The sequence below is a fragment of the Pseudorasbora parva genome, chromosome 24, assembly GCF_024679245.1.
Source record: "Pseudorasbora parva isolate DD20220531a chromosome 24, ASM2467924v1, whole genome shotgun sequence".
NCBI classification, from domain to species: Eukaryota; Metazoa; Chordata; class Actinopteri; order Cypriniformes; family Gobionidae; genus Pseudorasbora; species Pseudorasbora parva.
Window position 1 is genome coordinate 7,983,802 of NC_090195.1, and position 72,089 is coordinate 8,055,890.

The 72,089-nt window shown below is 36.2% G+C and overlaps 4 protein-coding genes across 8 annotated transcripts in view; 3 read left to right on the forward strand and 1 right to left on the reverse strand.

Moving 5' to 3' along the window:
- The first annotated feature begins 2,148 nt into the window (after positions 1-2,148).
- On the forward strand, positions 2,149-14,194 carry abcd3a (ATP-binding cassette, sub-family D (ALD), member 3a). 4 transcript variants are annotated; one of them, XM_067434354.1, is made up of 23 exons: positions 2,149-2,324; positions 2,863-2,899; positions 3,434-3,532; positions 4,662-4,750; positions 4,890-4,959; positions 5,572-5,669; positions 7,419-7,542; positions 7,647-7,703; positions 7,786-7,928; positions 8,005-8,074; positions 8,952-9,021; positions 9,109-9,206; positions 9,357-9,448; positions 9,597-9,688; positions 9,780-9,846; positions 9,925-9,988; positions 10,821-10,898; positions 10,996-11,061; positions 11,145-11,234; positions 11,357-11,476; positions 11,977-12,081; positions 12,200-12,256; positions 13,420-14,194. In XM_067434354.1, the coding sequence occupies exons 1-23, from the start codon at positions 2,215-2,217 to the stop codon at positions 13,495-13,497; spliced, it is 1,974 nt and encodes a 657-aa protein (XP_067290455.1). In that variant the 5' UTR covers positions 2,149-2,214; the 3' UTR covers positions 13,498-14,194. The 4 variants fall into 4 exon arrangements, with proteins under 4 accessions (XP_067290455.1, XP_067290454.1, XP_067290457.1 ...); XM_067434353.1 differs by lacking the exon at positions 4,890-4,959 and adding an exon at positions 5,238-5,307; XM_067434356.1 differs by having other exon boundaries at positions 2,866-2,899.
- A 3,524-nt stretch (positions 14,195-17,718) lies between these two features.
- On the forward strand, positions 17,719-24,313 carry acp5b (acid phosphatase 5b, tartrate resistant). Its single transcript, XM_067434357.1, has 6 exons — positions 17,719-17,943; positions 18,139-18,329; positions 20,084-20,211; positions 20,304-20,495; positions 23,028-23,175; positions 23,580-24,313. Exons 1-6 carry the CDS (start codon positions 17,871-17,873, stop codon positions 23,823-23,825), a joined length of 978 nt encoding a protein of 325 aa, XP_067290458.1. The 5' UTR covers positions 17,719-17,870; the 3' UTR covers positions 23,826-24,313.
- A 950-nt stretch (positions 24,314-25,263) lies between these two features.
- Positions 25,264-30,584, reverse strand: f3a (coagulation factor IIIa). The gene is made up of 6 exons (XM_067434358.1): positions 30,432-30,584; positions 30,174-30,282; positions 29,224-29,417; positions 28,950-29,134; positions 27,362-27,530; positions 25,264-26,924 (listed from the first exon to the last, which is right to left on the reverse strand). The coding sequence occupies exons 1-6, from the start codon at positions 30,502-30,504 to the stop codon at positions 26,779-26,781; spliced, it is 876 nt and encodes a 291-aa protein (XP_067290459.1). The 5' UTR covers positions 30,505-30,584; the 3' UTR covers positions 25,264-26,778.
- A 35,188-nt stretch (positions 30,585-65,772) lies between these two features.
- alg14 (ALG14 UDP-N-acetylglucosaminyltransferase subunit) overlaps positions 65,773-72,089 on the forward strand; it is a 15,875-nt gene continuing 9,558 nt past the window's right edge. The window contains exons 1-3 of one of the 2 annotated variants that reach the window (XM_067434781.1): positions 65,773-66,101; positions 66,877-67,028; positions 67,444-67,566. In XM_067434781.1, coding sequence (XP_067290882.1) covers positions 65,945-66,101; positions 66,877-67,028; positions 67,444-67,566 — 432 coding nt within the window. In that variant the 5' untranslated portion in view covers positions 65,773-65,944. The remainder of the gene's footprint in view (positions 66,102-66,876; positions 67,029-67,443; positions 67,567-72,089) is intronic. The other variant, XM_067434782.1, reaches the window with a different exon arrangement.

Consider the following 72,089-nt stretch of genomic DNA (forward strand, 5'->3'; position numbering starts at 1 on the left):
CCCACTTACATCATCTTTTAAAAGTGACCGGTATGCGATATTTGCATTTACACTATACACTGGCAAAACAGCCCAAGACATTCTGACCCAGAATATGAATTAAAACGGCAGTGGTTGCAAGTGCAGACAAAATTATTATTCAATGTTTTGCTTTCCGCACTATCTTTCTTTAAAGGTCAGCAAAAAATTGCTTTTGTAAGGCGGAGAAAAGGAGGAGAGCCCTTGTTGCATATGATCGCAGTTCGAGTGAGTTGACGTCATTCATCTCTGTCCCTTTTTCAATGACATACGACTCACATTTACTGGGGAATATCCGATTTGACCGCTTACATGGCAAACGCAAATGCATGTATACGAATCATATCGGATTTATTACCACATATGAGTGAGGGCTGAATCCCATCTGAGGATATCGGAATCCATGTGCTTTTTTCCTACTTACACAGGTTCGCTGGTCATATCCGATCTGTGCCACATGGGAGGAAAAAACAGAATTTGGTGCCAGCTAGCATATCTCACTTTTACTCAGATATGCTAGCTGGCAACATAGGATTCCATTCATAATGCTAAGCTAAGCTAACGGCGACCTTGCCAAACTAAAACAATGCATGCACTGAGACTAAAATGCATTTGCCCACATATCTAAATGTAAAGAAGTTGAATAAGTCCTATTTCTAAAAACGGTGGAGTGTTCCTTTAAGTAGTTCAAGGATAGACATTAAACATCTCTTTTAATTAATTCAAATAAATAATATAAATCTACATGAATTATTCTTTTTAACTGACCAAGTATTACAAATGTGAGATGGATACATAAAATCATGCATTTTAAAATTTCAACTTTTATGTTAATTCCTATTGTATTATATGTGATATGTGATGGACCAACACCTGAATAAATAAGTTTTCCATTGATGTATGGTTTGTTAGGATAGGACAATATTTGGCCAAGATACAACTATTTGAAAATCTGGAATCTGACGGTGCAAAAAAATCAAAATATTGAGAAAATCACCTCTAATGTTGCCCAAATTAAGTCCTTAGCAATACATATTACTACCAATAATATTTTTTTTATATACTGTATATTTATGTTAGGAAATTTACAAATATCTTCATGAAACATTTTTACTTAATATCCTAATAATTTTGGCATTAAAGACAAATCGATAATTTTGACCCATAAAATGTAATTTTAATAAAATGTAAAAAAGAGTAATCTCTTATTTTAATTTTTCAAGGGAAATGTATTAAAGTACAGTAACTACACCCAACACTGGTTGTGGGTCAATTTTACTCCAGTTTTGCCTTGTTACGCATGTACCAAAAAAAAAAAAAAAAAAAAAAAAATTGAAAGGAAAGGAAAGGTTTGGCTGCATTAAAATGTATTTAGTATACAAATCAGTCCTTATACAGCAAATGTATGTGTTTTAATAATAATAATAATAATAATAATAATAATAATAATAATAATAATAATAATAATAAACAACGTATAGGCTAAGTAAAACGTATTTCACTTCATAAGAAACTTGTTTTATTTTGAAGGTATACCAATAACCATATTTTCTACAGTATAGGCTAACTAACATATTCCAAATCAAATCTATAATATTTTCAAGTTTCTTATGCAGTCAATAAAATGAGACAATGTCCAAATAAAGGGGTAACACTTTAATTTACAGTCTCCTTGTTATTATGTTGCACGTTCTCACCAGTAATAACAGTAAATGATGCATAATTACACACAACTAACCCTAAACCAACCCCTATTCCTACCCTAACCCTATACACGTAACGTTACTTAATATGACTCCGTGCTTACATATATTACAAGTAATATTGTTAAAGCATAAAACGTACCTCCATCATACGTAGCATAATTTCTTGAAACTCTGGGGAGGGAAACTATAGGAAAAGTTGTACAAGGGAAAATATGCTAATAAAAGTTATAATCTAATAAAGGGAGACTTTTGTGTAAGACATGTATTATTACTTTAACCTGGTATTTTTTATTTTATTTTATTTTATTTTATTGTCTCCTGCGTATGTATTATGCTGTTTCCTAAAGGGTTAATAAACACAGAGCAGGTTCATGATGATGGTGTGATGATGAGGTCATGAGTAAGCTACGGTAGCCGGTAGAGGAATCTTTTCTCTCACTCTTCCGGGCTTGTGTGTGCCGCTGTTCTTCGGACCGTCTCAGTAGGAAACATGGCGGCCGTCAGTAAGTACTTGACAGCGAAGAACTCCGCTGCGGCTGGCGGTGTCCTACTCATTTTATACTTCCTAAAGCAGAGACGAAGATCCGCTGGACTGAACAGGTATGTAGAAACACACATAAAGTGTCTAATGCATGATATTCAGATAAGGGCTGGAGTTCAGTGTCAGAGTGACCCCAGTTTAACTACAGCGAATTGAGCCCAGTTGAATGGCCATGTGTCAAAATCTAACTAGCTGTGATGCTCCAGATGTGCTGTCTAGGAAGGCACCTCACTAGGTTTTGAGACGCATCCTATAACGACCTTAAATTTTGAAATGCAGTAATTTAAGCAATAAAAAAGTTTATTGAACATGGTTATTGATGGTTGCAGTCTCACTGTCCAACAAAGGACTCTTTCATAAAGGACAGTGCTGGACAAATGTCGCCACAGTTTGCAAATAAAAAATCTACAGTAGTGTTTAGTGGTTAAATAATAAAAAATAAAAATGATTTATGCATGCACCTTGAACTCACTGCACACTTTTGACCAAAAAACTGCACTATATTTATAAAGTGCTTCATATTCAATATGATTAAACGTTATCAACTATTGTTTATTGGCGCTATTACCATTCTTTGATCCATTTCATCATTGTCAGCAGGAAGAAGGGTTCTCCAAATGATCTGAACTGCGAGGTAAGATTGAAAAAACTACACACACATATACATATAATATAATTGTATGAAATTATTATTAAAGTATATTAAAGTTGTATGAAACATTTGCATGCTGTGTATATATATATATATATATATATATATATATATATATATATATATATATAAACTTAAATGTGTGTGCGTGTGTGTGGGTGTTGTTCATATATACAATAATTAATCACTGTATAAACAAATCTATATTATTCAAACATGAACTTTTATTTTGGATGCAATTAATTGTGATTTGACAGCACTATATATTGCTGTAGTGTTCAAGGATACTGACAACAAATCTGTGATTCAGAGTTCTGATTGAGGTACCGAATGTCCTTGAACAGAACTGTCTCTAAAATCATTTGTATGTCTACACACTTGCACTATTTGATATTTATTATTACTTAATAAGTGGGATTCGTGATCTTTAGTTCAAGGTCTGGCTGTGTGAGACTATGCTATACTTCCATGAGTTTCCTTTGACTTTTAACACTTGATGTGTTTTAAAACCAATAGAAAGATGGCAAGAAGGAGAGAGCTGCTGTGGACAAGCTCTTTTTCATCCGGATCGCACGGATCATCAGGATTATGGTGCCGAGATTTTTGTGTAAAGAGGTGAGAGTTATAACCTACTTTTTAATGTCTACATGCAATGGCTTGACGAGAGTTGTTACTGAAACTAGTTGAGATGAGGCAAATATTAAAGGTTTCCCTTTTTTTCCCTAATCAGAGGCAAGTGATTTTAAGGATATATATATATATATATATATATATATATATATATATATATATATATATATATATATATATATATATATATATATATATATATATATATATAATACAAATATTTATTATTTTTTTTTTAAAGAAATTAATATTTGTAGTTGGCTGCAAGGATAGATTAAATTGATCAAAAGTGACAATAAAGACTTTTTACATTGTTCCAAATAATGCTATTTATAAATGTATACAGTCAAACCAAAATGATTCATTCACCAGATATCATTTTTTACTATCGGATCCAGGACATATAGTTCATTTATGTAAGTGGGGATGGCAAAATAAAGTGAACTGAAATATTATACCCAAAAAATCTTCATACAGATACTTCTACCAGTAACATTTATAAAAAAATTAGTCAGACACTTTGACCTGAAGTATTTTTTCTTTAAATTGCTAATGTGACAAAACAAAATGAAGCATTGCTTGTCATTCAAGTCATTGGTTGACCTAAATTAGTGTAATCTAATTGTGTACTTAAATTGAACAGCTGATTGGTTGATTGTAATCCATTACATTAGGGTTAGTTGCATGTAATTATGCATAATTTACTGTTATTACTATGGTAATTTTCTATCAAAGTTCTTGTCATATTTTATTACCATTTTCTAAACTAGAGCTAATCAACTGTGATAATGTGAGAAAATGTGAAGGTGTCTGAACACATTTTGGTTTGACTCTAAATTCTTTTGTTTTGAACTTGAAGGCAACATAAAGTAAAAATGCATCATGGTTTCCACTATTTACAACATTGATAAAATCGAAAATATCAAATCTTGTTACAATGATTTCTGAAGGATCATGTGACACTGAAGACTGAAGTAATGATGCTGAAAATTCAGCTTAACATCACAGGAATACATTGCATTTTTAAAATGTATTCAAATAAAAGTTATTTTTTATTTTATTTTAATAATATTTCAGTATTTCATAGTAGTACTGTTCTGTGTGTGTGTCACAGACATGGTATCTGTTCCTGATCGCAGTGATGCTTGTGACTCGGACCTATTGCGACGTCTGGATGATTCAGAACGGCACTATGATTGAAAGGTACTGCATGGATCTACACATCACATTTGTTAGTGCGGTGAAATATACAACTATTACACTTTGTGAAGACGCCTGGCACCCAGTTAAATATTGATGTAATGTGATTTGATTTTATATATCTTTTTTTAATCTTTGGCAGTGGAATCATTAGCAGAGATATCAATTTATTCAAGAGGCACTTTTATTCCTACCTGACTGTCATTCCTGGGGTAATTTACTGTATCTTCATATGCTGTAAAAACTAATGTATTGTTACAGATGTGGTGGTGTCATATAATTTACATCACTGAACCTGTCCATTGTTTCCTCACATGCTCGCCTTTCAGATCTCCTCTGGTCTGCAATTTAATATAGTCGTGAAAGTGTGCTTCCTCAAAGATAATTTGCATGAACACATGAAGGACAGAATGGCAGGATGTGTGTATATTCCCTTCTGTATTAACTAAACCGTGTTTGCGTGTGTTTGTGTGCACGTTGTGGTTTGCAGTGCGATCATTGGTCGATCCACTAAAGGTTTCAAGAAGTACTTATTCAACTTTATCACAGCTATGCCAATTGTAAGTGTTCTGCTTTTCTTATCGTTGGTAGTAATTGTTCATAGACAGAGGAGTTCTGAGAATATTAACAGTCTAATCTATGATGTTAACACTAAAACTGCTTCCCAGTAACAGTACTTCCTTTTCACATTAGCATTTTTATGACATCTTTGAGGCTAGATTGCATTTGTTTAATATCAGAAAGAGAGCTGAATGCAAGAATGGTTGGAATGTGTTGGAATAGAAACATTGCATCCTGTAATTTGTTGCATCTCAATCATTCAGATTGCCTTGGTGAACAACTTCTTGAAGTTGGGCTTGAATGAACTAAAGCTGTGCTTTCGTGTGAGACTTACCAAACATCTCTACGACGAGTACCTGAAGTAAGGCCCGTCGCTGCCGTGACATGACACTCTCACACAGCAATCCTGTAAATGAACATGACATTTCCAGAATGACTTTTTCAGTAAATACACAAGCGTGCTGTTCACACACGCAATGGCATTCTGTCTTTTTACCGGTAAATTGCCATTCACACATCAGTACCAAAACAGCAGTAAACTCTGTGACGTCAATGACCCTGAGCCGTTCGGACCTCGTACATGCTCATACCAGCAAACATTGTTCTTTGTTCACACACAGCATCACACCGGTAATGTTACAGCTTCTCTTAAAGACAAACGTCTTGTCTCTTAAAGGGGCAGTTCACCCAAAAATGAAAATGCATCATTTACTCACTCTCAAGTTGATGACATGCTTTCATCTGTTGAACACAAAAGAAGATAATGTTGAATAATCTGGGAAATCAAACAGTTAATGGACCCCATTGACAGTCAATGGGGCCCATCAAATTACGTTATTCAAAATATATTATTTTGTGTTTTGAATTTATATAGGTTTGAAACAACTTGATGTAAATGATGACAGAATTTTCATCTTTGGATTCCCTTTTACAGTTAGTTTGCCATTACATTTACATTAACATTTAATCATTTAACAGACGCTTTTATCCAAAGCGACTTACAAAAAAGGGGAGAGCAATAGAAGCAACGAAACAAACAAGGCCAACAACCTGTAAGAGCTGTAAGAAGTCTCAATTAATTAGCACAGTACACTTTTTGGGGTGGGGGGTGGGGGGGTGGGGGGACAAACAATCAAATGAGAAGTTACAAACACTTACAGAGTAGTTGTCTATCAGTCAATCAATGCTTCACCTCTAGCCATTATTATATTTGCTCATAATTGATTGGGCATTTGTTATAATATACTAAATTATGATTTATTATAAGGGATGCATTGACATTACATTTTTGACCAGTAACCGATTTATGACTGATATTAAAATTCTAAAGTATTTTGTGTAAAAAAAAAAATTGGGAGAAAAACCTATAATTTTACATTTATATATCCCTACTTTCCATTTTGAGATATGCTCAAGATTCATTTTTATCAATGATAAGTCTTAACAATATTAACTAGGGTTGCATCGATCTGATACTCAGTATTGATATCTTTCCAATACTGCCTTTTTTTTTTTTTTTTTTTTTTTTTTTGCCGGATCGGGTATCAGCCAGACGAGACTAATCCAAATCTGATATTGTGCGTATACTATTCAGTATTATTGTTATACCACACAAAAGGCACAAAACATTAAAAAGCACCATAAAGTTTTTGTGCACTATATTCCAAATTTTCTAAAGCCATTCCATAGTTTAATGTGAGGTACAGATGAATTCAGAGTTCACATGAATGCTTCCCTCCGCTGTGGCCATTGTCATTTAAAGTCATTCTCCATTCAGCATTCAAACTGCGTGTCACGCTCCGTTATGACAGTCTCCAAGATATTTCAATGTTCCTATTATTAAACTTGATAGTCAAGCCTGAGCCTTTCTCAAAAGAATGATCCCAGTCTCTTCCACACAGCGAGGCATACAATTTATTACTAAATTCTTCTCTTTTAAAAATTGAGTTAGTGTCGGATCGGTACCCTTTATCAGGCAATACAAAGGCAGATTGGACCACCCCAAGTAAATATATAGGAAAAATGCTTGGTGCCAAATATATGAACACCATATGATTCTCTGAAGAAAATGTAAATCTGATTACTAATGTCACCATCTTTGGGTTCACAGGGGTTATACGTACTACAAAATGGGAAACCTGGATAACCGGATTGCTAATGCTGATCAGCTGCTGACGCAGGATGTGGAAAGGTTCTGTAATAGTGTTGTGGATCTTTACTCCAACCTCAGCAAGGTACAACACACTTTTGTCTAAAAGACAGTTTTACTTTCCCAATAAGAGCTGATGTTTCTTTTCTTTGGATGAACCGTTTATGCGTTTACTTTCCCCCTCTCCAGCCACTGTTGGATATCGGCTTGTACATATTCAAATTGACAACAGCAATCGGAGCTCAGGTGAGTTTGGGAAAGACTGTGAAATTCTTCCATGAATAAATCCCACTGGATATTTTGATGATCTGATGGTCTCTTTGCACAGGGTCCCGCGTCTATGATGGCGTACCTACTTATCTCCGGCCTCTTCCTGACCCGTCTGCGCAGGCCCATCGGTAAGATGACGGTGACCGAACAGAAGTATGAAGGAGAATATCGATACGTCAACTCTCGTCTCATCACAAACAGGTGACCTTTACTATAAATGTTTTTTTTTCCTTCTCAAATTTTAAAGCACACTTAAATGCTTTTATTTCCCTCTCAGTGAGGAAATTGCCTTCTACAATGGAAACGTCAGGGAGAAACAAACTATTCATTCAACCTTCAAGAAACTGGTGACTCTATCTGTCTGTCTGTCTGTCTGTCTGTCTGTCTGTCTGTCTGTCTGTCTGTCTGTCTGTCGTGTCTGTCTGTCTGTCTGTCTGTCTGTCTGTCTGTCGTGTCTGTCTGTCTGTCTGTCTGTCTGTCTGTCTGTCTAAATAAATAAATGTATTAATTTATTTTTTAATAATTCATTTTATTATAAATTTTTGTTAAATTACTAATTCATTAAAAGATTAAGGCTATTACGGCTTTGTTTTCAATGAAACTCTTCAGGATTATTTCATGAAACAAAATCAGTTGAGAATAAAAAATATTAAAGGTTTTGACAGAATTACTATGAATGTCCATATTTTTATGATTTAGTTTTTCTTTTGTTAGTTATTCTTGAGTTCAACAGTATATTTATGTTAGATGTGATTTATTGATTTGACATCACTAATATATATATATATATATATATATATATATATATATGCACGTGTGTATTAGTGCTGTCAAATCAATAAATCACATCTAACATATATAATATAACTATATATATATATATATATAACTATATATATATATATATATATATATATATATATATATATATATATATATATATATATATATATATATATATATATATATAATACACATATATATATAATACACATTACAATTCTTTTTGTTCATATTTAACACGCATTTTTTAAATATTAACTTTGTGACCATGCAAAGGTAATCTGAATGTAAACATAGATGAAATAAGCATCCACAATTACATATCTAATACTCTAATGTCGGCTGATAACCTGTATGGTACTGATGTAAACCTATATAATCAATGTTTGCATGATTCATTTTGATATCTGAATTTGTTAGCTGAACTGAGTATGTTTGCAGGTTGATCATCTGCACAATTTCATCTTCTTCCGTTTCTCCATGGGTATGGTGGACAGCATCATCGCCAAGTGTAAGAGGAAGTTTCATTATCTTCTCAAGATAACATATACATGAACATGGACTGTAAAAGATTAATAAAAGCCTTCTCTTGTTCCAGATTTTGCAACCGTTGTTGGGTATTTAGTGGTCAGTCGTCCATTCCTTAATTTGTCTCACCCTCGACACCTGAATAGCTCCCATGCTGAACTGCTGGAGGTAAAACGTCAGTCCTTACACTGAGATTATTTCTAGTTAGTGGCCCTTGATTGCATTCACAATGCATGTCATTTCCGAGTAAAACGTAATATTTATTTGGAATAATGAGGGATGGGGCCCGATTATCTATCTTGACGTGTTCACTTGCAGGACTACTACCAGAGCGGCCGTATGCTGCTGCGCATGTCGCAGGCGTTGGGCAGAATCGTCCTTGCCGGCAGAGAAATGACACGTCTGTCAGGGTAAAAGTTCACACATCCTCATCACATTGCATCAGCATGTTTAATTAAGTTATTTGATTGCTTACCATTTAATTAAAAACATAACATTGTGTACATTGGTACAAGTACAACACTTGATACTATAAAACGAGTTTGTCTTTCCCTTCAGCTTCACTGCTCGCATCACTGAGCTCATGAGGGTCCTGAAAGAGCTGAATTCTGGGAAATACGAACGCACCATGGTGTCTCTGTCAGAGAAAGGTGAGCTGCTGAGACTCTCAAGCTCCAAAACAAACTTTAGAAAGATACATTGTTTATTTTTGAACAATTTTTTCATGATTTTCATAAACAGACACTTCAGAAAAGCTCACACTGGTCCCTGGAAGTGGAAGAATCATCAACGTAGACCATATCATCAAGTAAGAGCCTCTCAATTTCAGAGCTTCACTGTCAAGGGGAACCAACTATGATCAATTTAATATGCTATTTCTCATCAGGTTTGATCACACGCCCCTGGCTACTCCTAATGGAGACGTTCTGATCCGAGATCTATCCTTTGAGGTGCGTTCCACATGATTTCTATAAATCGTTTGTCAGTACAGAGGCTATCAGTGTAGTAGATTTAATATCATATAAAAAACTTCATACATTGTATTTGCATCTAAAGTTCTATTGACCTGATTACATGGTTTGGTTTTATAGTTTAGTCAATATTTGTCAACTCATGACTTTCCTCTTTACAATTGCACGTTAATTGCGACTTTGTTTTTCACAAGATGAATGATCTTTCATTTGCAGCTTTTATCATAATTGCAGCTTTAATAATCAGTCTCACAGTTGTGATTTTTCTTGTAATTTTCAACCGTTTTTTCATTGTTGGAACTTTTGCCGTATGATTTCATATTTCGCATTTGCAACTTTCTTATTGCAACTTTTTCATTATTGCAAGTTTGTTTCTTTTCTTGCAATTGCAAATTGAATTGTCAGTCTTGCGGTTGTTATTTTTGACTGTTATTCATTGTTGTAACTTTCTCACAGTATGATTTCATATTTGACATTTGCGACTTTTTCTTATTGCAACTTTTTGTTGTAATTTCCGACTGTTTTACAGTATTATCGCAGTGATCATTTGCAACCTTTTCTCATAATTGTTTTTCACAAGATTACTTCATATTTTGCATTTGCAACTTTTTTCATATTAGCTACTTTTTTCTTGTAATTGTGACTGTACTGACTGTAGCAACTTATTCATAAACTTTATTTAACTATTTCCTTTTACCTTTAGCTTTACTTTTTAGTCTAGTTAGAAACAGGCTTCTATTCCTGTCAAAGTGATGTTTGTACAGTTAATGTGCGTGTGTGTGCTCATCTCATTGTGCATTGTTCTTCAAAGGTGAAATCCGGAGCAAATGTTTTGGTGTGTGGTCCCAATGGCTGTGGAAAGAGTTCACTTTTCCGGGTTCTTGGAGAGGTGAGCACTTCTGTGATTCTGAGACTGGAATTCTGTCCTTGTTCTTGGCTCTCTGTGGAAACTTCCATTTTGTCTGCTTAATGTTGTTTCTCTCTAGCTGTGGCCACTGTTTGGTGGGAGTTTGACGAAACCAGAGAGGGGGAAGCTCTTCTACGTCCCTCAGGTGAAACAGAACCCTCTTTCCAATAGTAGAACATCTGAATTATCCACAACAGCTGAATAACTTCCTTTTTTGTCTGCTTTCAGAGGCCTTACATGACCCTTGGCTCACTGAGGGATCAGGTGATCTACCCAGATACCCATGAAGACCAAAAGAAGAAAGGCATTTCTGACCAGGTGCTGTAAACGTTTTACGATCTAAACTGCTGTAAAAACTCTAACATGCAGATGAGTTTACAATGATCCATGTCTATGTCTGTTTTTAACATTATCATCCTGTTTTTTTTTTTTTGTGGCAGGTGCTGAAGGAGTATCTGGATAATGTCCAGTTAGGACACATTTTGGAGAGAGAGGGATCATGGGACATGATTCAGGACTGGATGGATGTGCTCAGTGGAGGAGAGAAGCAGAGAATGGCGGTAAACAAAGACATTTTAAACACAGTCTGACATACAGAAAGCCAAAGTGACTTTCAGCTGCAGGGACAGATGTCAAATGAACAATACTGATATTGTATACTGACTTGTTGCCTCATTAACATCATGTTTTTGAACCACTACACAAGAATTTGCATTAAAGCCCAGATATTTTACTATACTATTACACTAGCACCCTTAGACTGAGCACATTGACCTCCATTGATGACCGACTCCATTGACTTGGAAATTTCTATTTAATTAATTTGATTGAGTCTGTTATTTTTACATGGCTACAGCGGTCAAGGGAAATCAAGAGGTTTTTTTAACATGTCTAAAGAGTTCCCAACTTCTAATTTTGCAATGTGTAGCCCCGCCCACTCTGAAATCTGTTTAATCCAAAGTATCGCTCCTCATGTATACTAAATTAGTCAACTAGATTTGTATATTTATAAATGAGAATTTAGAGATGTTTTAAGGTTTATGAAATGGTTTTTCCATAGATGGCCAGGCTTTTCTACCATAAGCCCCAGTTTGCCATCCTGGATGAGTGCACCAGTGCCGTGAGCGTAGATGTGGAGGATTTTATCTACAGTCACTGCAGAACGGTACTTGACATCACATCTGCACTGAAGAGATTTCTCTATCCTAAAGCCATTTCCCCTTCATATTTCTGTTCATTTTGCTGAAATTTTGCTGCACGTGTTTTTTTTTTTTAATTGGCAGGTTGGAATCACATTGTTCACTGTCTCACACAGAAAGTCCCTGTGGAAGCATCATGAGGTAAGATCTGTTGTGCTGCCCCATGATCAATATTTATTGACGTTCACTCTACTTATGCATAAAGAAGTACTTTACTGTTTACTATCACTTGCAAAATGGGCTTTCAGCACAACTAGATAAGTGATTTTTTTTTTTCAAGCTGGTGCTTCCTGACTAGAGAAAACCGATAAAAAGGGCTGTTGTTTTCCCTTTTGCAAAAATAGTTAGGAAAACTTCCAGTGCCCATAATGCACTGCCTACTTCCAGAATCCAAGGCCAGTCCCAGAGTCAAATAGCACCTTGTTTGAGTAGGAAATTCTTCTTGGCAAACGTTTTATGCTGCTATCAAAAATTTCACATTCAAGTGCTTTTTTGTCAGAAAGAAATAGAAAACAAGGAGGACACCAGGTTTATTCATGCCTATTAATTGTGAAAATCCTATTAAAGCAACAATGATATTTAGCGTCCCATTCATTGATAACCATATAAATATTCACCATGCTGTCTATAGTCTGCTTGCTGCCAGCAATCGTTCTCCCCTCCACCATGTTGAAAGTTTGTGTGTGGCCCGCCCATTTCTAGAACTTGGGTATCAAAATAATCCCTGATATGGTAAATGCGACTTGAGAGGGCGTTCTTGTCTTTTTATTTTTTTATTTTACCAAACTCATATTTACAATAATTCCAATAGCACATGTATTGTTTGAATTCAAAGAGTAAGCATTTAGGGAGAGTAAGTTATTTTTGTTTTCTAGTGAAGAATCCAATAAGGATACACACTTCTATGTTTGTAGCCTCATTTCAAACTAGATGGCACTGTGTTTAGGCCAACGGAGGGGGGAAAACTGAAAAAAAAACTGTCATTTTATTAATTTGGAAGAAGATGAATGAGGAGCTGCCCCCTGAAGCAAAACATTTCCTTTTTGCTGTTGCCATAGTGTTCCACTTTTACCGTAATGCTGTTTAAAAAGTAGGCAAAGTATGATAACATTTTTATTGATGATAAACCGACTCTTACAATAACTTTTGTTAATAACCCTCTGCCGATCCGGCTGTCTGTGGGCCATCTGAAATATTATATTTATAACGATTTTTAGAATTATATCTTTACCATTATATTTATCGTTAATGTCCTTCATGTGAATGGGCCATAAAGCACAAATTGTCATTTTTTTTCTTTACAGTACTACCTCCACATGGATGGCAGAGGAAACTATGAATTCAAACTCATCACCCCTGAAACTGTGGAGTTTGGCTCTTAAAGAGGAGCGACAGCACTGTACTATCATCGGCCCTAGCTAGGGGCCCTAACCATTCACTTCTTAAGGAGTCACCTGGCAACCTAATCTAGGAGTTTGTTTTTAATTATCAATAACCTTTATTGGATGAAAATGTGTTTAGTAATGTATTAACACTACTTTTGTCCTGAATGATTGTATATAATTTTGTAATTTAAGCAGTCCAATTTATAGGACATCCGTTAAGTATGCGTGGGAATGTAAAGCAAGGAAATACATCTCGTGTCTGTGCTCTAAATTAATACATGAAATATTTCTGTATGGGGTCACATAAATCAATGCCACTGGACTGAACTGAACGTTTAATATGTTAGAAGCACGATAGTGAACTATTATTGCCTTTTTCTCATCAGCTAAAAAGTGGCCTTAGTGCTCACAGCAGCATGGTTTGGGTGTGTGCGAGTTGCTTTTTGGTGCACTTTACCTGGTACGGTGATTTGAAGAATCGGGTATCCTCGTAAAGTACAACTGTTCGATGAGAGGTTGCCTATACACTTGTTTACTCCAGCTTTGTTGGCATTTCTTGATGTGGAAGGAATATTTCTCTGCAGAACGGTTGTTGTACGTAAGAACTGTAAGAAACGTCATTGTCGTAGCACTTAAAGCATCAAGCAAATGAACCACTTTGCTGTATGTTTTCATTAAAAAAAGATTCATACTACGAAGTCTGCTACTTTCTTGTCTTGAAGAAACGGTTGTAGATTGTGTTGATGATTTCGAAAGAGTGTTAATTCAGTTGGACTTGTTTAGTGCACATTGGTTACTTTAGGGAATCTTTGAAAAGATGAATGTTGAACTTTAACACACATCAAATGTAAGTGAAAGGTCATTTAGATTAGACACTCCTTTGACCTTTCACCCTCCACATGTTAATGTATTTTTACATATCTCTTCTTGTTCTTGACCAAAGGTGGTAAAAGTAATATTAACAATTTACAATCCATCTCATTTTAAAGTTTTTGTGTTTAACAAATAAGCACAATGATATAAAGTTTTTAGTTCTGTGGAATTGAATTACCATTTAGTACCGTCACTTTACCATGGCACTGCATGGAAGACTTGCATATAGTAGTGTAGGTTGTGCATGACTTATGATTAATGATTTATGAGATCTGGATAGCTTCCACTGTAAACCATAGACTGTAAACTCTATCCGGAGCCACGCAAAACACACATCTGCTTGATCTGATATTAAAGGTTGGTGTATTACAAATGGATCACTAAACAGATTTTCTGTTACTACAGATCAGCTGTGGTTGTCATAGTAACACAACATTTTATTTCATAGAGAATTACTTTTGAAAAATATTTTTAGAAAGGTGTGTGAACTAATGATTATCAGAGAATTAAATTGATTTATTTATAATATTGTATAATTACATTTATTATTGAGCACTATTGTTTATAACAGTTATAATATTATAAAACATATAAATGTAATTAAACTAATTAGAATATCCAATTATTATTATTAAAATGTGTGTGTGTGTATATATATATATATATATATATATATATATATATATATATATATATATAACACTGTTATGTGAAAGTGCAGAAATGTTCAATATTGTTTCTTATTTAAAATTGAAATCATCATTAAACTGCACTAGGTAACTTTTCCGTCCGCTAGAGGTCGCCTATTCAAAACAAAGGCGTAGTTTGATGAGGCCAAGTTTGAGCTCATAATCTTGGGACATGTGGTCTTCATACCACAGCCGGTGGGAAAGAATCAGGATAGGCAGAAATCATGTTCATGGATGCGATTATTAATGTTACTGTAGTGTGAAGCAGAGCCGGACCAAGGGGGTAATCTAACACTCAGAAAGCGTTCCACCCATAGGGGCTGCCACATTACCTGCTGTTAGCATCCCATTGGCTCCCATTCATTTTTGAGTCACTTTGACAGTGAATAACTTTACATCAGAGGCGTTTAAAGACTCCATTTGTCCATTGTTTATTTATAAAGAAACACAACAATGCATAAAAGGCTCCATTACCTTGTATCTTACACTATCACCCCCTAGAAGCTGTTTTTGTAAAAATAGGCTAATGATTGCGTCATAACCAATGCGACTCTGTCGCACAGTTGAGAAATTACCGTATAGACAGGAGGAGAATCTCAGAAGCAATCTTTTACTGTCTATGAGACAGTCGGGGGGACGTGGAAACATAAAGTCCGATAAAGTCAAGGGAGAAGAATGGGGAGAAGCCGATAGTGAGCCAAAAGCAACGGGAGAAAATATTTAAACAACGTGATTCAGATTTCACTTTCCACAACTACTAGAAGACCTACAGCTGTCAGACAGGAGGCTCACGTCACATCTATGTCGTCAAGCTCAGTCTGAGCCTGCGCAGTTCGCTCAGCCATCAGGAAGTGAGTGCCTCTGATTGACCTCATTTTCCGCCATTGAAGTCTATGGGAACGCTCTGTCCATTTCTTTTACTGTCTATGAGCAGGACCGAGTGTTGAGGAGCTGAGCATGGCCACTGGAGCGATTGTTACACAAACACACACCTCACAAGCAGCGGGACTTTGATTATGACGGGACAAAGTCACCGGCGCAATTTCCGCTTTTCTGGTCATGAGTATGAGGTAAACCAGCTCTGTTTAACATATTAGATACATTCAAGTGTGTTTAAAGGTCCCATTCTTCGCGTGTTTTCGAAGCTTTGGTTGTGTTTACAGTGTGCAGTATAACATGAGTTCATGTTTCGCGTGTAAAAAAAACACAGTATTTTTCACACAATTTACTTATTTGTACAGCTCTGTTTCCTCTGTCCTAAAAACGGCCTGATGATTTCCTTGTTCTATTAAGTCCCTCCTTCAGAAACACGTAACGAGTTCTGATTGGGCCAGCGCTTCCCGTGTTGTGATTGGACAGCAGCTTAGCGCACTTTGCCTGGACAGGTCCCGCCTCTTACCATAATGGGGAGATGCAAGCGCTGAATGCGCGCTCTTCTCCACGTGGGAGAGCAACAAGACCACGCCCCCTATTTTGTGTGTTCTTGTGGGCGGAGGGTTAGTCAACAAACGGTTCTAGTGACGTCATTCCTGAAGGAAGTGCAGGGGTGTAGTCCAAACCGGCCGTTTGCTGTAGGCTTTGAAAGGGAACTTCTTTTAAATAAAATATCTCGCTTGGCATTGAACTTTGAGCTTTATCATTAGGTATTATTTATGCTCCAACAGCAACATTACACACTAACTAAAGTTTGAAAGATGGAATCGCGAAGAACGGGACCTTTAAAATGATTGACGTTGTGCGTTCGCTCAGCGGCTGCTGTGACACTTGTTCACACTGCTAAGAGTAAAGCTTTTCTGCCAAATAAAACCGAAACCGAGGTTAACTCAGATATGACGCCATTGACAGGCGACTCCCTCAAACGTCCCGGCTCCTTAGTTAAAATAGCAATTTTCTCACAATTTACAAATAGTTGAAAAAATTTGGGGTATTGTAAGAACTCACCTGGACAAAATATATAACACTGGCCTAGTGGTTTTTGGATATTTTACTGTAAAAATACTACATAGTGTACCTTTAATAATGAAAAATATATTTTTATATGATTACCATGATTTTATAATAATACTAATAGTAATTGTTTTGTTGTAACTGAAAATTATCGTTATATTAAAATATAATAATTAAAAATGATTAAATTATAATTAAAATATCTTGAAAATATATTATATATTTATATATAAAATGTATATATTGTTTATATAATGTAAAAAGAATAACTAGTATTTTATATTTTTTATATTTAGTTTTATTATATGTAATATATATATATATATATATATATATATATATATATATATATATATATATATATATATATATATAATACATTTAATAAAAATAAATATAGAAATACTATACAGTTATTCTTTTTACAGTTACAAATAATAATTTTAATTTTAATTATACACTTTTGGTAGACGATGGTGTTATTAAAATTAAATAATTATAAATTACATGACAATTAAAGATAGAACAATTCTTATACAATTATTCTTATTACCATCAACAATTAATGTTATTAGTTATGGTATATTTATTGCATTTCTAAGCACTTTTTTCTGACAGCTGATAATAACATGCATTTGTTTACAGTGTAAACTGTTGAACATTGGCCTCTCATCATGTGCTTCACTCATCTGAGCTCACCACAGGAAGCTTGTCATAAACCACATCTTGTTTCCTTTTAGGTGCAGATAATAGAATGTTAAGCTGTTTGTGGCTTGTCAGTGTGTGTGACTTTCAAACTCGTAACTTCACTTTTACACTGTGACCGTTTCCAGGATCAGATCAGCCGTTTAAAGGGATGCAATGGCATGGTTGGCCTTCCTTCTTATCTCCTGTCTTCAGACATTCAGCCTACCATGTCAGGCCATTGAACAAGGTAGAGTATCTCTGATGTATTTTATTCATATATAAATACAAACTTAAAAATGTCAGGAAGTGTAATCATACCTGGCCACGTGATAGAGCAGACAAACTGGTTCGGTAAGAATTTCCCATGTGTTAGAGCATGAAATGGGTCTGTTGAATGTGCATTGATATGACGTCTACATCTACAAGTCTTATTTCTCTCCAGATTTTCTAAGGTTTGTTGGGATTGGAGATTGGGGTGGACTTCCTTTATACCCCTACTACACAACACATGAGTATGACACAGCGACTGAACTGGGCAGAATTGCTGAGAGCTCAGGTCTAGATTTTGTCCTCAGTCTTGGAGATCACTTCTATTTCAGTGGCGTCAGAGATGTGGATGACACTCGCTTTAAGGTGAACACCAAGCTTCTTCTCCTAGAATTCTTTCTTAAAGTCACAATTAGACAGAGGTTCTTCCCTATTGTGACGTATCTCTGAGTGAAAATGTAAGGCAGGATTTGATTTTGTCCATCAGGAATTGATTGATAGCTATTGGTCGATGATGTGACAGTAGGCCTTTGTGCCAGTAAACACAACATCAGAGAAGCGTAGAGATGATTTCATGGTGACTTTCAGTGCTTGTGAAATAACCTCAAGCCATTTAAGGCATCCACCATGTAAAATATAAGGTTACCTCAGGTTGATATGTACAACAGTCCGTATTTGTTTGATGTCTGGTGTTGATGTAACTAGGATCGGACAGGTTGAAGAGCAGACGGTGGGACCATGTCCAGGGTACTTTAGCTCAGTGAACTGCATTTACACCATCCGGACATGTGATATAGTTTGTGTGAAAGACAAATACATCCCTCTAGTGGTAGAGAAACAGAACACAGTCAAGCTTTGGCCTTAATTTCCAAATTGTGCATAGAAATGACAGTTTTACCAAAAGTAAAACAAGATGGCTCCTCATCACCATATTTAGATAGATGTAACTGTATAACTGTAAGTAATTATATAGCCTAAAAATATTTGACATTAAATAAAAAGATTACAAAAAAGTGGTACAGTGAGCTTCCAGATGGTAATGTTACAGTGCTTTGATGAATTATGTGCTGATTGAGATCATATGAATGAACCGTGCTGTTTTATTTTATTGTATTTCATATGGTTTACTTGTTGCATTTGTAGTAAGACAGAAGTAAAAGTAAGCACAAGTACAACTGGATTCCTCCTCATCACCATATTTACATCAGTGTAAATACAGTAATTGTTATTAGAAGCCTAAACAAATTTAGACAATAAACGTACCATGGTACAGTGAGGATCCAGATGGTAATACCATAGTGCTTTGATATATTCTCTACCATGGTACAGAATGATACGATATGCACAAACCATTTACATCTCTTACAAAAATTAAACATAACTTAAATCGCAAAATGTACTTGTCTTTTGTAAATAAAAATTATTTAATTTATATTATCAATTTATTAATTATTTAAATGTTTAAAATCATTTCAAATGTTTTCTATTACATAATGCCATTTATTAACATTATGTATTATTTTATACATATATATTGGAACAGGAAGGGGCCATCCCCACACGCATGAATTCACTGAGCTCCTGAGAGCGACCCATTCTTTCACAAATGTTTGTAGAAATGTCTGCTTGATTTTATACACATGTGGCCATGGAAGAGACTGGAACACCTGAGTTCAGTGATTTGGAGGGATGTCCCAATACTTTTGCCAATACAGTTTATAAATAACTGGCTTAAAAAAAATGTATGGTGAAAATAATAACATGCCTAAGACTTTTGCACAATATATATATGATTTCTGAATGATCATTTGACACTGAAGACTGTAGTAATGATGCTGAAAATGCATAGCCTGGTCTGGCCTGGTCAGAAAATAAAAATTGAGTGTAAGTACGTATGAGGGCAGAGCCAGGCTAGAAAATGCAGCTTTGCATCAAAATAAATAAACCATGTTTTAAAGTATTTATAAAAAAAAAAAAAAAATATATATATATATATATATATATATATATATATATATATATATATATATATATATATATATATATATATATACAGTACATAATAGATATTATATATATTTTTAAATTATGTTCTAATGAAGCTCTATTAAATTCTTCAGTCTACCTATGAGAGTGTGTTCTCTCATCCCGCGCTGATGGCCGTGCCATGGTACCTGGTGGCAGGAAATCACGATCACCGTGGAAACGTGTCAGCTCAGATTGCCTACTCAAACAGATCTGAAAGATGGTGAGTTAGAGGTCAAAGGTCAACATCTGTACATTAAAGAATGTACACATAAGCATTCATGATAACAGAGGGGTTCTGTTAATGACTGACAGGATGTACCCCGACCTCTATTATGAGCTGAACTTCAAGGTTCCTCGCAGCAACACGTCCATCACGGTTCTGATGATCGACACAGTGGTTCTGTGTGGGAACACCTATGATGGGCTTTACCCTGTAGGTCCGGAGGACTACGCTGCTGCCAACCAACAGCTGAAGTGGATCAAGCAGAAACTTCAAAATACCAGGTGAGATGTTAGTACAACAGTAGTTAGTTAACACCCAAATGCAAACACTTGCACAAGCTGCCTAATATCTAATATATATATATATATATATATATATATATATATATATATATATATATATATATATATATATATGAACAAACAACACTGAAATCCAATGTGTCTTGCTTCTTACTGAGCAAATATTAGTCCTGTAACAGGAATTTTAGGCGCATATTTTAAAGGTCCTGACCTGTCGTACTCATTCCACTCCTCCATTGTCACATTCCTTCACTTGTTCTCTCTCACTTTTAATTTCACCGCCTCAAATCCACCCTCACATTTTCCTACATCCCACATAGGACATGGAAAACACTCCTTACTAAAAATATGACCAACTCCTAAACACCCAACAATTAATTCTGTCATTGTCAACATTAATGCTGTTGTGTTTTGTGTGAAACACAAAGAAAAAAATGTTTAACCCTATAAAGCCTATTGCATCAAATTTGCCTTGAACCGGAAATTATCAACACTATCAAAATGTAAAAACCTGTTGTACACAATATGCTTTCTGTCATCTGATAGTGATCAGTTTATATTTTTTCCAAGTGTTTTAGCACTTTAGTAAAACATCATGAAACGTGTCTTTTAGCTGTGAAATATGAAATGATTTTTATACCTAAAGATAAGAATAACTGTCATATTTTTATTAATAAACATTTATGGACTAAAGCTACTTACTCTAGGTTTACTTGATTAACCATACATTATTTTTGTGAATTTTTTTGAGAAAGATCAAGCTAAAACGTGAGCATCAAATATACAGGCTTGTGATGAATCTTAATTTGTACACAATAAAAACCCACAATAAAAAAATACAGAGCTTTGATTATAAAATTAAGCAGTTAAATATTATCTTAAGCCTGGTGCACTCAGTGCTATTTTGCCCACGATTTGGCCGTCTGAGACAAATTTAGCAAATCCTAAAAGATTCCTCTGATCCTAGGCTAAAATCGGACGTCTTTGGTCGTTAGTTTGACATGTTGTTAGCCGATTAATGTTAGTTAGCCGATTAATGAGCGCTGCGATCAGATTTTACCTCAGACGAAATTCTGGCAGTGTCAGAAGATTTGGCACACAATCCTGCAGTGTGACTTCTCCAACGACGACAGTCAAATGTCTCCGTTTTTCAAGACAAACTATGACCAAAATGAGAGCTAGAGATTTCTTTGTAGCCAGCATTTCAGTCCCACATGTAATGCGGCTCACTGTCACCGAACGCGTAATTCATTGATGATATAAAACTCTGACGAGTTTTCTTGCGCGCGTCCGTTTTTAGCGCGCCTTCACTATCGTGCAGTCTGACATTAATGTCAACTGATATCTTACAGTGTGACATGGCTTATTAAGAGATATAAAGTGACAACTGATATTATATGCATTTTATGCGCGCGCACGCACGCACGCACGCACACACACACACACACACACACACACACACATGTTTGTTTTTGTGAATTGTGGGGACATTCCATAGGCGTAATGGGTTTTATACTGTACAAACCGTATTGTCTATCCCCTTACACTGCCCCTATCCCTAAACCTACCCATCACAGGAAACATTCTGCATTTTTACTTTTTCAAAAAAACTCCTCCTGTGTGATTTATAAGCATTTTGAAAAGTGGGGACATGGGGTAATGTCCTGATATGTCACCATTTTCTGTAATACCTGTGTCATACACATGTTATTATACACATTTTTGTCCTGATATGTCACAAAAACAAGCACACACACACACACACACACACACACACACACACACACACACACACACATATATATAGAAAAAAATCATAAACATCATAACTGTATTATACTAATATGATAATCTCATCGATTTTCATTACAAGCTATCAAAATTTCTTCTTAATTGTTGGCCATATAAAGAACAACATCTATACTACATATTTTGCTCAGTTTGGGCCTCTGAATAAAATGTATTAATATTGCTCTCACTATGTCATACTTTAGTCCTATTGGCCCATAAAAGCCTGATGTATGTTATACAAAACATAAAAACACATATGCAACCCTTTTTTAGATTTTGTTTTATATTTTGTCCAAAGGTTCAATACACTGTTCCATATTAAAAAAAAAAAAGAAAAAAGAAAAAAAAGAAATCAGGCTTTACATGGTTAAATAATAGTGCTTATACATCAGACTATTTTGCTGCTATATTTCAAGTCATGTTCACTTTTTCTATTTTTATTGCCCAGTTTTATGAATGGAAAACACAAAGTTAACTGGTCTTAAAAAAGGAAGAAAGGTTAAGCGCCTGGGAGGACTGTGTTTAATGTGCAAACTGTTAGCAGCCAGATAAAACTGATAAAACATGTGCGGGGGGGAAATACAGTAAAAATTCCACTGAGAATAAAAGCGTCATCAGCATGCAAACACTCGCAGCTGTTTTCCACATCAGAAGTGAAACGAAGTTGATATTCATCAAGTGCTTTTATAATAAATGCGTCTTTTGGTTTGTAATCCTCAGGTCAGATTTTGTCATTGTGGCCGGTCATTATCCAGTCTGGTCCATTGGCCATCATGGTCCGACCAAGTGCCTGGTGTCAAAACTCAGGCCCCTCCTGAAGAAGTACAGTGTCTCCTTATATCTGTGTGGTCATGACCACAGTCTACAGGTCGGTATCTTGAACATCACATTATCGTGTAAAAGAAAATCAAGCAACTTTTTAATAAAACATTGCATTAAAGGCACAATATGTAAGATTTTTTGTATTAATATATCCAAAAACTAGAACAATGTTATATATTTTGTTGACTTGTGTACTTATATTATCCCAAATATTTGTATAACGTATATGATAAAAATACGCATGAGCGGAAAAAGGGAAAGCGCTCGTCTTGGGCATAATAAAAGCTACTCCTTTGTTTTAAATAAGTGACATCTAGCTGCGTAAAATGACATATTGTGGCTTCTATGGGTGCTAAAGTGCTTTCATTATGACTGTTAATGTATTGACCAATTAGCATTAAGCAATGGAACTATAAATATGATGTAAAAATGATTTTTTCCCCCCATCAGTTTATCAGAGAAGACGATGGAAGTTCGTATGTTGTCAGCGGAACTGGAGTTGCAGATGAAATTTCCACTGACCACAAGAACAGCTTCCCATCGTCTTGGCAGCTTTTCTCCAACATGGTCAATCAGACGACAGGAGCATTCGTGTACTTTGAGGTCAATACAAATGAGATGCTGATAAGTTACATCCAGCCAGACGGGAAGTGTGTGTACCAGACATCCGTCCCTAAGCGCAAACTTCAACTTTGACGTCATGTGTAGCTTTTAATAAACACAACAGTCCCTTTGGCAAAGTTTTTTTCTAATTGCACTACTTCTGTTGTATATTCTGTTGTAATTTAGTTTGAACTGTTTTTAAGTAAATTCCTTGCAATGAACTAAATAAAACATTTATACTTTATAATAAATTGATTTGCTGAGATTATTGCAAAAATACAGTCTAATATGTGCAAAATCATGTTTTATGAGTTGCGAATGTATTTATTAGTTTGTTCATGTTAGTTCACGGTGCATTAACTAATTGTAACAAATACGACTTTTAATTACAATACATATTAGTAATGTTAAAATTAAGCCTTAAATAAGTTAAATAATGTCTTAAATTAACTTAAAGAGTTGTGAGAAAATTAGATGTGCAGCAACGCACAGATGTGCGGTCTTAAAGTGCCAGCAGCCTAATAATCAAAGAACAAAAATAACAGAGAAAATGATTGCTTTAATAAGTATTCATCTATATTGATTTTCTAATTTATGCATGTTAGACTGTAAAGTGGTTGATAACTAATTAAAAAAACTATGTATAATGATTATACACCAGTCAGGCATAACATTATGACAGGTGAAATGAATAGGCTAACACTGATCATCTCTTCATCACTGCCCGTTAGTGGGTGGGATATATTAGGCAGCAAGTGAACATTTTGTCCTTAAAGTTGATGTGAAAGAAGCAGGAAAATTGGGAAAGCGTAAGGATTTGAGTGAGTTTGACAAGGGCCAAATTGTGATGCATAGACGACTGGTTCAGAACATCTCCAAAACTGCAGCTCTTGTGGGGTGTTCAAGGTCTGCAGTGGTCAGTATCTATCAAAAGTGGTCCAAGGAAGGAACAGTGGTGAACCGGCGACAGGGTCATGGGTGGCCAAGGCTCATTGAATTGATGCATAGGTGTTGACTTGGCCTCCAAATTCCCCAGATCTCAATCCAACCAAACATCAGTGGGATGTGCTGAACAAACAAGTCTGATCCATGGAGGCCCCACCTCACAACTTACAGGACTTAAATGATCTGCTGCTAAAATCTTGGTGCCAGATACCACAGCACACCTTCAGGGGTTTAGTGTAGTCCATGCCTTGATAAGTCAGGGCTGTTTTGGCAGCAAAAGGGGGACCAACACAATATTAGTTCATAATGTTATGCCTGATCAGTGTATATCAAGGCCACAGGTAAACATGACATTTATTATAATGGCTTTATGTGAAGATTGTTTTAAGTTCATTTAAATTTTTAAAGCATAATAAATGTTGAAATTGATATAGCTTTCAATTATACTGTAATATTGAATGTCTATCACTGATGTTTAAAAAACGTTTTCAGCAGCAGTATCATTAGTATCGTGATACTACTGGCCTTCATTCATAACAAGATGCCATTACAACAGATATTTCAAATATGAAATATGAAAAACTGATATTTTTAATCGTGTTTAATTACAGAAAAAAATTGCAATTAGTTAATTTTTTTAATCGATTGACAGCAATAATATATATATACACATATATATTTTAAATAATAAATAAAACACAAAAATAAATACAACATCATTATTAATAATTCTTATATACAGTCAAACCAAAAAATGTTACTAGTAGGTGCAGGACACTATAGTTCATTTATGTAAGTAAGGATATCAAAAAAAAAAAATTATACAGTCGACTACCAGTAACATTTATAAAAAATTAAGGAACAAAATTATTCAGACAATTTGACCTGAAGTGTTTTCAGACAATTTGACCTGAAGTGTTTTTTCTTTTATTGCTAATGTAACCTTTTACATCACAGACTGAACAAAATGAAGCATTGCTTGGTCATTGGCTGACCTAAATTAGTATTATCTAATTATGTACTTAAATATAACAGCTGATTGGTTGATTGTAATCCATTACACACCTTCCTATCAAAGTTATCTAACATTATCAAGATGAATTTGTTCTGACACAGTTTAACTCTTGAGTTCTTGTCATATTTTATTACTATAGTGTAAATTAATTTACTATAAATTACTATAGTGTATAGTGAATAAACTGTAATAATTTGAGGAAATGTTGAAGGTGTCTGAACACCTTTTGGTTTGTCTGTATATATATTCATAAATATATTCTTTGAATGTAAAACATCTTGGACTTGTAAATATTTGACAGTTCAGTCACATTTAATGTAACTACTAACTTACAATTGGGGGCGCCATTGAGTTATTTAACTAATTGTTAAGTGTTAAACATCTTTATATCTGAGTTTGATCTTTCTAACTGAATATACATATAAAGCATAAAATATAACAAGTTCAACTTTGAAGTTAGAAAATATAAAGGCAAAGATCTGCATGCTGATTAGTCCACATGTGCACTCTTGTATATTTATTTATTTGTGTGTGTGTGTATTTTTCAATCCACATCTGTACCATTCCCACTCGATTCACATGTATGAAGTATAATAATAAAGTTTGTGTACCAAAATGGCAACAATACACCAGATTTAACAATATTTTTTTAGATTAATGGTTAGCCATGCACAGTTGCAATGTGATAAAACTTAAATTAAAACACCATTTCAATATTACAACACAAAAAACAAGTCTAAAGTATTGGCTTAAAAAAATAAATTAGTTTCATTTCAGATATTCAAATATTATCTGATTTTGATTCTCCCAAGTGCATACAAAAAGCATACAGTATTTCCATTGGTTAGCAAGTAGACGAAATAAGGTAGAGCTTATAAAAAAGTGTATACAGTACACTTCAGTGCCAGCCTAGAGAGCCCACCACCAGACAGTATAAAGGTCTTGTCTTGCTAAATTATATGTCTAACATATCTACATTTTTTGGGTTTCACAGAAACACTATTTTTTTAAATCGAGGAATGGGACGCCATCCTCCATCCATAAGGTAGTCCAATTTAGACGTACCAAAAAGGGCATCTGTACTCCTCACACGCCTTTCAATGGTAATCCCTCTTTTCCTGTGTTTTTCTCTCTGTGTCTTCGTCTGCAGCACACCACAATGACAATAATGATTGCTGTTATTGCCAAAACGATGATAAGAATGGCTCCTATGATGACTCCCATGCTGTACTCTGCAAAAACATTACATCATCGTCATTATGGTCACACAAACTCTTGATTCAGTGATGAGTTTGATTGGACACCACAGGAATTTTGCAGCTCTTTTGGTCCCTAGATGCTGATAATATGACTTATTGGCGAGTTACTATCACGATCCGCCCAATAGACACGTTTCTTATCAATTACGAGTTGCATTAAATGCCTCGGCTCTGTGAATAACGCATTCATAGAGTCCATATAATCCTCTGATATGATACTATATCAGCTATCCGACACTTCATAAATGGATGCGTTTCAGCGAGAGTCCAGATCAGGGGAGTGAGTCTATTTTGGGAAAATGATTCACTCCCTATCAGACAAAATTCCTAACGTTTGCTTTTCCTGGGATTGTTGTGCTGAAAAATCCCTGACAGACCAAGCCTTGTTGTTAAAAGAGTGAAAGCATTACCTTCGAAGATAGATGGGGGTTCTTCTGGAGAGCACTGGGTATGGCTGAGCTCCCCGTGTTGTTTGTCCTGAGCGCGGGAGCGTAGGTAGGCCTGAATGTTAAAACAGTAACTCACTCCTCGGTCCAAATTTGGAGGCTCAATGATGCTGCTTTTACTGATGTGCTCTCTCTGAAGAGACCAACACATAAAATGATGTATGATATGCATGATGTATCATATAGGTAACACTTTATTTTACAGTGGACACCTACAAATAAAGTGTAATAAGGTCCCATTACTTAATGCATTAACAATTAACAGTATTTATTTATCTGTGTCAGCGTTAGTTAATAAGATCATTGTTACTTAATGTTAACAAATTAAAAATATATATTTTTAAGTGCTTTTGAAATAAGTCACCAAGCCTGCATTTATTTGATATCCAAGATAACAAGTAAATGTATATAAGTAAAACAGTAATACTGAAATATTATTATTATTTGACATATTTGAATTAGTTTGAATATATCTTAAAATTAATATCTTTCTGTGATGTAAAACTGATTTTATTTTTTTTTAATTAATAAAAATTATCAGCACCATTCCTCCAGTCTTCAGTGTCACATGATCCTTCATGTATTAATATTATTATCAAGTTATTAAATAAAAACAGTTGTGCTGCTTCGTGTTTTTTGTTTGTTTTTTTGGAAACCGTGATCATTTTCCCCCGGGATCCTTTGGTGAACAGAAACATTTATTTCAAATAGAAATATTTTGTAACATTATAAATGTCTCTACTGTTACTTTTGATCAATTTAATTTATCCTTGCTGAATAAAAGTATATATTTTTTCTTTTTAAATTACTTTTAAATGGTTGTATAGATTATTTGTTATAACCTATAGTTATATAGTATATATATATATATATATATATATATATATATATATATATATATATATATATATATATATATGTAATAACTATAGAACATTTTGTAACTCATCTCTATTGTGCCCTATTACCTATTATATCATGTTAAGTAAAATTATTATTTTAATAATTTTCATATTTTAAATTTGGATTATTATAGATAATATGTTTATGTTTTTTATATATTTTAATATGTTTTTTTGGAACATCTGGAATCTGAGGGTGCAAAGAAATCTAAATATTAATAAAATTGCCTCTAAAGTGTCCAGATAAAGTCCTTAGTAATGCATATTACTAGTAATAATAAATTTTTTATATGTTTAAGGTAGGAAATTTACTAAATGTCTTCATGGAACATAATCTTTACTTAACATCCTAATGATTTTTGGCATAAAAGAAAAATCGATAATTTTGAACCATATTGACCCATTTTGTTGTCTATTGCCACAAATATACCAGTGCGACTTATATGGTTATGCTTTTAGTCTCTACCTGAAGAAAATCTGGATGGATCTTTTTTTAATATCTAATGATTTAATAAGTGCAAGGTGCTAAAACATGTTTATTATTTCATTCACATGATATAAGGATCGCAGGACCGCAATTTACAAAGTGGCGAAAGAGCTCAGAAAAGATAGAACGATGAAAAATAATACAGTTTACAGACAACACTAACCTTTCCTGTGCTCTTGGCTTTCCAGTAGGTAACCTTATAAAGCAGTTCATCCCCAAACACATCCCGAATATTCATTCTCTTATTAAGATTATTGAAGAGAGCTGTTGGGACATCTGTTACGTGCAGCGTAATCTTCCTTTTGTCTTTGCTTACTTCAATTCTAAAATCTGGTCTGCTAATGAGAGCTGAAAGAGAATCAAAGCAGAAGAACTTTATAATGCTTCATAATTATGCCATTAAACAGAGTGTAAAGTTGGTTGTCAAGAATACTGACTGTCATAATAAGGGGAGAATTTCGCCGAGCTGACATGAGGGAACTCAACCAAATCCGAGGAGACGCCCCGCATGGGTTCAGACAGGACGTCGGCGCTGTAATAACCCTTCAGGTTATTTAACTCTGCAGTCAGGTCACATTCAGTGTCCATCATCTTTATACAGTGCGGCGTCCGTTTTTTGTCCTGGCCCAATCTACAATCATTTACATAGACATTTAGATCGTAAATACAACTTTTGGAAATAATAAATTGCATTAGAACTCAGTGACAGGTTGGTGCCTGCTGTAACAAGTCATGGGTGTGGAAGTATGCTAGAGTTGCCAAATCTACACCTGTGAGAGCTTTTAGTTCATAATGGTTTCTATGGGTAACACATTAAGAAAATAGCATCTAAAATTGAAATTGTAAGATGAGTGACTGCCTTAAAAAGTGATTCCAAACTTACAACCTGCAAAGTTAAATCCAATGCATTTGTTTTGCCCGCTTTTAATTAAATTACTGATGAGCACTGATAGAAAATTAAGTATAAATGACAGAACTAATTTTGTCATCATATTTAATAGATGGTAATACATAAGAAAATCTTTTATTGCCCATACACTTTTATCGGTTGATGGCCATTGATTTGAGATAATCCATGAATAATGACTTGATTGGTCAGAATCAATATGATCTAAGCAATATTAGATAACTGCAAAACCACTATGTGTTAAAAAAAAGAATATTATATGCTACATAAAGCTCTACATGTGTGAATTTCACTTTTTATGTTAAATTTAGGGAGACAACTTTTAAACTTAAAAGATATAGACCATTTTCATGTTCAGAGTCAGACAGTATCGTTTGATGTAGCACACTAAATTTACCCGGTTTTGCTAAGTCTAGCACATTTTTGATAGCTATAGCGTAATATTATAGTTGACTACTGTAGTAATAAAAAAAGACTTACTCTGAAAATTCAACAGTGTAGGAATAATTAATTGGTTTTGGACTCCATGTTAACATCGATTTGAAATTGATGGAGGTCCAGGATACTCCCTGTGCTTTTGGAAAGTTGTCTATAAAAAAACAAAGCAAATGAATCAATAATATTGTTTTGAACAACACAGTTAGTTAAAGTAGTTATTAGTTGAAATAAAACGATAACAATGGTTATAAAATAGCTGAATAACACGCCATTAATCATTGTCACAGGTAGGAGACTCACCTGAGGCGTGAGCCTTTGTGAAAAATGAAACCAGTATCAGTACAAGCATGCGAAATTTCATGTTACTTTCCATGTTGTCCCAAGGCGACAATACTAATCCAACTAAAGTATGAATACCAAATTTAATTATTTTAACCAGGTAGGATCAAAAAATAAAATACTGTATCCGACCTCCTCCCAAGTGGTTTATAAATCCTCCTGAATTTGTGTGAGAGCGCAAGAAAACTAGTCAGATTCCAGTTGTGATTCGAGAGAGACTAATTAAGTCCCGCCTTCTAGAACAAGCGGGTCTGTCTACTTATGCATTTGACCATTTATGGATTTCCGCCTTGACATATGTGCCTATTACACAGAATGACCAAAGAGCTTTAGCGTTTAAATAACGCACGTTTAAAAGGAAATTAATATATTACTGAATTATAAAATAATATGTATTTAATTATTAAAAAAATATTTTATTTATACATTTATTTGATGTATAGTTTAGTTTTAAAAAAAGTACCCATTTGAAACTGACCCCTATACGCAGAAATAATTTAATGAATTAATAATTATTCACTGATATTGATTGGACAAAACTATATGCAAATTAATTGTACCGGGAAGGTGGGGCAATATATATATATATATATATATATATATATATATATATATATATATATATATATATATATATATATATATATATATATATATATATTGCTATAAAAATAACCTACATACATACAAGACCATAAAAAAACAAAGCATGAATATATATCTTACAATGAACAATCATAACAACAAAAAACACATAAAACATAAATATCATGGATTTGTATACATAAAAATTAAATTATATACACAGAAAAGAAGAAAAGTATAATAAGGTTAAATCATATATTTGAATAAATTGACATAATGCATAACAATTGCACTTTTTAGTTAGTTATAAGTCTAAGGGATGACATTTATTTCCTGATTAAATAAAAGAGTTACATTTAGCAAGAAAGAGGAAAGCATAAAGGAGACAAGCCAATTTAGCTTGTGAATGAAGAATGCTGCATACAAGATAATACAATTAACAACATATTCAAGCAACAACAGCTTTGGGTTTTCATAATTAATGATAACCACTTTGAGGAAGAAGGTGGGTCGCATTTGAAGGGCTAAAAATAAACTCAAAATGTATTCGTTGTACTACAATCACAAAATGAGCAGGTTTCATCAATACCAGAATACTTAGACATGGATGGATTAACAGAATATATTTTATGAATGAATTTCCTTTCAAAAATCATAGATCTGAGAGCTATAAACTCATATCTCATTAAAAAGAAATCTGATATCATAAATAAATGAGTTCAGCAAGTAAACATTTGTCATGAGATTTTTGCATTTGAATTACAAATGTGATTTGAAGAATGTGATTTGAAGAATCACTTGAAGAGATGAGACACAAACATGATGTAATCATGCATTATGTCACATAAAAAGGCTTTCAACTATGGGGATAAACCCCTCCGATGACCACCATGACAACACAAGACATTACTCATGACATTCTCACGATTTATATTTCGGGAAGTATGACTCCTCCAGTTCTATCCCAGTTTCAGGAGGTATGTGACGCTGGCACCTCTGAATGCCAGCAGGGGTCTTTTGCCCATTCAGACCCTTATGCTAATGAGCAGCTGGTACCTCACTCTCAAATGTGGCTTTGCATGTTAAAACGCTCACTGGACTCAGCGCTTCCAGAGAAACTCACCCAAAACCACAAGGAGACAAGATCAGACTGGAAAATGGAGGTTTTCTTGTAAGCCTTGTCATACTATGCTGTTTGAGAATCTTTTAGGCAGTTTTCAAGAGTGCAAACATGAACTCAATTAAATCATTTAAACAATAAAGTCATAAATTAACATCCTTGAGATGAGTGTTTTGTATGTTTTGTATGTAGATGTTGTATGTTTTGTATGTTTTAGTGGGTTGCTTACAGTCCTAAACCTTGTACCTCATTCAATATAATCAGGCTATATAAATCTTACACTTTATTTCGATGGTCCACTTTAGTCATTCTATTAACACTTTATTACAACTGCATGCAAGCTGACTCATATATTAGTATAGTTTAAAGTTGGTTAAGGTTAGTAGAATTGTACTTGCTAAGTTACAAATAGTCAGTAGAATGTCTGTCATCAATCGGAAAAAAAAGTGTTAGCAGATATTTTAAAGCCCCCCTGTGGTGAAAATAAAGTTTTTAATGTTGTTTATCTGGTGTTTATAACAGACAAACCATGTAAAAATTCATGTCAACACTTTAAAACTACAATGAACCAAAGACGCGGTTTGAAATGGCAGGTGTTTCTGACGTCACCGTTTCTTGTAATCACGTCAATGTGCTGGCGGGCTTTAGCATATCATTAAAGGTGCAGTGTGTAGTATTTATGAGGATCTATTGACAGATATTCAATATAATATAACTATGTTTTAAGTGGAGTATCAAGACCTTATAAAGAACCGTTATGTTCCCTTATCGAGGGAACTCGAGCTGCTACTGGAACGCCTCTGCGTGATTGCGTCATGAAGCACTCGTGAAATCTGTCCAATAGTGTGGCGATACGTCATAGGCGGGTGACGTCATTGACCAGGAAGCTATAAAGCATCCCTGGACCAAACAGTGTTAGCTTCTGTGTCTTCAAAAGCCGTCCATGTGAAATATTGTTTGTCTTTTTAATGTGTGTTTGTCTCTCAAAAAAATGGCGAGTAAACAATTCACAGTGTGTCACTCCCTGCCCACGTTACATCATGGGTGGGGATACACATGATCTGTGTGTTATGTGTTTGGGGTCAGAGCATGCCTAGGCAGCCCTCGAGGGGGCTGGCTGTGAGCATTGCGAGAAGCTCCCCAAAAAAACGCTTCGATCCCGCTGAGCGCTCTTCAAGGAGGGTGCTTCGGCTCGCGTTCCTCAGGGCTCGGGTCCCGCTGCTGCCGAGGCACAGCGAAGGCTCGCGTCCTGGGGATCGCAGATGGATCTGGCGGTGGGGCTAGAGACGGGTGATCCCCTATCTCTGCCTTTACCCGCTGGATCTGGCGCTTCAGTGCACGAGTTAGAAGCACACTCTGCGGTTTCTTCTGCTCGTGCTGAGGTGCAGGCTCCTCAGCATTCCAGTTCTGAGGAGATGGATGTTGTGAGCCTGGATGATGACATCTCGCCAGCACACAAGCACGCTCAACAAAAAAAAAGGCTCGCGCTGTAGCCAGATTAAGCCGAAAAAGACTGGCCAGCCGAGAACCAGGAAGCCCCTCAGACAAGTAAATTAGATGAGCGCTTCCTGCCGTCAAGATCACAATCTCCAAAGCGGGGGATAATCTGTATTAATATAGTATATTCAGCCTTTCATCCAGACCGTGTTTACTTGTCTGGTTGATATTTGGCTGCATTTGATTCTGAAGAATTAAATGATAAAAACTATCAATTATATTCAGCCTCTTATCCAGACCGTTTTTACTTGTCTGGTTGATATTTGGCTGCATTTGATTCTAAGGAATTAAATCATAAATACTATCCACTATATTCACCCTCTCGAGACCGTTTTTACTTGTCTGGTTGATATTTGGCTGCATTTATTAATTAAACGATTAGGAATTAAATGATAAATGCTATATGCAGCAGAGTCCTGCACGGGTCCATTTTTGGAGACCCGCCCCCGCCCGTACCCGCAATTTTAGCACCAGATCCGACCCGTGACCCGTGAAAATTTCAAAATTAAATCCGTACCCGCCCAGACCCGTTAATATTTGGCCCGTTACCCGACCCGTGCCCGCGATAAATCACACACGCTAAAACATTCAAATTAAAATGCTTTATTTTTTTATCCTACACCTCTCTCAACATCAACAGCGTCATGAATGGGCTAATGAAACAGGCAAAAGTGCCTTTAAAGACTCATTGTCAACAATTTCATATAGCTACTCCACTCACCAGCTTTACTTTTACTTCATCCATTGCTACTCCTGCAACGCTTGCTCCTTCTGCGCTACGAGAGGCATCAACAAGTTTCAATGTCGCAGTGGTGGTGACGTGGATGGGTCAAATGGTATATCATTGTTGCGTGTATGTGTAATGGTAATTTGGACATAGAAAGTGTAATATCCTACAATATGTTGGATGGGGGAAGAAGGAGGCGGGAACCGGCGAACATTTAAAAGACTTTAACCAAACAAAACGAAAGTAACGTAGCCCTTCATGGACATCTCCCATGCGCACACGCATAATAAAACATAAACACAACTCAACGTCAAATCCAGGTCTGGTGATCTCTCGTCCTTATATGCTTCCGAGCTCCCTCAGAGAACTCGAGACCAGTGTGGCTCGCAGGTGACACTCATTCACAATCACGCCCTGGTCTCTCTCTCTCTCGCTCTCGCGTTCACTTTGCCACAGAAATATTGCACATATTTTTCATCCGCCCATCCGCGCTACTACCCGCCCGCACAGAGTTAATTATCCGCCCGCATCCCCGCCCGTGAATTTTATAAATGTCATAATCCACCCGTTTTAGCCACTTTTATGCGGGTACCCGCGGATACCCGCGGGTACCCGACCCGCTGCAGGACTCTGATATGCAGCCTCTCATCCAGACCGTTTTTACTTGTCTGGTTGATATTTGACTGCATTAAAAATAAAATAAAGTCCTGACACCGGAAGGGTCAGACTTCTGATGGTAGTCCCCTTCGGAGTGGGTCGGTGTTCACTGCATTGTTCACCGGTGCCCATCCCCCTTTGGTGCCATCAGGGGGCCGTTCTTCCAACCCTGCCACCTCTGGTGCTTGAGGGCGCAGCAGTCCTCAGCGAGCACACATCTCCATGTCCGCCCGGAAACGTAGCGGCATGGGGAAGCTTGCGCCCTCCGAGGAGGGCTCAAAGAGGGTTGGTTCGGTTGCTCCCTGCCGGTGCGCCGTTTCAGGACACCGAGCTGACCGCTCAACAAACACCAGAGGCTGGCCTCGAGAGGCTGGTTCCCTTAGTAGGTTTTCTGGCAGCGTGGAAACTTCTGCCAAATATCTCTGATTGGGTCTTGCAGATATAACGGGGTGGTATCCACAATGGTCGGCCCCGAGCATGCTCTGGTTATGGAACAAGAAGTACAGACTCTTCAGCAAAAAGAGGCTATAGAGAGGATCCCTCCCCACAGCAGAGAGTCAAGGTTTTACAACCGGTACTTATAGTTCCGAAGAAGGTCAGGAAGTTCCTCAGGTTTGCTTTTTCTGGGGCGAAGCTTACCAATATCGGGTTCTTCCGTTCGGCCTAACTCTATCGCCCCACACTTTTACGAAGTGCGTGGATGCAGCCTTGGCTCCTCTGAGACTCCAGGGCATCCGCGTACTAAATTATATAGATGGCTGGCTCATCTAAGCGCAGTCGGAACAGTTGGCGATCCAGCATCGAGATGCTGTCCTCGTCCATACGAAAGTGTTGGGGCTAAGGCTAAATTTAAAGAAAAGTGTGTTGGTCACTAGTTTTCTTGGTTTAGTTAGGTACATGAAACTAATGAAAGCTCAACTATCTCCCGCCAGGATAAAATTAATCCTGGAAGCCGTAAGCAGGATAAAGCTAGGTCAGTCACTCACTGTAAAACAGTTTCAAAAACTTCTGGGTCTGATGGCAGCAGCGTCCAACGTGATACCTTTTGGCCTGCTGTACATGAGGCCTTTGCAGTGGTGGCTCAGGACCAAGGGCTTCTCCCCGAAGGGGAATCCTTTTCACTTGATCAAGGTCACGCGGCAATGCCTACGTGCCTTGGTGATGTGGAAGGATCCTTGGTTCCTATCCCAAGGTCCATTATTGGGGGTTCCTTGTCGTCGCGTAACGCTAACGACGGATGCATCACTTACTGGTTGGGGGAGCGGTCATGAGTGGCCGCTCGTTACAGGGTCTGTGGAGCACCCATTAGCTTTTGTGGCATGTAAACCAGTTGGAGCTGATGGCCGTGTTCCTGGCACTCAGGCACTTTCTCCCAGACCTGAGGGGCCACCATGTGTTGGTCCGGTCAGACAACACATCGGTGGTCTCCTACATAAATCAGCAGTGTTGCTCTGGGCCCAGGGGAAATTGTTATCAGTTCGAGCAATATACATTCCAGGGTACCTGAAAAAGATGGCAGACTCCCTGTCGAGGCAGGGAGTGGAGACTCCACCCCGAGGTGGTGGGGCTTATCTGGGATCGCTTCGGGCGAGCGCAGGTGGACCTGTTTGGGTCTCGAGAGACAACGCACTGTCCCCTGTATTATTCCTTCACGCATGGGGTTGGATGCCATGGTACAGACGTGGCCGAGGCTACATATGTATGCTTATCCCCCTATGGCGTTGCCTGCAGGAGTGCTGGAGAGAGTCCGCTGGGACGGGGCCCAGCTTCTATTAATACCCCCGTTCTGGCTGGGCCGAGTATGGCTGTCGGACATTGTGTCTCTCCTCGAAGGTCCCACATGGGAGATCCCAGTCAGGAGGGACCTTCTCTCTCAGGCAAGGGGCTCAGTCGTAACACCCTCGCCCGGAGTTATGGAAACCGTGAGCTTGGCCTCTGAGGGGGCCCAGCTCGTAGATTCAGGTCTATCTACTGAGGTAATAGAAACTAGATTTTTATTTTTATTTTTCAAAATATTTATTATTGGATAAAATTAGGGTGACTTTAAAAACGGACAATTCTTTTATCTCAGTGCACTTTTTTTTATTCATGTGCCTTAATTAAAATGTAATTTAAAAATAATTAAATAAATAAAAATATATTTTTTATAAATTTCCCCTTCCTCATGTATCAGCACCTCTACAAGATGGCGGTTTCTCCGGTGATGTGTTTACTATGTGAGGGCGGGACAACCTGTCACTCAAATGAGATCAACCAATAACAAACCACAACTATCCAACCAATTCCAGATATACAAAATAAAGTCCAGTTCTACATTTTACCTACATGGTTACCAGTGAAATTTAGAATTGATTTTAAAATCTTACTTTTTGTTTTTAAAGCTCTACAAGGTCAAGCCCCTATGTATATTTCTGAGCTTTTGTCTACTTACTCTGCCGTCCGACCACTTAGGTCTGCAACCCAACAGCTACTTGCTATCCCCAAGACACGTTTTAAAACCAGAGGGGACAGAGCTTTTTCTGTAATAGCTCCTAAACTATGGAACTCCCTTCCACTTCATATTAAGTCCTGTAATACAACTGGTAGCAGTTTTAAGACAAATCTGAAAAAACACTTTTACTCTCTTGCTTTTAATTCTCTTTAAAAATGTTGTTGTTGTTGTTTTTTTTTTTAATATATATATATTCTATAGCCTTATAATTTATGTTTGTCAAGGCATATTGTTCCTGCCTTCCCTGTTTTAACTTGTAAAGCACTTTGGGTTAACTTTTGTTTGGTTAAATGTGCTATACAAATAAAATGACTTGACTTGACTTGACTCATTCCAGAAGCCATTTCACTTGGATATATACGTCACTAAATATGTCACAATACGGGAGAAAAGTTCTGTTTCATATTGACTTTAAGGTTGGGTTTGTTCAAAGTTGTCACATGTCTGTCTTGTCCTGTGCAGCACATGTGGTGCTTTAAGTGTGTTCGACATCAACAACAAACCTTCAAACCGTTATGAATCAGCATATTGATCACTAATCATGGATCAGTGGTATCGATTCATGATTCAGATCGCGTGTCAAACCTCCAAACTGCTGAAATCACGTGATTTCGGGGATCTGAATTATGAATCGATAGACTGATTCATAACGGTTCGAAGGAAATTACATTGGTGTCAAGGAAGGCCTTTCTGAGCCATAGGATTTCAACATAAATATCTAAATTTGTGTTCCGAAGATGAACGGGGTCTTATGGGTGTCGAACAACATGAGGGTAAGTAATTAAGGACACAATGTTCATTTTGGGGTGAACTAACCTTTTAACAACACTCACTGAATATGAACATATGAGTATAAGCACATTCCTGTAGCTCAACCAGTCGAGCGTGGCGCTAATAATGGCAAGGTCAAAGGTTCAAATCCCAGGGAATGCTATGAATGCAATGCAAGTTGCTTTGGATAAATACAAAACAGAAAATAGATTATGATTATCAAACCTGTTTCCGTGTGAATGAAATCATAATCCATTTTTGTTTTACAATAGAGCGGATCCTGTGCAGTGACTCCTCCCTCCTCACATCACACCCATGGAGGTTTTCTGACCTCTGATTACCCAGATCTCATTTTGAGGATGTGCGTTTTGTCTGAAACAATAGGCATAGTTTGTTTGGCTGAACTCATTTACACGCCTTAAAAAAAAAAAATCCACACACACCACTAAAGGAAACATTCAAGCCTTAAATACTGTAAAAAATATATAGCTTTAGGAAAACATTAATAAAGAAACATTAACAAAAGAAAACTGCTTTAGTTTGACCTTTGCAGAAATTACAGGAAGTGACACATTAACCTTTCTGCAAGTGTTTCCTTTTAGAGGCTGCTACATAAAACAGTGGACTACTATGGATTAATAATTATATTAAAAACAACCTTTCTAAACATTAACTATTGGAGAGCATTAGATGGTCGCATCTTGATGCGGAATTAGAGAGAATGAGCACTAACTGCAATATATATATATATACATATTTATTATTTAATTTGTGCTCATTCTCTCTAATTCCACATCAAGATGCGACCATCTAATGCTACCTAATGGCCATCTAATGTTACCACTGATCTCCACTACAAATAGGAAAAAGAGGCTACAATTTGCACAAGCTCACCAAAATTGGACAGTTGAAGACTGGAAAAATGTTGCCTGGTCTGATGAGCCTCGATTTCTGTTGAGACATTCAGATGGTAGAGTCAGAATTTGGGGTAAGCAGAATGAGAGCATGGATCCATCATGCCTTGTTTCCACTGTGCAGGCTGGTGGTGGAGGTGTAATGGTGTGGGGGATGTTTTCTTGGCGCACTTTAGGCCCCTTAGTGCCAATTGGGCATTGTTTAAATGCCACGGCCTACCTGACCATTGTTTCTGACCATGTCTATACCTTTATGACCACCATGTACCCATCCTCTGATGGCTACTTCCAGCAGGATAATGCACCATGTCACAAAGCTTTAATAATTTCAAATTGGTTTCTTGAACATGACAATGAGTTCACTGTACTAAAATGGCCCCACAGTCCCCAGATCTCAACCCAATAGAGCATCTTTGGGATGTGGTGGAACAGGAGCTTCGTGGCCTGGATCTGCATCCCACAAATCTCAATCAATTGCAAGATGCTCTCCTATCAATATGGGCCAACATTTCTAAAGAATGCTTTCAGCATCTTGTTGAATCAATGCCACACAGAATTAAGGCAGTTCTGAAGTAGAAAGGGGGTCAAACACAGTATTAGTATGGTGCTCCTAATAAACCTTTAGGTGAGTGTGTATATATATATATATATATATATATATATATATATATATATATATATATATATATATATATATATATATAGGTTTATTAGGAGCAAATATATATATATGTCTGATCTTGAAGGTCACAATGAATCTTCGTATGAAAAAGAACAGTGCAAACATTTATCAAAAGTGATCCCTGTGTTTTTGGGGAAAAAACAGCATACAGGTTTGGAGCAACATGATTTTATGAACGACAGCTTTTGGATAAATTATTCCTTCCTAACTAAAGTCATGCTGTAAAATTAGGTCAACTGACTGCATAACCACATTGTTCCTGTTTCAGAATGTTCCTGTATTTCCATTGCATTGTTGCGCTCCGAATCGGAAACAACATCTTAATTTAAGGATCAATCAAATATGCATCAATGGAAAGTCCCTCGGGCCGATGACAGATGTGTTTTTACTTTAATAATCCCGGAGGATCCACTGGGACGAGGTTGATGAGAACCCAAGAGCAGTTTATTAACAAAATTCAAACATAAACTACAGCCTTGACTTACTTAAACAGACTCACTACCCATGGGTTACAACATACAACAACAGACAAAGACACACGGCAAACATGAAGGCTTAAATAAACAGACTAATGACTGGACAAGAGACACCTGTGAACAATGATCAAACAATGAACCAATGACATGACAAAGCACAAGACAAGGGAGCACATGACAAACCAGGAAGTGCATGACAAAACAAAGCAAACTGAGAAACGTGAAAACTCAAAAACATGAAGATAAAACATGAGCATGCCATGAACCAACACCAAAATACCCTGTGACACCGGGACAACGTTTTTGTGTGTGTTGGCTTGTACCTTCATCCTTTTCTCAGGTTCATACATGTACCAGTTTAGTGTTTTAAATATTTTAGGAGGGAAACGTCTCAGAATCTCAGAGCACAACATAATTTTTTCATGACTTATCATTTCTTTGCTAATAGATATTTTAGCACTTTGAGATTTTGTTTAATATAAAGTGCATTATAAATAAAATTTATTATTATTTTTATTATTAATAGACTCTTGAGGGCATATGAGGTGTTTTTTGGGGGGTCTACACTCATGAAATCTGTTTTGTGTTTTCCTGACACATATTACTGTGAGTTTAATCCCTCTGTTTTGACAGACAGTCTCCAGGATACACTCAGTTTAACCCAAGACGTTGGCACACTTCATTTACGTGTGTCATCCTGAATCAGACTTACATGCCGTCCTGATAAGGACATGCTGAAGACAACCTGAAATGTTGTTATCGACTTTTGACAGGCTTTTACAGTAATGCGTAGCAAGAAAAAGCCTGATAACCTAAAACACCAGACGCAAACACAGCCAATGAATAATAAATTCCATATTGATGGAACGCATGGAGTTCGAACCATAAACACACTTCCAGAAATTACACATCAGCTGAAGGTTCACACGGCATGTTTTGTATAATCCCTCGCGCCATTATAGCAAGTCTGGAAGCAACTTCCTGTTTAACTCTGAGTCTCATCTATCAACTCTTTATGCTGTTAGTCCAAATAGAGCCTGCAGTTCCCGTGACAAAAAAGTAAGAGACACATTTTTCTCACAATTATGTTAACTGTGATCGGTGTAGACATTATTCAGCCCTTTCAAAGCTGCAGCTCAGAGTCAAACAGCGGACAGCAGCTCTGTTCTTATCTTCAAGCTCAGGACACATGTTAGATAAGAAGTGAAAAGTTGATTTATACATTCTTTCTACTATCAGATGAAGGTGTTCCAAATGCAAGTACAATCCCTCAATAGTGCCCTAAGAAGTGGACTTCATTGTGCCAAGATTTGTAGGGAGGGAGTTAATCATATCAATGTTGATAACATCTTTGTGGACACTGCTGCATCTTTCCAGGATTTTTTGATGAATAGGAAATTAAAAACAGCATTTATTTGAAATATAAATCTTTTGTAACATTATAAATGTCTTTACAGTCTCTCTTGATCAATTTAATGTGCCAAAATTTAATTTCAAATAGGGTTAGGATTAGTTTTATTCTTATTATTTTAATTTTACTAACTCCAATTTTTTTTAACGAAGACTATCAGTATATTAGAAGGATTTCTGAAGGATCATGTGAGACTGAACACTGGAGTAATGATGCTTAAAATTAAACTTTGATCACAGGAACAGATTACAGTTACCTAGTGGAAGCAATTGTGAACAACAGCAACTCGAAGTGCCACGAAGTGTTAGGTCACGTAAAATCACAGATCAGGGTCAGTGCATGCTGAGGCGCACAAGTCGCCAACTTTCTGCAGTCGATAGCTACAGACCTTAAAACTTTGTGTTGCCTTCAGATTATCTTAAGAACAGTGTATAGTGAGCTTCATGGAATGGATTTCCATGGCCGAGCGGCTGCATCCAAGCTTCACATCACCAAGTGCAAACCAAAGCGTAGGATGCAGTGGTGTAAAGCACGCCACCACTGGACTCTAGAGCAGTGGAGACGTGTTCTTGCGAGTGACGAAACACACTTCTCTGTCTGGCAATCCAATAGACGAGTCTGGGTTTGGCATTTGCCAGGAGAACTGTACTTTCCTGACTGCATTGTGCCAAGTATAAAGTTTGATGGAGGGGAGATTATGGTGTGGGGTTGATTTCATGCTCCCAAATTTGTGGGAATAGTTTGGGGATGGTTCTTCCTGTTCCAACATGACTGCACACCATGCAAAGCAAGGTCCATAAGCACATGGATGAGTGAGTTTGGTGTGGAGGAACTTGACCGGGTTGCACAGATTTTGACCTCAACACTATAGAACACCTTTGGAATTAGAGCGGAGACTGTCTGTGAGCCAGGCCATCTCATCCAACATCAGTCAAAAATTCCCATAAACACACTCCTTAACCTTGTGGAAAGCCTTCGCAGAAGAGTTGGAGCTGTTTTAGCTGCAAATGGGGGCCAACTCCATATTAAACCCTTCGGATTAAGAATGGGATGTCATTAAAGTTAATGTGAATGTAAAGGCAGGAGTCCCAAAACATTTGGCAATATAATGTATATTGTATTATATATATATATATATATATATATATATATATATATATATATATATAATTTATTATTTAAAAAAAAAAAGAAAAAAAAAATGTTCTGTTTCATGTATTGCTCAGTAAGAAAGTCTTTCCATGTGGTTGACATAAAAAGCCCAAATTGCTTGCATAACTAGTTATTTATTCAGAAAAGCTTGGTTTAAAATGAATAAACACAAACTATTCAAACATTTGACACAGCAGAAGCTCTTTCAAATTAGTGGAGGAAATTTAGCAAACTTTTAAGGCATAAAAGAGAACTAAACATATCACAAAAGCAAGAATGTGGTTCTGCCATTATCATTCTTGGCAGGCTGGCATGATCTTGCTGGCATGTCTTTGAAATCAGAACAAAACCAACATTAGCAAAAAAGATATTTAGTTTTGTTTGATTCTGTGCCCTGTTCTCACTTTAGCTGAGGAGTAACTGAAATGCCTTGTTGATTTATTAGCTCATTCATTGCATGCAACACTGCTTGGTTATTGCTATGCCCAGGAATTTCTGGACTATTCATGCAAAAATCGATGAAATTCGGTGGATTTAAACATGGTCAAACAATGAATTGATTGGGTGAATAAATGTTTCCAACACAGGAGAAAAGGATTGTGTTTACAACTTGAAAGAAGTTGAAAAGTAGAAAACTTTTGTTGTCACTATGACATTCGCGTCAGCTCCAAGCTTTAGCTCCGTCAAGCGCGCGCCCTGAAAGACATCAGGCAGTATCAGGTATCAGGTATGCGCAAAGCTGAGCTTTCTTTCATGACTTCCTGCGCTGGAATGGACAAATTCACTCAAAATTAAAGCTGAAAGCAGCAATGAAAGCTTTAGGAAAACAGGGCACAGGGGGCTTAAATATCCATTTAAAGGTACACTTTGTAGTATTTTGCAGAAAAATATCCAAAAACCACTAGGCCACTTTTATATATTTTGTTCAGTTGTGTACTATTTGTAAATTGTGAGAAATTGCTATTTTAACTAAGGACTGAGGAAGTCGCCTGTCAATTGCGTCATATCTGCGCTACCCTCGGTTTCGGGTTTTATTTGGCAGAAGTGCTTTACTCTTAGTAGTGTGAACAAGTGACACATGGAGTAACGTCATAACATTATTTTCAACACACTTAAATGTATCTAGTATGATAAACAGAGCTGCATTACCTTATACTCATGACCGGAAGAGCGTAAATAGTGCAGGCACCCGGCGACTGTGTCCCGTCCCGTCATGATAAAAGTCCCGGTGTTTGTGAGGCGGTTATTTGTGTAACAAACGCTCCGGCCGCCGTGCTCACTCCAACACTTGGTCCTGCTCTGCTTTACACTACAGTAACCGCATGCATGAACGTGATTTCTGCCCGAGTCCACCGGCTGTAAGGCGAAGACCACATGTCCCAAGATGCTGCGCTCACACTTTGCGTCATCAAACTGTGCATTTGTTTTGAATAGGCGACCTCAAGTGGACGGAAAGTTCCATAGTGTACCTTTAAGTATATAAAATAGGAGGACTACGTGTATTTGACACACTTTCTGCTACCAGCTGGTGGTGTTATGACTATAACAAGTGCAAATTTAGAGAAGAAAAAAAAAAAGCAAACTTGGTTGAATGTGTTAAATAGAGTTTAGAGAACTCAGATTCTGACAGAATTTAAAAATATTTAATAATGAAGCAAAGATGTGGCATAGGACAGTTTTGACAACCACAACAACTGCATTAATTCTTGTTTGTTGGTACAAGCCTTTAGGCTGTTATTCTGCACTCCATTCTAAGTGGCTGATCAGAAACAAAACAGGCACCCCTTCGCGAGTCCCTTTAAAAAAAACTAACATCTGTCCCGACCACATGCTTTACATGTGGCTAGACTTGTGGCAGACTGGATTTGTACACTTAAAGGACTTTGGTTTATGAGTAAGAGCAATTACACTGCTGCCATTAAAGATGGTGGTAAACTTTGTACAAAAAGAAAAAGAAAAAATGCTTTCAGAGAACTTTAAAAAATGAAGGAAACCGTTTGCATTGCTTTTTCTTAGTTTAAATCATATACATATTTAAAATCATATATTTTTTAAATACATTTAAAATTAATATCTTAAAAGTAAATGCTATATTTGTATATATTTGTCTAAAGATCCCAGGGCTTTTTAACAATAAATCTAGCGAAGAATCTCAGTCAGAAAAGATTGACCAAATGCCACAAGACAAAACAACATGAGGAACATCTGGCTCTGAGGTACGGCCACATTTCTCCCGCCATTTGACTGAACCTAAGCCAATGAGCAACAACAAAAAATCATTGTTATTTGTTTACCTTCCTTTTCCCCATCAAACTGGCATCCTGGAGGGAAGATGAAACTCCAGATTTCAGACCTTAGCCTGCTCCCTCTAGGATGCCAATTACAAAGAAAAGTTTAAGAGAACTATACATTTGGCTTATGGGTAATTAGCTTTTACATGTGTCTAGTAATTGACACCGCTGTGCAATCGAGTGCTTTCCACATACTGTTCATCACACCTTGGCTATAGATAAGCTGCAAACTAGACCAAACTTTATCTCAAAAAGGCTGACTGTGCAAGATAATATCACTACAAATTACCAAATGACAAAGCTTTCGAGCAGTGCCGTGAGTCAGACAAACGAAATGCCTAAAAGCGGAACTGACACAAGTATTATAGTTTACTCCACCACACATATAAGGTTTGGAAACATTAAAAACATAAAATAGAAGATGAGGACTCATTATCATGAACAAATTAGTATGAGCCACTAGAACATTTACATGGTAAACAAATTCACACCCATAAGATGAGACTCTAGTTTTACTGAAATCACCTGATGACTTTTGTTTGTTCCCATGCACTAATATGCATTCAAATTAAAAATTACTATCTATCTATCTATCTGTCTATCTATCTATCTATCTATCTATCTATCTATCTATCTATCTATCTATCTATCTGTCTATCTGTCTATCTATCTATCTATCTATCTATCTATCTATCTATCTATCTATCTATCTATCTATCTATCTATCTATCTATCTATCTATCTATCTATCTATCTATCTATCTATCTATCTATCTATAATTTTATATGTAATTATATATTTGTAATACACACTGTATATATATATATATATATATATATATATATATATATATATATATATATATATATATATATATATATATATATATATATATATATATATATATATATAATTTATTATTTAAAAAAAAAAGAAAAAAACAATGTTCTGTTTCATGTATTGCTCAGTAAGAAAGTCTTTCCATGTGGTTGACATAAAAAGCCCAAATTGTTTGCATAACTAGATTATTTATTCAGAAAAGCTTGGTTGAAAATGAATAAACACAAACTATTCAAACATTTGACACAGCAGAAGCTCTTTCAAATTAGTGGAGGAAATTTAGCAAACTTTTAAGGCATACAAGAGAACTAAACATATCACAAAAGCAAGAATGTGGTTCTGCCATTATCATTCTTGGCAGGCTGGCATGATCTTGCTGGATATATATATATGTTCTAAAGTAATAACAGTATTGGGTGAGAATCAGAATAATTGGTTCAATTTGTTGAGGAATCGTATGATTATATTTGGGGAATTTCATATTTATAAAAGTAAAATAAATAATTCTAAACATTGACAATCTTTATGACTGACTTTGAGTCTCTGAATGGGTTGATATATTGATAACAAAAAAAATGTGGAGACAAAAAATGTTTTCGCTAAAGAGTTGAAGTTACTTAAAGTTGCAAACTGTATATGCAGTCTTCTTTCTTTAAAATAATTGATTTATCTGTTTATTCTCTTTACTTCCATTTAAATCAATAATACTGTAGGCCTGTAGAATTTATGTATTGTAAACCAAATACTTTTTGGATGTCTTATGTGTTTTTCTGTGTCCTTATTGTTTAATAAAAACAAGACCACATGTTTTTTTTAACTGTATCAGCTAATTCATTGACAAGAATCAGACACCTTCACAAGTCGGACATTACTAATTCTCCAAAGAATGTGCTGCTAAGGTAGAAGTCGGGACATGAGGATGAGGGATTTTTTACATTTCATTTTAGGTGAACTGTTCCTTTAACGATACAAAATCATCATGGTTTGCCTACAGCAAATAAAAAATACATTCTTTAACAATGACTCAGCATGATACAGTAGATCAGGACGGCTTTAATATCACAATCTGCCGTTTCAGAACACGCTGCAGCATGCTGGACACCCGTTTCATGGAATGCACTGTTCCTAGTTACTTATTGCAGACATCAGGAAAACATGAAGATATGATCCTTGCGGAGGTTAATCTGATTCACACCATCAAAACAGACCAGATTCAACATGCAGCTTGTAATGTGGGCTTCCCTTTGAACTTTTTCGCTGAGTGACAATGCATGTAGCACAGCTACATGTGGGCCTACAGTTGAAATATAATGCACATTTATGAATGTGGGAGCAGACAGTTATCTCGATCAGAAAGAGCTTTGCTTAAAGACAAACTTGATCCTTGTGGAGTTCAATCCAGCAGCCTTCTGGTTAGCAACTGTGAGCTTTAGCCGTCTCAATTAAATTGAAGTAAAGCTTGCATAAAATGTTTCAAGTTTCAAATTTGAGCAACATACTTTAAGCGTCTATGTTCTAACATTTAGCTAGCATTCCAATTAAAGGGATAGTTCATCCAAAAGTGAAAATTACCCAATGCCATACTGGGTGTATATGACATTCTTCTTTCAGACGAATACATTCGGAGTTGTATTAAAAAATGTCCCAGCTAATAAGCTTTATAATGGCAGTGAATGACAGCCCAAAAAATCGAAAAATTGATGCATTTGTGTGAGAAAAATATCCATATTTAACACATTATAAAGTAAAATATCTAGCTTCCGGGCTTTCCATATTCAACTTGCAAAGAAAGTATAGCGACTCTTGCATTTCAAACCACTTATTCTATGGCCGACGTCATGGTCGTGCCAGTTCTTTTCCACTTTATTTGTAAGTAGAATATGGAAAGCGGTCCAGCAGAGGAAAATTTTTAATTTATGTCTCTTTTATTTTTATTTTTCTCAGTTCAGAAGGTTAAGAAAAACATTGATCTGGATTTAAACATTCTTCGAAACATTTTGGTTGATACACAATTTAACAGCATAAGATTTTTTGATTTTTTTAATCCAAATATCTTACATTTTGTGCCTTTAACATTACTGAAAGAATGCTTGTTTATGACGTTGAGAGAACCATGCCACAACATTAGCTAAAGTTCTGAGAATGTTTCCTGTTAGCTGGCCATAGTAGTGATAAACCGCAGGTCTTTGAGGGTTCATAGTTGCTATACCTTGATGTTACCGTGTTTTTGACCCCAAGGACTTCAGTGAAAATTTACAAGGTGACAATTCAACTCTCTGACTCATAACAGTGCTGATCTCTAGAAGGTTTCAGGATGTATCATGTTCACCTCGTAGAAATGTGTAAACATGTCGTAACTCCTGAAATCCCAATCATGCGGAGTAAGATCAGGTCTGGAATACAAACCTCTGGTTTAAGTGGCCCTCCGAGTCTCTTATTTTCTAAGTGGAGGCAGACGCCTTCCCATGGGTCTCATGGCTCACTGCCTGGATGTTATACAACTACTGAGAAGATAGCTATCTTGCACTCTTCATATTCTCTTAAATATATGAATGGGGAGATTGATCTGGAAAAAACAATATTTTTAATATTTGCGACCTAGGATCAATGGTATATGTTTCATTAGTTTTTATTTTAATGCTATGTATATACATGAAAATCATTGTTTATCATAAGCTTTAAAGTGACGGAAAAAGTTTTATTTGTTAGTAAATAGTTAGGAAACGCTCAGCAAACTAGACAGCCACACATACGTTTTCAGTGCACATGTAGAAGTTTCTTGTAAATGTGCGAAAAATCATTTTTTCCCCTCTGCACATATCAATAAGTGATGTACTTAAGAGCATATTTGATTCACTAGACATTTTATTTTAGGCTAATTGTTTTTTTGTTTTGTTTTTGTGGAATTTCATATAACTTTAAACTATAGAAATGTATGTTATATATATTTAATAAAGGGAAACAATAAATTATTATTTGCAGTTTAGGCCTGTGGCTTTTTATTGATATATTTGATTTATTATAGAGGTATCATTATTGGTATGACCATCAGTGATTGGTCTTGAGACAGTACCCCTATTGATCACAGCTAATAATATAACATACCGCAAAACATTCTCATTGTGCTTACATGGGCTTGTTATTTGGTTCGTCAGACCATTTGTAAAAATGTATAAAAAAATCCACAAACTGACTCATGAATGAAACATTACCGAGTGGTACATTTTGACTGAATCGGATAAATGACAGAGAAAGTTCCAAAAACACAATGGCTCCTTAAGTTATTGTGGACGCAGTTTAAACTTTCAGGAATTACGTGCTTGTTGCCTCATCATCTGTCTGACTTCCTCTAATTGTTATTATGGAAATGCATTCCCTGATTGTCTGAGACTGAATGTCATGTTCCATGGTTAAACAAGCGCCATATCTTCTAATGAAAAATAATGATTATTATTTCCTAATGGGCAATATGCCACATATTCCATTGATTATATGACCTCTCTAAACTGTATCAACTTTCTTCATATCAAATAAACTCAGCATTTAGGCTTTTAGGATTATATCTTTAAATAGTCATTTAAAGTGTAGGCCTATAAAACAATCGTCCTAGCAACAATTCTAATATAGGCCTAATAACAATAATATCCTCTGAGGTAACCTGATTTTAATGCAAAATAGGACTTTGGTGTATAGGCCTTGAACATGCGAATAGATGTGAACATTTAACGTTCTTCAGCGAATTTTCACAGTCGAAATGCAGTCAGTAGGCCAGGCTGATTACATCAGAGAGAATAGTGACTCACCGCGCCTTTTTAGTAAATTATTCATTTCAGTGTGTGCTTTGCTTTAAAACACGAGCTCTATCGTATTCTGCGATTGTTTCTGAAGAGTGAGATTTTGGTGTCATAGCCTACTGATGTACAGAGAACGTGTGCGCACTCTCGATCACTGATCTCACGCAGCATTCATGTACATTTCAGTAAATCCACTCACACTCATGAAGGATAATGTTTGATTTGTCATGTGTGAACATTAGTGAGGACCGGTTCGCGAACGAATCGTTCGTTTGAACCGGTTCACCTAATCGGAATGAACCGTTCCAAACAGTTCGCGTCTAAGCACTAATCCACACATTTCACTTTTTAACGCGTCTGACTCTTGCTCTGACTTGGAATAAACCGACATCCCGAAGTTATTGAGTTTCAGCACACTGACTTAACCTAGAGAGAACGGATGATGATAATAAGCACAGAGATATGCGTGGAGGGAGCACATGTTGAGTTTAGTAATGGTAGGTTTTTGCGGTCAAAGCAGTTGATTAAGGAGTTTTTTTGCCGTCTCCGTGTGGTTCTGTCTGGTATCGCACCTTGAGAGGTCTGCATTTAAAGGAACTGTAAGAAATGTATTTCAATTAATCATAAAATGACCCTGATATGTCACTACAGAAATTAAGAAATCATGTTAATTTCACATTCTTATATCACTGACAACAGTAGTCCGGCCAGGATATTGTCATTTAAAAGTTGTTGCAGCCCACTGATGTTGATGTTGACATGTTGTGTTTTGGCCTGAAGCTCCGCCCTCCAGCTATCGACCAATCACGAAGTCAGTAGTGTTTGGGCATCCGGGTTGCAAGATCTACTCTAGTTATCACAGCTGCAGATACAAACATTCCTGCTGGATCCTGCAGCCTATCTGGCAACCTCGAGTCAGTACATGCACTTCCTTTAAATGTCAATTTTACATAAAAATTCTAAAATGAAAACATCTCGTTGTAGTTGCTCTCTACACATAATATACACTGTGATGAATTCTGTAAAGGTTCTTAGTAATTTGTTTTTTTTCATTGGTTCTTAGGTGTACAAATTTACTATATAATAGAATTATATGTACTCCTTATATTTGGTTTTCTTTTGGAGTCTCCAATGATCCTTGAAGCTAGCAGAAAATACAGTTTTGTGTACTGTTTACTTTGTTTATAGCAAATTATAACAACATGAATGTGTTTGATAAGATAAATGGCTGCTTAATTTCATAATAAGCATGTGATTAATCACGATTAATCGCACAACACAGGTGTGATTAATCACGAATAAAATTAATCTATTGACAGCCCTAGTATTTATATAATTTTTGACCTCAAATACAACACTATGAACAAACGCGGTGACCACACCATCAGTTCCCTAAGTGAGGTCAAATGTACAAGTAACGCCGTATCTCAATGGGATACAAGTGGCGGAAGTGATCTCTTGCCCATATCTCTACTCCATATTGTGTAATTTGACCTCACTTGCAGATAGCGATGGTGCAGGGACAGCTGATGTATATGGTTGTATTTGAGGTAAAAAAAAATATATATATATAGCCTACTGTTCGGTTTCTCACACAAACCAATCGTTTCATGTCTTAAGCCATCACTGTGTCGTCACGAGCCGCAGGGTTTATGGATTCGTATGTCTATGTGTTTTTTACTCTATTAGTGACTCTCATAGAAAAACACACCATTGACATGCATTATATGAGCAGCCGTTGAAGTTAAAAATCTTTATTTGTGTTCTACTGAAGAAACAAACACACCTACATCTTGGATGCCCTGGGGGTAAGCAAATTAACATAACATTTTCATTTTTGGGTGAACTATCACTTTAACAATAGAAAAAAGAGTTGGCGCTAGGCGCTTGCTCCAAAAGGGCTGTAGTCTCTTAATGAGTAACCAATCAGGAATCTCCCATTCCCTGTAAAAGCCAGTTGTGCTTGCACCAAGGCGGATTCACTATTTAATACACGGAAAAAGTTGTGAGCGGAAAGACTAAACTTCTCCAGAGAGCTATAATTTTATTTGTAAAAAATGAAATGTTTGTGTGCTGCTGCACATCCCTGTGTGTGTAATGAGCAGAGTGGACGAGAGTCGTGCACCCACATATAGGGGCATATTATCAATGCACCCTTTAAATAACACAAAAAAATACTGCGTTGGTCAATGGTCCAGTCATTTTCAGTTCCTCAAAATAGCAACGTGCCAACAATGCACCTGAACACACCTCGTTTTCAGACCAGCACACGCATGTGCGAACAGATGGCCGCGAGTGCATTTGCTATTTAAACAGCGTGGCGCTGAACATGAAAACGATAACTGCTCAAAAAAGAAAAAAGTCCAAATTAAAAGTATGTTCTTTCAGCAACTCATATCAGGGACCCAGACTGGAGTTACTTCACCAAAGCTGAATTTATCTGTGCCCACAGGGAATTATGTAAAAAATAACAACACTATTTTGACAGCTGCTAGTGTATTTTAGAATGTTTTCCAATATTTGTCAGATTGTTTGTGAAAGCGCATTAATTTTTTTTTTCTTTATGTCTATTTGGCTTCAGTATGAACATTTCTTTTTGATAAGTCCACCGATAAAGTCAAAAGTAATTATCAAAGCTATCTAATCACCAGTTCTTACATATTCTACAATCAGAAAATTGGCTATAAATCAGTCTAACAAAGCTTTAAATCAGTTCAAGGTTTGCAAAAGCCTTTTCCAATGGATATTTTCATCTGGGAAAAAAATAAAAAATAAATCTTTGACAGTGACCTTGAGACCAGTTCAGTTCTCTAGCTCTCCTGGGGTTGAGCGGCATTCCATGAGTAACAAACAGCTGTGGTGGTCCCTCCGCAAGCCTTTAAAAATAGTGACCAGTTAATTACGGATCTTAGACATTTTGTATTTGAACAAAATGCACAGGGTACAGAAGGTTGTCGGTGCAATTTAAGCAAACACAGAACACGTCAGTCTGAAATCATTAAACCTGCATTTTAATAGTCTTTGTCATCAAATCGGTATGTGTCTGGATTGCTTATTAAATGACGAGATTAGAGGAACTTTAGGGGAAAATCCTCTGAGCCATTGAGCTGTGTTGGGGCTCAAAGAGGCCTCAAAGGGGCCAAATCCTTCCACTTCAGTAGAGCATTCCTCGTGGAGCTTGAGTTGTCATCTTCTTTTCAGACAGTGTTCCCTTTTTCTGACTCAAATAAACCTTTTGAAACTTGAAACATTAGATATAAAGATACATTCTTACATAATTTCTGTGTGGAACTTGCATGCCTATAAAGAACTTGCCACCACATGTTGCCAACTTTTTGCTTTGGTTAAGATGTTGTAAGTGCTTGCTCGGTGGTTGTTAAGATGTCATGTTCATGTCATGAAGTCTACAAGATATTTATATATTAATATTTAGGGAAGTTTGTTTAAATCATTGACCCTTGAATAGAGTAGCATTGGCAAACACAAATAAACAATATTATGGCAATGCTTTTGTTACAGTATTAATATTTGTTAACATTATATTTCAAATTTTTGCTATGAAATATTTGATATGAAAGTAAATGTAAGAATAACATATATATTGTTATTAATATTTCAAGATGAGCATTTACTGGACTGAAGCAATGGTTTACTCGATTATCCATACAATTTTTTTTTAGGAAAAATTATCGGGGAATGTATCGAGGAACATTTATTTTATTATTATATATACAGTATTTTGTGCCCCACAAATAAAACAGAGCTTTGATCATAAAACCAAGCATTAAATATCATCTTACTAAGACATATCATTGGAGATATAGTATGACAACTGATATTTATATGCAGTTTATGTAAATAGTCTGTTGTACTGAGTTACTGTAGCCTAGAAATCTAGACGCACCCTAGCAGCAGCAAATCTAATCTGCCCGCGAGTGTCGTCTAGCAACTCTCAATACCCTTCTGAGCTGTAAACGCCAAACTCTTGCCGGGCCAATCACATTGTGTATAGAGTCGGTAGGCGGGGCCATAATGATGGCCAAGTTGCGTTTGCATGCTTCTAGTAAACACAGAAACTGGCGAACGGCGGCGGTCTTTCGAATCAGCTTTGACCGCGACTCTGGAAGACTTGGAGTTAAGCTTTTCTCTGAGAAAAGAACAAAGAACTGCACTGAAGTCATTCTTAAAAAGGGAAGATGTGTTCAGAGTTTTGCTGACCGGATACGGTGAAAGTTTTATCTATCAACTAGCTCCGCTTCACCTTCGTTGCTCTGGTTGGTGTAGCGTTATCCTATCGCGTGCAGAGGGAGTTTGAAAGACAACCGTTTATCCCGCCCCTCGGATTGAGCTGTCAATGGTGAGTTTCCAGACCAAACATCTTGATGTGGGTCTGGCTTGTCAGGCTAGAGTTACTGTGCACTGTACACAGATTTTCATCTTAATTTTTGGCCATATAAATAACGTGCACCAAATTGCATATATAATTGCTCTGTTTATGCCTCTGAATAAAAGTGAGATGTTTGTTTTCCTCCTTGACTGACTCTATATTATATATGAGCAATCATATCAAATATATATATTTTTTTAAATACGTAGGCCTACATAATGCAAGCTTTTGCTAAGTTTAGTAAACTGAATTTTATGACTATTATTTCATAGGTCAGCCTTGATGGGGTTAACAAATGGAATTGTAAAGTGTTAAATATTACATTTCTACGTTACTCACTGTAAAAAAATATTGTTGGTTTAACTTAAAAAAGTAATTTACCTGGTTGCCTTAAAAATTTGAGTTAATAAAAGAGCTTGGTTTAATAAATAGAAACTCAAAATATTATGTTATCTGAACCCTGTTAATTATCTGAGTTAACAAAACTGAGTTTGACAAAAGATAAAAAGTTGTTATAAATCATCAAAAATAATCTTTTACTTTATGGTTAAAAATAAGGAAATTACTAGAAATAGGGTTTTGATGTGAAAATTCTGGGTGGCCAGATACTTCTCATTTATGAAAAAACAGAAAACCATGTGACGCATTAAACTCTAACCACGCATGAGATGTTCACAGAAATCATGTGAACATCTGATGTGTGGTTCGATGGTTTAACGCTTCACATGGTTTTCTGTTTTTTTTTTTCATAAATGAGAAGGTTGTCGATTCTCACAAATGTTCATTGCGTTAAAGGTGCACTATGTAGTATTTTTGCAGTAAAATATCCAAAAACCACTAGGCCAGTGTTATATATTTTGTTCAGTTGAGTACTTACAATATCCCAAATGTTTCCAACTATTTGTAAATTGTGAGAAAATTGCTATTTTAACCAAAGACCGGGACGTTTCAGCGTAGCGTTTGAGAGAGTCGCCTGTCAATCGCGTGATATCTGCGCTACCCTCGGTTTTATTCTGCAGAAGCTCTTTACTCTTAGCAGTGTGAACATGTCACAGCAGCGCCGAGCGAACGCACAGAGTAACGTCATAACATCATTTTAAACACACTTAAATGTATCTGATATGATAAACAGAGCTGCTGGCTTTACCTTATACTCATAACCGGAAAAAGCGGAAGTGCGGGCGCCGGCGACTGTGTCCCGTTCTGTCATAATAAAAGTCCCGGTACTTGCAAGCCGTGTGTTAATATAACAATCACTCCAGCGGCCGTGCTCAGCTCCAACACTCGGTCCTGCTCTGCTTTACACTACAGTAACTTTAATAACCGCATCCATGAACATGATTTCTGCCCGAGTCCTATTTTCCACCGGCTGTGAGGTGAAGACCACATGTCCCAAGATACTGCGCTCACACTTGGCGTCATCAAACTACACCTTTGTTTAGAATAGGCGCCCTCCAGTGGACGGAAAGTTGCATAGTGCACCTTTAACTCATTTTTTTTTTTATTCCAATGAACAATAAAATTTTTAAAGCAATCAGGTAACTTATTTTTTATTTTTATAAAATAAGTTACCTGGTTGCCTTAAAATTTCGCGTTGATTGAAATAAAAAAAATTTAGTTGACGCAATGAACATTTGTGAGAATCGACAACCTTTATTCAAATATTATTAAAAGATTTTGTGCATATTGGGTAATTGTATGTTTTATTTGTGATGGCGCAGTGGAACATGCCAAATTGTGCTATTTTTATGATTTATCAAAAAAATTGATGTGGTTCAGATACAATAATATTTTGACTTTCAATATATTAAACCAATTTCCTTTTTTGTATCAACTCATTTTTTATTTAAATAAACTTAAAATTTTATGCAAAAAATAATAATAATTAAATTTTATAATAAAATTTTATGGCAACCAGGCTTTTCTTACTTTTTTTTGTTAAATCAATAATATTTTTTGTACAGTGTATGAGAAATCTTTTCAAATATTATTTTAAAAAATATGTACATATGCAAACTTTTGCTAAGAGTTCATGGGACTAACAAATGGAATTGTGAAGTGTTACCCTAAATATTATATTTCTTAGTAACTACACTGTAAAAAAAAAAAAAAAAAAGCTGGTTTAACTTAAAAAAGTAAGTAACCTGGTTGCCTTAAATTTTGAGTTCATTGAAATAAAAGTTTTAAGTTCATACAATGAAGGGAATTGGTTTAATAAATAGAAACTCAAAATATTATTGTATCTGAACCACATAATTAATAAAAAAAATTGTGATAAATCATGAAAATTTGGCATGTTTCACTGCATTATTACAAACAAAACAATTACGCTATATTATGCTTACAAAATCTTTTAATACTATTTGAATAAAAAGTGATGTCAATTCTCAAAAATGTTCATTGTATTAACTCAAAATTGTAATTTCAATTAACTCAAAATTTTAAGTGAACCAGGTAACTTACTTTTTAAATATAGATTTTTTTTGTTACAGTGTATTGATTGTAATTAGTACACTGTAAAAAATATTGTTGGTTTAACTTAAAAAAAATAAGTTACCTGGTTGCCTTGAGTTCATTGAAATTACAAATTTGACTTAATACAATAAAGGAGCTTACTTTATAAATTGAAACTCAAAATAGTAATAAAAAGTTATCTGATAACTCTGATAACTATCTAAGTTAATTTGACAAAAGATAAAAAGTTATGATAAATTATCAAAAATAATCTTTTACTTTGTTAAAAATAGTAATGAAATGACTGGAACTAGAAATAGGGTTTTGGTGTGAAAATTCTGGGTGGCCAGATACTTCTTGTTTCTGGAGAACCGTAGAAAACCATGTGAAGCGTTAAACCATTTAACCACGCATCAGATGTTCACATAATTTCTGTGGTCCTTCAGTCTCTAGAGCTCATGCCTAAATAACTTCTGTCAGCATTCAGCTTTTTTCTCACAGTACATCAGACAATGTTCCTCAAAATCTCCCCAGTTTCCTCTGAAAAAGGCTCAGAATCCCTCATATTAGCCAAAATCAGCTTGGGCCTCAAGGGAAACGTCTAAAGGAAAATATGAACTGGCCTTGGTTAATTTCACAATAGCAGATAAGGACAAACCACTTAAACAACATCCTTGAAAGGCAGGTAAGTGCCAAAGCAGACACCCCACCCCTGAAAGGGTCTGAAGAATGACATCTTTATCAGGCGTGGACATAGATGGAGGCCTGACGGGGTCGCCGCATTCCAGAAGCGTCTTCATCATGGTTCATGTCATCAGCCGTCCACTCAGAGCTGTCACCCGGCCATGACATCACCACACATTATTAAACCAAGAGACCAAGAGGAGTCACTGCTTGTTCATGTGAATGTGTAGGAGTGACACTGAAGCGTTATAGAGCTATTAATGAACACAATGAATCCTCTTGGTATAGCTGTCACTGTTCATATATGGAGGTGTTTTTTCACACATCTCTAATTCACACACGTCATTTTTTCCTGACATCTCTAATTAAGCAAAGAAGATGGTGAATTCATGGTTAATTCCTGCCTTTTATTTATACCTAGCTATATGGTTTGATTCTTATTTGTGAGTTCATTCAGCTGAGTCGGATGAGCTGAATATTTACGCTACGGTAAAATGAATCATATTTTATCTGAGTTTGGAATGAAAATTCAGAGTCTGCATTGAATTTGAGGCAGTAAATACCATGTTTCCGTAAAAAAAATGTCAATGAGAAACGTCTTTCCAAAGTCACAGGCTGTTTGCCAAACTAAAATTCAACACGATTGGCTTTTCCACTTCATTTTCTTTATATGATCAACTTGCACATAAGTTAGCGTAAGATCGATGGAAGAGCTTCCGCAAAAACCAATGAGGTTCATTCTCGTGTTACACAGCACATTTGAGCTTCAGCAAGAACCAATGAGGTTTATTCTTGTGTTACGCAGCACATTTGAGCTTCAGCAAGAACCAATGAGGTTCATTCTTGTGTTACGCAGCACATTTGAGCTTCAGCGAGAACCAATGAGGTTCATTCTGGTGTTACGCAGCACGTTTGAGCTTCAGCAAGAACCAATGAGGTTCATTCTGGTGTTACACAGCACGTTTGAGCTTCAGCAAGAACCAATGAGGTTCATTCTGGTGTTACACAGCACGTTTGAGCTTCAGCAAGAACCAATGAGGTTCATTCTGGTGTTACACAGCACGTTTGAGCTTCAGCAAGAACCAATGAGGTTCATTCTTGTGTTACGCAGCACGTTTGAGCTTCAGCAAGAACCAATGAGGTTCATTCTGGTGTTACACAGCACGTTTGAGCTTCAGCGAGAACCAATGAGGTTCAGTCTCGTGTTACACAGCACGTTTGAGCTTCAGCAAGAACCAATGAGGTTCATTCTCGTGTTACGCAGCACATTTGAGCTTCAGCAAGAACCAATGAGGTTCATTCTGGTGTTACGCAGCACGTTTGAGCTTCAGCAAGAACCAATGAGGTTCATTCTTGTGTTACACAGCACGTTTGAGCTTCAGCAAGAACCAATGAGGTTCATTCTGGTGTTACACAGCACGTTTGAGCTTCAGCAAGAACCAATGAGGTTCATTCTGGTGTTACACAGCACGTTTGAGCTTCAGCAAGAACCAATGAGGTTCATTCTTGTGTTACGCAGCACGTTTGAGCTTCAGCAAGAACCAATGAGGTTCATTCTGGTGTTACACAGCACGTTTGAGCTTCAGCGAGAACCAATGAGGTTCATTCTGGTGTTACACAGCACGTTTGAGCTTCAGCGAGAACCAATGAGGTTCAGTCTCGTGTTACACAGCACGTTTGAGCTTCAGCAAGAACCAATGAGGTTCATTCTCGTGTTACGCAGCACATTTGAGCTTCAGCAAGAACCAATGAGGTTCATTCTGGTGTTACGCAGCACGTTTGAGCTTCAGCAAGAACCAATGAGGTTCATTCTTGTGTTACGCAGCACGTTTGAGCTTCAGCAAGAACCAATGAGGTTCATTCTGGTGTTACACAGCACGTTTGAGCTTCAGCGAGAACCAATGAGGTTCAGTCTCGTGTTACACAGCACGTTTGAGCTTCAGCAAGAACCAATGAGGTTCATTCTGGTGTTACGCAGCATGTTTGAGCTTCAGCAAGAACCAATGAGGTTCATTCTGGTGTTACACAGCACGTTTGAGCTTCAGCGAGAACCAATGAGGTTCATTCTCGTGTTACGCAGCACGTTTGAGCTTCAGCAAGAACCAATGAGGTTCATTCTGGTGTTACACAGCACGTTTGAGCTTCAGCGAGAACCAATGAGGTTTAGTCTCGTGTTACGCAGCACGTTTGAGCTTCAGCAAAAAGTTTGTTCTCACGTGTCAAGCAGGTTCGTTTGAGCTTTTGTTTATGTTTGCAAATTAATGTTTATATGTGCACAAAAACCTACATTCAGTCTGTTCATTGTATAAAGCGATCAGAAAATTTTAACTAAAATGCTCAATTGAATTAGTTTTACCATCTCTTTATGAGATTTTAAAACTTTAAACCTTTTTAATGCTTAACTATTTGTGTTAAAGTGCTAGTTGCGTAGGCGCAGCTGTCAGTGAAGGAACAGAAATCTCTAATTTCATCAAAAATATCCCAAAAAATCCATATAAATATGCATTTGTGTTCCGAAGATGAATGGAAGTCTTACTTGTTTGGAAAGACATAAAGGTGATTAAATGAGGACAGAATTTTCATTTTTGGGTGAATTATGCTAGCCTAGAAATCTAGACACACCCTATAGCGGCAGCAAATCTAAACTGCCTCGAGTGTCGTCTAGCAACTCTCAATACATGTCTGAGCTCTAAAAGCCAAACTGTAGTCGGGCCAATCACATCGTGTATAGAGTCGGTGGGCGGGGCTTAACATAATGATGGCAGAGTTGCGTGCTTCTAGTAAACACAGAAACTGGCGAACGGTGGCGGTCTTTCGAATCAGCTTTGACCGCGACTCTGGAAGACTTGGAGTTAAGCTTTTCTCTGAGAAAAGAACAAAGAACGGCACTGAAGTCGTTCTTAAAAAGGGAAGATGTGTTCAGAGTTTTGCTGATACGGTGAAAGTTTTATCTGTCAACTAGCTCTGCTTCACCTGCGTTGCTCTGGTTGGTTGTAGCGCTATCCTATCGCGTGCAGAGGGAGTTTGAAAGACAACCGTTTATCCGCCCCTCGGATTGAGCTGTCAATGGTGAGTTTCCAGACCAAACATCTTGATGTGGGTCTGGCTTGTCAGGCTAGAACTATCCCTGTGTGAACCAAAAACATACAGTGTGACCAATATAGACAATTCTCAAAGAAATTACTCTTACAAAACAGTTATTTTTAGGGAATCAAAAACATATAGTGTGATCACTCTAGTCTGATAAAAAAAAAAAAATGCAATGTGGCCAGTGTAGATAAATTCTCTAACAAATTATTCTTATGAAGTGGTTCTTTTTAGTGAATCAGGAACAGACTGTTCAAACTGTACTCTTATGAGCCGATTCTTTTAATGATTAGTTCAAAGAGTTACGGGTTTTAACAATCTGAAACACTGCCCTGAATGATTTTCATTATTTTTTTCATATTTGTTTTGTTTAAACAAGATTAAAATCACTTAGACAGAGATTGCACAGAGACACATTTTTGACAAGACCTAAATACAGGCCAAACAATTGCATTATAGTTCCACTGTCAGAAAACCATTTCCTATCAGTTTTTAGTTTGCTTAGTAACAAATTAAACTAAATCTTTATCAACTATTTGTCAAAAGTTTATGGGGACCTTTAGCAATGGTTCTAAGCTCACCTCACAGTCTTGGTGGGTGATCTAAACCACTAAAGTCCACATCCATTAAAGCACAACTAAACTCCTTAAAAGGATTTATGACAGAAGCGAGGGACTTGGCCAGGCATGATACTTCTCCTTTATCAGTGTGAAACATCAGTCACCCCTCTCTCACGGCAGACAGGTGTGTCAACCTGAAAGTTGCTTCACCCTGCCCACTAGTCAAAGCAAAAGTCACGAACAAAGCCGAAACAAATAAGCCGGCCCAGGAAGTTGCCAAAATCTTTTCCAAGGAATGATTGACTCATTTTGTACAATTGCAATTAAAACTTGATTATTGTCAGGCACCTGATCCTCACCTTTTAGTGTTGAAACCGTGTGTTATTTCAGAGGGTCACTGTTTAGTATTGCTCCCCGAGGGCTGGATACACCCTGCAGTGCTTTTGCCAAATGCATGCACAATAAGAGCGTTGTGCAAATAGAATGCCAACCTGCAACAGGACTCTTGGCATGTACTAATCCAGGGAAACTGGTTTGGTGTTTGATCTGCTGGTCTGTCTCTGTAGATTAATATTCGAGTCTCAAATTACACTTGATAAATTATCTGCTTTGAGGTTAAACTACCTCTAATCACAAATACAATGTCAAATAATACCTTTGGTGGTAAGACTTTATTTTAAGGTGAAGTTATAAATCCATTTGAATAGTTTTAATGTTTTTTTTGTTTTTTGTTTTTTTACCTACACCCATACATTTTGTTAACATTCGATGTATCCTGTGAAAATGGTCTATTGTCTGAACATGTTAAACAATGAAACAACAATATTGTTGATTATAAATTCAAAGTTTATTTTTTCTAAATGCTACGAATCCATCCTTTTTATATGTAGGCTAGCTGGTTTATGTATTTAAAAATAAAAAAATAAAATAAAAACAACAAGCAACACGTCACATGCAGCATGTCCGCTTATAGGACCCAACATTGTAGCGGTTTTAAATGCCTTATCAAAAGCTGTTATACATGGCTTTGGACAAACAATTGTTTAAAAATAAACTATGAATTCATTTCCATACAAAGTACACACACACACACACACACACACACACACACACACACACACACAACATTTATTTGAAATATGCAATTGATTGCTATAATGGGAGCAAAAACATTTTCTAAATTATTTCAACTGATAAACTAAGTAATACTACCAATACAAAATCATGACATATTAATGTACATAGCCTAATGTAAATAATAAAGAATAAAAAAACAGTATTATAGGCTACAGAACAGGTGCACAAAATAAATAGATTATATACGAGATATGCTTGTATAAATCTTATATACTTATATAAGCACTTATCTTCTTCTTACGGCTTTTCCCTTCAGGGGTCGCCACAGCGAATCATCTGCCTCCATCTATTCCTATCCTCTGTATCCTCTTCCTATCCTCTTCCTTCTTATACAAGCTCTTATAGCTTCAGTTATATACTAATAGTATATGAAACATATGATTTGTACGACATTAAAGACTATTTTAACACAATATAAACAACAAAAATCAAAACGCGATTTTGCAAGAATTGTAATCAGGCTCTGAACAGATTAGGCTACCCATTAAAAGTTATTTCAATAGAATCGCTTTGGGGTCCTATAAGCGTACACGATTTCACAGGCGGACAGGATTTGTATTGGTAGTATTACTTAGTTTATCAGTTTAAATAATTTAGAACATGTATAAAATGATAACTATAAGTGAAACTTTTCCCTCGTTTTTTTTAAAGTGTTTTAGTTAACTTTTAGTTAAAATCTGTATTGACCCTTATCTTAATGTTTTCCAATGTGGTTTTATTAGAATTTTAGTTTGGAGCAGGGGTGTCCAACCCTGGTCCTGGAGAGCTACCGTCCTGCAGATTTTAGCTCCAACCTGAATCAAACACACCTGAACCAGCTAATCATGGTAATCAGGGTGTTAGATAATTACAGACAGGTGGGTTGGAACAGTGCTGGAACTTAAATTTGGAGGATGGTAGCTCTCCGGGAGCAGGGTTGGACACCCCTGGTTTGGAGCATATAATTTACTAAAAATATCCCAACTTAAGATAGTGTCAGGTGTTAGAAACAAACATATTTAGGAATACTGCTAAAGAAAACGAGCATTTTCGCAATTGGACTTTTAACCAAAAGCCTTATAGCTATAGTCTGTGTGACAACTAGCCCCAGTCTCAGTTAAATACTGCTGCTGGACATAGAACAGAGGTGGTAAGGGAAAAATGATTGACAGATATCAGAGAGAGAAAAATGACGTCCTGTTTGCAATGGTCAGCCTTCATATCCGGCTGTAATTGTCTGGAATCTGGTGCAAAGGTCAGAGTCGCTCTACATAAGCAGCTTGTAAATTCTTCTGTTATTGATGTGAGGCATTTTTTATGATAAACATTGGGGTGGATGGAAAACATGTAACAGATATTCTCTGGTGGGTGGAAGATATATGAGCTATATATATATGATCTTTAACATCAAAGCAATGTTTGCAGTATTAGACTCTATTTTAGTCCAAAGGGCTTGTGTTGAGGAATTTGAACCAAAATGCCCTGTGCAGTCTGTCCCCTTGTGGAACATTTAAGAATTATAACAAGCAAACATACCTCATGCCCTGAGAATGACCTTTTTTAAAAAAAGCCAGTTTGGCTGCGTTGCTGAGAATCTCGATGTGCTCAGTTTACACTGGATAAATAAAGTCCATGAACTGATGCCTGGGTGAAGTTTTGACCAACGTCACTGATGACAGAGTTATTAATCAGAGCATGACCGATCCTCTAAACAGGCTGTAAACTAGGCTGTTCCATCCAAGCATTATTCCTTTCGAGCCAAATATCCGCTGGCCCTGCAGTCAAATGAGAGGTAAAGTGGAAGTGGATACCCAGACTGTCTGTGGAAAACAAAAACAAATGTTAAATAAATATTATCCAAAAGACCAAAATAGCATCTCAGTGACCATCAGAAATAGTGCCCACAGTTAGCACTTAGGTTGATATATGTATTAAACTTTAGTAAATTATTATTAGTAAGAATTAGATTATTAATTTTGTTGATGTTGTTAAGATGTTCGGTTTATATAATAATTCTTCTTTTTTTTTTAAACATATGTTTTTTTGTATCCTTAAAGCTTAAATTCCAATATCATGATATATTGTAGTGGAAAAGGAAACATTAATTTATCCCTCCATGCGTTTATTTATTGTTAAATAATGATAATTATAAATTATTTACATTTTATCATAATATTACAGTAGTTTTTTGTACCCTTTAAGCTTAAATGTCAATGTAATAATATGTTGTTGGATGAACAATTCAAAAACAATCCATTAATTTGTGCATTCATAATAATAATTAAAATGTTAAAATATTAATATATTATTTTTATTAGTTTTCCTAATTATAGATACAGTATATATTGGGTGACCACTGGAACAATAATATAATGCATAATAATGATCATAATAATAATACATTATTATTAATAATAATGTACATTTTCATTAAATAAATATATAATAATTAATTTTATGAATATAGACGCAAGAGCTGATTTATATATATCCAGGAAACTCTAATGTTTCCCCCTGGGCCGGAAAAGTACCCATCCTCTTCCTCTGAGCCACAGCCCAGCAAATCATCACAAAAACACTGAAAAACGAAATAGATCTGAACATGTTTTGTGGCATCTTGAGATGAGTCTTTGTTGAACATAATGTCAGTTGCTAATTGACAATGTTCCCTTTATAAATCAAGTCCCAGCTGCGGGTGGTCTGGGTTTGAGCTGATGTGAAAGCTTTTACTGATAATGTGTCTCATCTGATTACAATAACGCAACCCAAAAGAGCCATTACTATTGCATAATATAATGACAATGGCAAATACACAGTGTTTTCATCTATGTTGTAATCAAAGATGACAGTATAGGCCGCTAACTCAGCTGGAAGCAATTAGACAAACATTTATAGCAAATGAGCTGTGATAATGAGTCAAAATCATGCAGAAATAATTTCACATTGGTAAATATTTAATTCATGCCAGGTTACAAGACATTCAAATGGCATGGTGAGTTTACAAATGAAGCACTTCCGGAGCACTATAGACACAACATGAAGACTATTTCCATGAGACAACAAATACTGAGAACTTCCCACAGAAGCTCAGAGAAGTTTAAACAAATACATTCATCGGAAACATTCCGAGCAGCATGTTTGCTATTGAATTCAGGAAATACCATCTCAGCCTACAGCACAGTTTAAAGTGGCGGTCGGCTGGATACATTATGACAACCTATCCCATATTGTGACAACATTGGTCATCTTTTTTTCTACACTATATTTCTACAAGACAGTAACGTTTAAAAATGATCAAGATTTGTGAAAATTACATAATTTGTTCTGGACAGTGGAAATATTCAGTGGTTATTTTGTTTCACCTTGATGTGTCTATGCAGAAATTACCTTCAAAAATAAACGTTGAAAATATTCAAGGATGCATAAGCGATAATCTAAATAATAATAAATAAATAAATAACACGTGAAGTCGGATAAACTTGTACACAATTACTGCAGACACTCTGCAGGATTTGAGTCACTTTTCAATCTGGTCAGTAGGTTTCGCTGTTGCTTAGCTCCAGTGTAAACATCTAACACAAATCTTGTCCCCTATGACTTTCCGTAGCAGCTGTACGTGTACCGATCATTCCACTCACAAAACAACAGCACTTATTCGAGATTTATTTTATAAAGTAGTTTAAATTATAAATATGCCGTCTTTCTCTACAAACATGAGTATAGTAACGTGTTGAGACATTTAACAAAAATCAGTGATAGCGTTTTGTTTGGTAACTGATGGCATTACTATATGTTGTGGTGAGCGGTGTCGTTCTCACTGCTGTAGTATTAATAACAGTGTTTATTTTACGATTATTTGGGATTTTACGAAATGGATATGAATATAAACCAGGACAGAAGGGTTCTGTGTCAGTGCTGGTGGTGGCTGGATCAGGTAACGTTAAGACTCAATCCCGCAAATGAATACCATATACACAGTAAATAAAATATAGCTAACGTTATATAAAATGTATACAGTATACACTTTATAGTGTATTTATGTATGTGCGTGTAATATTATTTGTGTGTGTGAGGGTAATTTGTTTCGTAGATAGCATTGTGCATGCATAACAATGCAATTAATACCACGAAACATCACACAATTCATAAAATCCATTGCTAATATTTACTGATAGTTTGTGCCGTTTTCCCTCCAAAATGATGTCACTTCCTAAAAAAAAATACAAATAAAATTTTTTATATATATATATATATATATATATATATATATATATATATATATATATATATATATATATATATATATATATTTGATGCCTGGAACTAGCTTTTGTTAGTTAAACGGATTGGAAAATAAACTAAACCAAAGTAGTTAAAATTTATTTAAAAATCACCCCTATGTGAAAATATGATTTAAAAAAAAAACTTATTTAGATTTTTGTACTTTTAACTAAATTTAAAATAATTTCTCAAAATGTAATGGACTATAATTGCTGATAGATAGATAGATAGATAGATAGATAGATAGATAGATAGATAGATAGATAGATAGATAGATAGATAGATAGATAGATTCATCCTTTCTTTTATTTTGATGTATGTTTATATAAAGGTCCATTTTATTTGCCAACTAGCAATATTTAAATAATAATAATTTATTATTATTATATGATTCACTTTAAATGTTTATTTTTTTCTGTCTCACTTAGGAGGACACACAACAGAAATCATCCGTCTGTTGGGGAGTTTATCTCAGTCTTATAACCCTCGACATTACGTGATTGCAGACACCGATAAAATGAGTGAAGAGAAGATTCGAGCATTTGAAGCAGAGCGGAAGGAAAGTGATTCAACCTCTCAGGTGATTGATCTGTCAAAATATATTATGTTTAAAGGTATATAATTCAGCCAAAAATGTAAATTGTCATCATTCCAAACCCATGTTATTGTTTTTCTTCAGTGGAACTCAAAATTTCTGATTGGTTTTGTCCTACTTTGACCAGCAGATGGCAGCAGTTCCTTTGTCTTTTCATGTTTCATATGACTGTGGTTTTGGATAGATAGATAGATAGATAGATAGATAGATAGATAGATAGATAGATAGATAGATAGATAGATAGATAGATAGATAGATAGATAGATAGATAGATAGATAGATAGATAGATAGATAGATATTAAATTAATCATATTCCCTTTATCAGTCAGGTGTATAATGTTCTGCTTATATTCTCACTAAAACCCTGACATTTCTCACATGTTTATATACTTTTCACAGTTCACTCTCCACCGGATTCCTCGCAGTCGGGAGGTGCGTCAGTCGTGGAGTTCCTCCGTTTTGAGCTCCCTGAGCGCTCTGATGTCGTCCGTACCACTGGTCTTTAGGCTTCATCCGGATATGGTGGGTCCCTTCTCCTCTCATTCATCCCCCCCCATCATATCCTCATTAAGTATTCATTTCCTCTTTTCTGCAGGATGTCTATGTAACAGCCCCCATAAATAGCACATCATAACATATTTATGAAATCATGCTTATGGGCAGCCCAGCTCTATTTTGAGTATGATTAGTATGCAAATTTAAATGGATATTTAAATATACAGTATGCAAACATACTTATGGATATGATAAATATTAGTTTGCATTACCAGATTCGAAAATGTTAGTCACATTTATTTATATAGTGAGTTATTCAGTACAGATTGTTTTAAAGCAGCTTCCCATTAATAAACAGGAAAATAACAGTTAGTGTTTTAATATCTATTATACATTTAGAAAATTATACAGTTATAAAAAACAATCTATAAAGCAGCTCTACAGACGACAATAGTGGCATTATTCTGCTCAATTTAGTTTTGATATTTCAGTTTACTTCAGTAACTGTCAATGTTGCAAAGTTAATTGATTATCAAAGAATTCAGTTAAGCTATAAAATGCTCAAGTAGTAACATGTAAATATATTAATAATGTACCATATTGCTCATCACTCTTTAATGTGCTTTCTAAAGTAAATCTCCGTAGCTGTGTGTTCTTCAGATTTCGTCTTTTACCCAGTCCATAACCTTGAGAACTCAAAACATCCTGTGCACTGTTTTGGAAAACAGCTTTTTATATAAATATCGCCACCCTTTATTATTTTATAGAGGTCATGTCATCTGAAAGGTTTGACCGGAGAAATGACAGAAGCAACGCTTTTGCGATTTTTAAGTGTAAGCATCCACTTACAGTGTCTGTAGATTGTGGTGGGAAATCTTTGGAATGGTTTTAAATATGATACAATGTGTTAACTACAATCTATTGGTAGCTGACAGCATTGTCAGATTAGCCAAAAAGTTTGCATAGTTGACTTTTTACATTCATAATACATGTTTCTGGTTTTATTGTGAATGATTCATCAGTGCATGTTATGCCAAGGAAGCCTAATGTTTGTATTTGTAACCTTTTATGCTTCTGAATTAACTTTCCTTTTTGGCTGACGTCACTAAGCCCCCGTATTTTAACCTCTCTCCAACCATGTCACTTTTGCAATTCTTAATAGATAAAATGCAATTCTACCCTACCCTTTTTGTCATTGAATATACACTGCCCGGCCCAAAAAAGCTGCTGTTTTTACCTGTTTTTTAAAGAGTCTATGACTGGATAATCATTGCATTGATTATTACTGCATGTTATGTTTCGCAAAAGTTCTTCTAACCCTAATTGATGGAGTCCCTAGCTTTTCGTTTCTTAAACAACCATGTGGGAAGACACATCATGACCGTATTTCAGGATGACAATGTCCAGATTCATCAGGATCAAACTGTGGAAGAATGGTTGGGAGGGAGCATGAAAAATCATTTTCACACATGAATTGGCTCCTCTGAGTCCAGACCTTTTGTGATGTGCTGAAGGAGGCAGTGCTGGACTCTTGCTTTGTCAATAAGATCTTGAACAAAAATTGAAATGTTTTGATCTTATTTTAAATTGTACATCTAACATACAAGAAACAATAATCACTGTAATAATGATCCAGTCATAGACGTTTCAACATTTCCCTATTAAAATCCAAACAGTGACCTTTTTTTGGCTAGGCATTGTCACATTTTGGAAGTAAAATGGTTTTAAAATGTATATAGCACTTCTGAGAGTACTTTGACTCGGCGCAGTAAAAAGTCACGGCTGAAACGTCCTCCCTCACATCTCCCCCTCCCCCCTATTGACAGAAATGAGAGAGGGAAGTAGTGCTATAGTACTCTCAGAAGTGCTATTCTGCCATACAATTATAGTTCTTCTTTTTAATCCGCTTAGAAAAGCGCCATGTTTTATTTTATGTCGTCATACTTGATCAATCAACTATTCGTTTAACTGTGTTTAAAGGTGCCTTAGAATGATTTGAAACAATATGTTAAATTGTTCTCTGATATCTACATAGAGGGTATGTGGCTTATTTAAGGGCAAAAATTGTCCAGATACCGTTTTACAGGTCCATTTACAACCCTATAAATTGGCCCTAGGATGTAATGCTCTGTTTTTGCCTTATTTAGAAGAGTCATGAATATTAATGTTGAGCTCTGCTCTGATTGGCTTATTTCAGCAGCTCTCAGCAGTTCAGCGACGCGGCTCGTGAGTCCTGACCGTCCTGACAGAACACAGAACGACTGAATGATACTTTAAACAAAACTTCTCAAATGGAGATTGATAAAATGCAGCCTACTTGTTTATTGGTGTTTTCAGATCATCCGTGCGCGAGAAAGAGCTCACGTTCGTGCGGTTGCCAGATTTCAGTCATTAAATCCCCCAAACAGAGCTTTTCTGCGAAAAAAACCCTGTATAATATCCGGTGTTTTACCTAAACATATCCAATCCTGCAACCATATGCATGCGAGCTCTCTCTCACGCGCGGATGATCTGAAAACACCAATAAACAAGTAAGCTGCATTTCAGCAATCTCCATTGACTATCGTTTTAACTTATATGGTGGAAAAGGTGACGTTTGCTAGAAGGATCGAGTGAACGATCTGTAAGCAAAGTATCTACGGTTGTATTTTGTAATACAAAGTAATATTAACCTTTGTCATTAGACACACTATTTAGTTTGGTATGGTACGTGGAGTTTCCTGTTGTTACTGTACTAGCATCTTGCGTCTTCTAGACAATACGTCCTCTAAGAAACTTACAATTTAATCAGAAATTGTTTAAACAGCTAGTCAATAAGTGGATAAATCACTACTTACTGCTTGCAGGAATACAGTTGCCCCTTAAGACGCTGAGTGAAGCTTGCTTGAAATGGGCCGAACAAACAAATGATTTGTTGTGATATCCGATTATAATAAACCTCAACCATGACTGTTGACATATGAAAAGTCCTCTCCTGCACAGCCTAAACATGACTTGTCATGAGAGCCGTTTTTGCTATCCTCAATTGTCGTTTGATGATTCGGCCCGTTTGGAGAGATGCAAATATTGGGGTGTGCATATAAATGATCCCCAACACTTGCGTCACGGTTGGCCTTATGTTGAAAAGCACTTTTTTGCGAGTTTTCAAGTTATAGCGACGAGAATAGTTTTTGTGCCCAAAACAAAATAACGACTTATATAGTGATGGGCTGAATTCAAAACAATGTTTCGAACGGTTATGAATCAGCGTATAGATTCGGATGGAGTGTCAAACCGCCAAACTGCTGAAATCACATGACATTGGCAATCCGAATCATGAATCAAAATGTTGATTCATAACCATTCAAAACATTGTTTTGAATTCAGCCCTTCACTATATTGACTAAATATAGTCGTTATTTAGTTTTTTTGCACACAAAAACTGTGCTCGTCGCTTCATAAATTTATTGTAGAGCCGCTGTAGTGAGATAGGCTTTGTAACGCCGTCTTTAGTGCCTTTATGGGTCTTGAGAGAGGAAATGACATTGGTGTCAATGAAGGCCTTTCTGAGCCAACAGATTTTGAAAAAAATACCTTAATTTGTGTTCTGAAGATGAACGGAGGTCTTCCGGGTTTCGAACGATATTAGGGTAAGTAATTAATGAGAGAATATTCATTTTTGGCTGAACTAACCCTTTAATGTTATGAAGCGACGAGAACTTTTTGTGCGCAAAAAAAACAACGCCTTTATTCAACAATGTTTTCTTTTCCCTGTCACTCTTTGCTGTCTATGTGGGGTCTGAAAGCTCTCAGATTTCATTAAAAAACATCTTCATTTGTCTTCTGAAGATGAACGGAAGTCTCATTGGAATGACATGAGGGAGAGTAATTAATGACAGAAATACAATTTTTGAGTGAACTAACCCTTCAATACCAGGTGTACACAGGGCCTAAGTGATGACAGAATGTTCATGTTTTGTATGAACCATCCATTTAAAAGCAGTAGTTGTTGTGCATGTCACACAGACAGCAGCAAAGGAAATGTTTAAGCAGGTGTTAAAGACATTTTTTCCTTCAGCAGGTGATAAGACTATCACATTACCGCTGGAAGACTATCTGCTGTGTAAGCAAACACTAATCCTGCTGTTTCTCTGCTTGTCTTCGGCGAGAACCAGAGAGCGAGAGAGCTGCTGGGAAAACACTCAAGGGTAGATAAAAAAAGCGAGAGAGGGGGTTGATTTAGTAAAAAAGAGAGGGATGGGCAGCGTTTAAGCCCTTTTTCAGGAATGATCCGTAATCCAGAGCGCCTTTCTCTCCTCCTCCTGCTGTGGTTGTGTAATGAAGGGTTGTGAGCGGAGCAGCCGAGGGGTCTTGTTCTCAGGATGTGGCGAGACCTGACTGGCTCCTCGGCCCAGATGCCTGACTCCTCTCACACGTCCCCGTGGGGTCGGAGCCAAGCAGCGTCGGGTTTCTGCGTTGCTGTGGAGACCAGCTGAGAGGAGGCGGAGCATGACTAAGCGGCCGGCGCTGCAGCGCAAGAGCAGTAGAGCTCAAAGGTCACAACTAACCAG

Bases quoted from the DNA above. Each gene is read 5' to 3' on its own strand.
- abcd3a (XM_067434354.1), top strand. From the start codon at position 2,215: ATGGCGGCCGTCAGTAAGTACTTGACAGCGAAGAACTCCGCTGCGGCT. The intron at 4,960-5,571 runs GTAATTTACTGT...TCAATCATTCAG, and splicing joins ACCTGACTGTCATTCCTGGG to ATTGCCTTGGTGAACAACTT. The intron at 9,989-10,820 runs GTGCGTTCCACA...TGTTCTTCAAAG, and splicing joins TCCGAGATCTATCCTTTGAG to GTGAAATCCGGAGCAAATGT.
- acp5b (XM_067434357.1), top strand. From the start codon at position 17,871: ATGGCATGGTTGGCCTTCCTTCTTATCTCCTGTCTTCAGACATTCAGC. The intron at 18,330-20,083 runs GTGAACACCAAG...TAAATTCTTCAG, and splicing joins TGGATGACACTCGCTTTAAG to TCTACCTATGAGAGTGTGTT. The intron at 20,212-20,303 runs GTGAGTTAGAGG...AATGACTGACAG, and splicing joins TCAAACAGATCTGAAAGATG to GATGTACCCCGACCTCTATT.
- f3a (XM_067434358.1), bottom strand. From the start codon at position 30,504: ATGGAAAGTAACATGAAATTTCGCATGCTTGTACTGATACTGGTTTCA. The intron at 29,418-30,173 runs GTAAGTCTTTTT...AAATGATTGTAG, and splicing joins TACACTGTTGAATTTTCAGA to ATTGGGCCAGGACAAAAAAC. The intron at 29,135-29,223 runs GTCAGTATTCTT...ATTCTCTTTCAG, and splicing joins ATTCTCCCCTTATTATGACA to CTCTCATTAGCAGACCAGAT.